This window comes from Bidens hawaiensis, unplaced genomic scaffold, assembly GCF_021521415.1.
Source record: "Bidens hawaiensis isolate Kalapana, Puna unplaced genomic scaffold, B.hawaiensis_p1.1 tig00027069_1, whole genome shotgun sequence".
NCBI lineage: Eukaryota > Viridiplantae > Streptophyta > Magnoliopsida > Asterales > Asteraceae > Bidens > Bidens hawaiensis.
In genome coordinates, this window is record NW_027494364.1 from 34168 (window position 1) to 106256 (window position 72089).

Consider the following 72089-nt stretch of genomic DNA (forward strand, 5'->3'; position numbering starts at 1 on the left):
GCACGTATCGCCAAGGATAGTAAATTCCAAGTGGTTGATAGTGTGTATGAATGTTATGATGTGACTTGATTATTACGTAAATAATGAACTGATATGAAGTGTGATGTAGACAAGTAGAGGTAGAGCGTGTTAGAAGTGGCAAGAGTCTAGTAAAGGTGTTAGTGGCATAACGTGAGCACGTGATAGGAAAAGCCTGTACGTGCCGTCGTTATTATGTGTGACTTGCTATTATGTAAATAATGTGCTGATAGGAAGTGGGTTATAGACAAGTAGAAGTATAGTGTGATAGAACTGGATAGGGGTCTAGTAATAGAGTTAGGGGCATAACGTGAGCACGTGGTAGAGTGAGTCTATGCGTGTCTTCGTTATTAAAGTGGCACAAGTGGCATAAAGTGGCATAAGTGGCATAAAGTGGCACAAGTGGCATAAGTGGCACAAGTGGCATAAGTGGCATAAAGTGGCATAAGTGGCATCAATGGTTAAGCTATAGGGGTAATTAAGTGGTTAAACAGTGGCATGTTAGACAGTGGACTATGTGTCTTCGGATACGTATATATATATTGTATGAAGTGGTTGTATGATAAGTTGCTTAATTAACTAGAACTCACTCAGCGTAGCTGACTTTTAGTATGCACGCAGGTGAGCTGATTATAGAGTTAGCATGAGGATGACACACGGCATGGCTTGAACGGCTGGCATCTGAAGAAAGAAGTAAAGATGTTTTAAATATAAAGTTTTGTGTTATGGTATCAAAGAAAAGATTTAATGTTTTGTAACAAATGATTGACGTTTTATATTCCGCGAAAAGTTTTTAATAAACTCTGATTTGAAGGACTGTGTTTATGAGTAAATCCGACGTTAAAGTAGGGCTACCGGGTTCGGGGCCTTACAAAACCACAATGTAACACAAATTTTAAATAAACATATGTAATATCATAAACATGAAATACAATACCATTACATATGAAACTAAATTTACACACAAATCATTAATTAAAAAGATTTAACATTTAAGTCCTCACTACATTCACTCAAAATACTCTCAAATACCTTCACCTCCATCATCAGAAGAGTCCAGTTCGTCTGTGTCCACATCGACATTGCTTGGACCTTCCAGACGAAGAACATCTCCTTTCAGCTCGGTGATCTTTGCTTCAAGGCTTAGATTTGACTCTTTCAGCTCGTTGATCGAAGATCCTTGTTCAGCGACAGTAGCATTTAGCTGACTGTTTTCAAGCCTGAGCATTTCGTTCTCAGCTTGAAGTTTAGCAATCTGCTCATCTCTGAGTCGATTCTGTTCTTCTTGCTCTGTCTTGAACAATAACATCTTCATCATAGCCTTGTGAAGATCAGCAATTTCAGATGCAACCTTTTGAGGTATAGACATTTCAGGTTGAGGTTGAGGAGTAGGTTGCGGTGCTGACTGCGGTGTTGGTGGCTGTGCTGGTTGAGTAGGAGGGGCAGCAGAAGTCCCGACAGATGGTAACATTGAGGGACGCGGTTGATCGGAAAATAAGCTCCGATACTTCCGAGTAACCTTCTTCTTCTGCCTCTTTGCAGGCCTTTCTTCTCCTGCATCTATATCGGCCGGATTTTCCACGGCTCTGACTTCCTTACCAGCTTCCAAATCTTCAACATTTAGGAAGTATGAGTCAACTTCCTTCTCAGCTTCGGTCCTCGTGTCTTCAGGGACCGCCACCTCCTCAGTGTCAGAGTCGTCACTGGATTCCTGATATGGTAGATTCTCGACGTCTGAGTCACTGTCAGCATTTCTCCATTTCCTTTTCGGAGGGGCTCTGTAAGACGGATTCACCAAATGCCCGAAGCATCTTTTGAGTGGTGGCCTGGTTGGACGTTCTTTGTAAGATTTTAGACGGTTGAGAGTCTCATTCTTCATGTGGTCCAGTTTCACCACATCACCTTCGTTTTCTTTCAGTAATCCCGGTGCTTGAGTATCGACAATCATTTGCACGAACCGTGGGTACTGTAGAAACTTCTCACTTTTCCCTTGCTTCAACGTGATGTTCTCGACCATATGACCAAAAGTCATCTGAGAGAAGTTGTATGGTCGGTTCATCACCAGAGCAGCTACGGTGAACTGCATGCTTTCCCTCAGCTTGTCAAAGCTAGTTCGTTGAGGGCCCAAGCAGTGCATCACCACGTGTGCCAAATATTTGAATTGGGGGCACAGGTTGGCTTTATGAAGCAGACCGGCATTGAGATCGCCGTCATACTTCATACGTGCGAAACATCCTCTAGTTGCAGCAGGATGTAGGGAGATCGGGTCTGATTCATCATCTTCAAATCCGCAGACTTCTCTAATGACCTGGGCAGATATAACGATGGCTTGCCCTCTAACGGTGGAGCGAATAACCGACGGCACGACTGTTTTGTCGTGCGTGGCATTCCTCCAAAACTCTTGTTGGATAGACATGATAGGCTCAATAATCCTAGAGATGGGTCCAGAGATCCTCGACCTCTTCAGAAACTTTATCACCGTTGCAAAGTCTTTCCCGTGGCTCGACTTTTCGTCTAGAAAAGCCACGATGTTGTGCTTGATGGACGTTTTGTACGGGACAACCACTTCTGCAACTTCAGCCATTTAAATCTGTAACCATAAACGTGTTAGAACAAACAGATATCGAAACGACTGAATGCGTTTAAACTTTTCAAATTTTCTGGACTGGTTCGATCGAACGAGCAACACATTCGATCGGATGAGCTATTCATTCGATCGAATGAGATCTGGTTCGATTACAGACAATCGAATGAGATAGAATTTCCCATTGACTTCTGATTCGATCGAACTAGTGATCGAATAAGTCACATTCGATCGAACAAGAGACTCGTTCGATCGAATCAACTGATTCGACTCATTCAAGCAAAATCCAGAAATGAAGAACACCCGAACCCGGAAAACTTAAACGATCAAGAACTCGATCAAAACACGGTTAAAAACATGTAAAACTTACATTTTCGTGATCTACGTGAAAAATCGAATAATATGATCGGATCAAAAAGAGGGTTTGAGGAAAATCAATTTGAGAGCAAAAATCCGTAAAATATTTCGAATAAAACTGATCGATCGAATGAGTTTGAATATTTATACTATTTTTGGACTTATTCGATCGAACGGACTTGTTCGTTTGGACCATTCGATCGAATGAGATTCTATTCGATCGAATGAGTCTCTTCGCAACTGTTTACATTCCTCAACCACTGATTCGATCGAATCTGTTCATTCGATCGAGTTATTCGTTCGAATAGCAACCTATTCGATCGAATGAGGGAAAACATTTGAAAAAATAAATTTTTAAATTTCTTATTTCCCGTCCATCGATCGTGATGCCTTTGAACCTGCACGAAAACATAAACTTTTGACACTTGGTTAGTTTTCGTAGACATTTTCCAATCCTGAGAGCTTCGTTCCTACAGAACATATAGATCATAATACATTAGTAACAAATGGAAAAATATCAGGCTCAAACATCTTTGGGTTTTCTTGTCACTTCATTCTTTCTTTCATGCACAGCCTGTTGCACAGATGAACATTTAGCAACCTGCATGAAGTTTTCTTTCATTCCTACACACTGGATAAACATTTAGTAGGAACAGACAGGGATCAGACTACCTGTCACGATGATTTCTCATCGATTCTCAAACAAACAGAAATAGATAAAATGAGAAAGAAAAAAAAAATAAATAGAAATAAAATCTTTTTTTTTTGGTTTTTATCAAAATATTTACAGGGAGGGACAGGGATCAGACTACCTGTCACGATGATTTCTCATCAACATTAAAGCAGAATAAAATAAATAAAAATAAAAAGATTAATTCAGAATTAAAATTTATTTTTTTTTTTTTTTTTTTTTTTTTTTTTTTTTTATAATATTCAAACTGAAATAAACAACTGTACAAAATTTTAAAACACATTATTTTTGGTTGAGAAGGATCTATAATAAGAAATCATACAGACGTATATGACTGTCTACTGAGATTTTTTTTTTTTTTTTTTTTTTACGAATAAACGAAGTTAAACAAGACATAATGAATATTCTTTTTGTGAGAAAGATCCGAACAGGAATCATACTAATTACGTGACTGTCACACAGATCCGTGTTTAGCTGTATTATGACATAAAGAAACAGGTTGTGAGCATGTAAATAACTTAAAATGGTTTTCATCGTTTCTGTGATACGAGTTAGGTTCAATTATGTCTCAAAATTTAAGTGGGTATCAACTCAGAGATTATGATGCCTCCTATCTATTCTCAAGGCTTATTTGGCTTTCCCCAAGTCACCCCGAATTGACCTTGACCCATAGTGTCTGATTAAAGTTGTAAGTGTCTTCATCTGCTTCCCGTTTTCTTTCTTTCTTACTCCATGATTGAGAAGTCTTGACATTGTTAACTCTAGAATGTTTCAATCACTCATAATGTAATAATTTTTTTTTTTTTTTTTTTTTTTTTTTTTTTTTTTTTTTTTTTTTAACATAGACTTCAGAGTAGTAAACAATTGCAAGTCCCGAATCTGGATCACTGCAGTTTCTTCACACACTATCTTTACGGGAATCAGAACACTTATGGGCTCGTGTATGACTGGGTAATCGCTTTTCTGCCTATCATTCGGAAAGATATATATGAAGACATACAAAACTCTTAAGGAGTTTCCACGTAAAATCGAGTAGATTTAGTTTGTATCACATCTACTTTTACGCACCATAAAAAGCTACCATGACACACAATGACCGTTCTAAAGCCTTTTAAGCCTAATAACTTCACTAGTTAAGCACACAGAATCAGTGTATCTATCATTTTCCAAGGTTGGATCAATTTCTCATTTTCTGAATATATATGAATGTCTTTTAAAACATATAACGTTTAAATTATTTCGCCCCGATCAAGTCAAAGTCTTTAGGTAAACGGCTATCCTGAAGATCCAATGGATCAACTGGACCGACCACATACGAGTATGTGTCCTTCTAACTAAGTATAACCGACTATTTTTCAGCGAAAGAATAAAGACCCATCAAAACCCGCCCCGATCACTTTCAGTCATCTGGTTAATGGCTATCCTCATAATCTACTAGTAGAAGTAAGGACCAACACACATCCGAAAATGTGTCCATCAAACTGAGGTAACCGACATAATTTTAAGCGATAGTGATGTATAAAAATTTAATATTTGAAAAATGAAAATAAGCTGTACAGACATAACAAATCTTTTTGATGTGTACAGACATAACAAATCTTTTTGATGTCTCAGTATGATAGCGTCTGTGTACTATCACCTTTCTTGTAACAAGATCAACTTCTCAAAATTTTGAAATTTTTTAATGTTTTTGGGTTTTTGTATTTTATATTGTTTTTGGTTTTTCTTGAAACCTTTCTCCCCCTAGAATTTATAAAAAACAAAATCTTTTTGGACTTTTTCAAATTTTTAAGAAAAGAAAAAATGAAAACAATTTAAATGATATCTTCAGGAACATCATCTGATATACGGTTAACGCCGTTGATCTCTAGTAAATATAAAAACCGTGGTTTATCAAATGCTTTAGTGAAGAGATCAGCGCGTTGTTCCTGAGTGGGGATTTTTATCACATCGATTAACTTCTTTTCGTAGCAATCACGAAGGAAGTGATATCGAATTTCGATGTGCTTCGTTTTGCTAAAATGGACCGGATTTTTGGTAATTGAAATTGCAGCAGAATTATCAATATATATGGGAGTAGTAGAACATTCAATACCGTAGTCACGCATTTGTTGCTGAATCCAAATAACTTGAGAACAGCAACTGGCAGCCGCAATATATTCCGCCTCAGCTGTTGAAGTGGAGACTGACGTCTGCTTTTTGCATTGCCACGTTACTAAACGACTTCCAAAGAACTGACATCCTGCTGTTGTTGATTTGTAATCGAGTTTACAACCACCATAGTCCGAATCACTATACGCATGTAGATCAAAGTTATCATCATGAGGATACCAAAGACCCCAATCTGGAGTACCCTTCAGATAACGCAAAATTCTTTTGACTGCAATCAGATGGGAGACCTTCGGCTTTGACTGGTAACGTGCACAGAGACACGTAGCAAACATTATGTCTGGCCGAGAAGCAGTCAGGTACATTAGAGATCCGATGATCCCTCTATAGTGAGTTGGATTGATCAATTCACCCTTCTCGTCAGGATTAATCCCGTGATTAACCTCTAAAGGAGTTCCCTGTGAAGAAGAACTCAACATCTCAAACCGTTTCAAGATGTCATTGACGTATTTTGTCTGGTGAATGAAGATACCGGAATCTTTTTGATCAACTTGAAGTCCTAAGAAGAACTTCATCTCACCCATGGAGCTCATTTCAAATTTTTCTTTCATCACTTGTTCGAACTCCTTACAAAGTGTTTTATTCGTGGACCCGAAGATGATGTCGTCCACGTACACTTGTACCATAATTAGATCTCCTTCTTTTTCTTTTGAGAATAGTGTGCAGTCAATGGTTCCCCTTCTAAACCCGTTGTTCAGAAGGTGTTTGGATAGTTCTTTATACCAAGCTCTCGGGGCTTGGTGAAGACCGTACAAAGCCTTGTTGAGCAGATAGGCTTTGTCCTTGTGATATGGGTCTTCAAAACCTGGAGGTTGTGCCACATATACGGTCTCTTCGATGTGACCGTACAAAAAGGCACTCTTGACGTCCATTTGATATACTTTGAATTTCTTGAAAGATGCATACGCCAAGAACATCCGGATTGCCTCCAAACGAGCAACCGGAGCATATACCTCATTGTAGTCTAGGCCTTCGATTTGCCTAAACCCTTGGACCACCAGGCGGGCTTTGTTGCGAACAATCACTCCACGATCGTCACGTTTACATTTTAGTACCCACGTAGTGCCAATTTTCTTCTGTCCTTTGGGGAGATCCACCAGCTTCCACACACCAAGTCTTTTAAACTGCAATAATTCCTCTTGCATGGCTGAGACCCAGTTGGAATCTTTCAGCGCATCGGTGGTGCTGTGTGGTTCTTCTTGTGCTAAGAAGCATTCATGGGCATTAAGAGCAACTGATCCTGACTCCATCATTTCTGTGTAGAGACCAAAATTCAGCTGTCGCCGAGTTTTGACACCCTGTTGAAAGTCCCCTATAATGTTGTCTTGTGGATGATCACGTTCAGTCCTAACAACCGGATTGTCAGAAACGACAACATTTTGTTCCAAGTTAGTTAAGTTCGGCTCAGGAACTGGAGCGGATTGTGGTGCCTCTGAAGTAGACGTTAGAGGCTGATCTGCATTCGGCACTTCTTGATTTGACGATGAAGGTTGTGACGTAACCTGAGTTGGTGCCGATTGTACATCATCTGCTGGAGATTCATCTTCAGATTCAGATTCGGAAGATTCTTGAACTTGATCGCTAGACTCTGTGGAGGAAGATGATGACGGACCAGGATGAGTTGAAGATTGCAAAGATTCATCAGGAGGTGCATTTTGCGCCTCATACATCATTTGAATAGCAATCTCATACAGATTGAATGACTTGAACAGTTTGTCATAATCAAACAACCAGTCTTCTCCTGTCCCCTTGGCTGGTTCTGTGTAGCGTTGAACATCGACATGGTACCATTCTTCAACTAATTTTGTTGTTCTGTTGAAGACCCTTTTGAGAGGTATGCTGTAACCCAGAAAATAGCCGTTGATGATCTTCTCCTCGAACTTATTATCGACTTGCCTTTTAAGTAACGTGCAAAGAGCCCCGAATGGTTCCAGGTGCTCTAAGTTAGGCCTTCGTCGTTGAAGAAGCTCGAAACTTGTCTTGCCGTGGCGCTTGACGATGCCTACCCGATTTAATGTGAAACAGGCGTTGGCAATTGCCTCACTCCAAAACGTAACAGGTAACACTGAGTCGGCTAACATTGTTCTTGCTGTCTCGATTAACGTACGATTTTTCCTTTCAGCAACCCCGTTCATTTGTGGAACATATGGGGCACTGAACTCCTGAACGATCCCTTTTTCTTTGCAGAAATTTTCAACATTCGCATTTTTAAATTCTGTACCGTTATCTGACCGCATTCTTCGAACCTTCAGATTGTATTGAGACTCAATAGTTGTAACCAGCAGTTGTATACACCCAAACGTTTCTGATTTTACTTTCAAGAAAAACACCCAAGAGAATCTAGAATATTCATCAGTAACCACTAGACAGTATGAGTGCCCAGAGATACTTTTGACGCTTATTGGGCCAAAAAGATCCATATGAAGGAGTTCCAACGGAATATCAATTGAGTGGAAACTCTTAGACTTGTGGGACCTTTTTATCTGCTTTCCGGCTTTGCACTTCACACATGAATCAGGGAGACGAAAACTTCTCAGATTAACTCCCTCAACTAGTCTGCGGTGCACAAGCTTGTTCATGTTTCTGACATTTATGTGTCCCATCCGTCTATGCCATAAGACAGTATCACGTTCGGATGCCTTGGACACGAAACATGTCGCCGTTGGAGACGTTGACCCTGCCTTAGCCATATCCAGAATGTAAAGATCACTCTGGCGTGCAGCTGACATTAAAACCTTGTCTTCAGGAAAGTTGAAATCCTTAGGCAAGATGTGGCAATCTCGGTCGTCAAACATAACTTTGAAACCTTTGTCGCAGATTTGACTTATCGACAACAGGTTGTTCTCCAACTCTTTGATGAAATTTACTTTCTCAAACGAAATTCGCCCATTAGACACCATTCCTTGGGCCGTGATATAACCTCCTTGATTTCCTGCAAAGGAAACTGCACCTCCTTTTATTTGTCTGACACTTGAAAGGAGATTCATGTTTCCAGTCATGTGCCTGGAAGCTCCTGAGTCTATGATCCACATGTTGAATCTTGGATCATATAGAGCAACCTGCACACAAAAACAAAAGGTTTAAATATCATTGGAAACCCAAGCCCTTAAGGTCTTGGGTTTTCCATCTTCATCACGAATGAACAATTCAATCCATTTACCCTCATTAACACTGTTTTCAGATTTGACGTTGTTATCAACAGTGTTAGTTTTCTTAGGTTTCCAAAAGTCAGTCTTCTTCTCAGCATGTTTGAGATAGCTGGTTGAAGACTGAGTTTCACTTGTCGAAGTGGAAACACTTGGATCTGAGGGGTTTGGGGATTGGTGTGGTGAGGTTGGCTGAGGTTTCCGAGGAGAAACCGACCTCGGTGTGTGAAACCGTTCTTGACCTTGAATGTCAATGGTCGGTCGCCTCCTAGGAGGTGACTTGACATACCTCGGATCCGGAGTCGATATGTACTGCTTAGGATCCGTGTACTTATAGCAAAATCTTGCTATATGCCCTACCTCTCCACACGAAAAACAGTAGTTTCTCCCCCTTTGACTTGGTGGAGAGAAATAACTCTGGTTTTGTCTGTTATCATAGTACCCCCTGGATTTGACATTTTGGGGTGGAGTTTGTCTAGGAGGGTGTTTTGGGAAATTATGTTTTTCATTAACGTTACCCTCCTTTACAAACTGGGTACTATGTTCCACATAGACTTTCTCAGATTTAGGATTAAACTTTTTCTTCTGAGAACTTCTTGTTGTTGTTGCCTTTGACTTAGATGGTGGTGGGCCCGATTTAGTTGTGGAACCTAAGTCTGTGGCATCAACATTTTGTTTGGACTCAGGAGCCGGGTCAATGACTTCTTTACCCTTAGACTTAGAAATTTGGTTTGTGTCCTCGGGTATATAATCATTTGATTCATCATCCGGCACAGCTCCTGGTGTGCTTGAAAATTGATTCAGGATCGGGGGTGGGACATTGTTATATCCCACGCCTCTTTCCTTTTTGCCTCGGAACTCGGGAATGATGTGTTCTAATAAATAAGATGAATTTGAGTAACTTTTTAATTTGAAATTCAATGATTCAAAATCAGCTTTCAAGTTTTCCAATTCTTTTTTCAAAACATTATTCTTATTTATGTGAAAATTGATAGAGTCTTGTTGATTCAGAACACATATTTCAAGTTCCTTGTTCTGACGCTTAAGGCTATCAATCTTTTCTTTAAAAACAGACTCTTTCTGCTTCCAAGCCTTATTCTGTGCAAGCGCGTCAGTCAGTTCCATTAAAGATCTTGAGGCTGCTTGTTTGTAAGCCTCGAGATCTTCAATTCTCTCTTTTAGAGATTGAATTTCTTGTTCATACAATTCACATTTTAAACATTTAACATTTTCTGGTTTGGGAGTTGATGGGTTAGAACTTACCTTGGCATTTGATGTCTCTGCCATGAATGCAAAGCAAAGATTCCCAGCTTTTTCCAGAAACGATGCAGAAGTTGCTTTAGACTCTACTTCGTTGACTTCTTCAACTTTAGCAGCCTCTGCGGGAATTGTCGAACATGGAGATGTTTGAGGAACATTTGACTCTTTTTCGTGATCCTCCTTAATCTCCAAAGATACCACTTCAACCTCAGGTTCTCCTTCATGGACTTCAGCAGCTGGTTCATCGACAGTATATTCTTCATTGGTCGAGGAAACAACAGACTCTGTTTCAGAGTTTTCATCTACTACTGTGACATCAGCCATGTTGATGCTCAAGTTCCATGTCTCGCCTTCATCCCCTTGAACTGCAAGAGCAGTTTCGTTGTTGATGTCGACGTTGTTTGCTGCGGTTTGATTTTGAGGGACCAGTTGTCTCTCAAGGTTGACAGTTGCAGCTGCTGCAGCAGGAGTGGATGATGATGAAGTGGTTCGGAAGGGATATTGGTGACCTTCCCTTCTTGGCTTCGAGCACTCCTTGGCAAAGTGACCAAGTTCGCCACAGTTGTAGCATTTTACTTTGTTTTTATCAAAGCCGAACTTGGATTTGTTGTTTATTGAGAGGGCCTGACCTGTTTTCTTCGTCCACTTTCTGGCCCTTCGGAACGCACTGCCAAGAGCCCACATAATGTCTATGCGTTCCATATCATCTTCGTCAAGCTGTTCATAGTCATCGCTGTCCAGATGACTATTTCCTAGCTTACCCGCCACCATTAAACTGTAGGACTCAATTATCGTGCCTAGAGTTGCCATGTGTTCTTTGGCAACCTCCACTGTTACTGTTCCCAAGCCTTCAGTATTCAACGTTGCTTTCTCCGTTGACTTGGGTCCGGAGTTAGTACTTGAGTTTCCAGAAGTTGATAGTGGGACGGAAGATCTCGTTTCAGTCCCCTTTGATTGATTTGACGTTGAGGAGACAAAAGCAGTCTTCATCGGAGCATGATCAGTTGAATCTGACAAAGGAGGTTTTGACATGTAAAGTGATTTGTCAGAAGTTGATCTCGGTTTTCTGGAAGAGGCTCTTAGTTCAGCCTCTTCGTGTCTGATTTCTTTAATAAAATCAGACAGGAGAATCGTCTCCAGCTGATGACTTCTTCTCATTACTGTCAGGAAGGTGCTCCAGCTAGGTGGAAGTCCTTGTGCAAGACATCTAACTTTCTCAGTCCCTGTAGTTTTGACGTTATAGGACTTGAGTTCTGACATTAGATGGTAAAATCTCGACAGTAACGACTCAATATCTTCTCCCGACTCTGGACTAAACAGATCAAATTCACGCTTGAGCTCCCGTGCGTGAATTTCTCTAAGGGAATCAGATCCTTCACATCGGTCAACCAGTGCGTTCCAAAGAGTTGACGCTGTAGTAAACTGGTTAAACTGATGAAAAAGATCAGTGGAGAGTGCTTGTGATAGTAAGGAGAAGGCTTTCTTCTCAGCATCGAAGGCTATCTTTTGTTCTTCAGATAGCCTAAAGTAGCTCAACGACTCACCATCATCATTCGTTGGATGCACCCAACTTGTCTGGACAGCTTCCCAAAGTCCAGGATTTACACCTGTTATATGAATTTGAAATCTTGTCTTCCAGGTTGTAAATTCGTTTAAAGTCATTAGCTTTGGTGGCTTGTTATAGCTTCCCGATTCAGAATCACTTTCGAGAATCGATTGAATCCTCTTGTTGGTACTCGAACTTGTAGCCATCTTTGTTTCTTTGCTTTGACGTTTAACTGTTGATCGAATGAGTTTGATTCGATCGGATGAGTGACCTATTCGATCGAATGTGTTCTGGTTCGATCGAATGTCTCTCTGAAATACAGATCTGATCTTCCGAAAGTTATTCGATCGAATGTGAATCTGGTTCGATCGAATGGGTTGAGAAGTTCGATCGAAAGAGTTTCTGGTTCAATCGAACGGGTTCTGACAGTCGAATAAGACAAAGATCGAATCGACGGATCGAATAAAAGACTTATTCAATCGAATGGTGACTAATTCGATCGAATGAACAAATCTGGTTCGATCGAATGAACTAGGAGTAATTCTCGGCGGGAAAAACTGATTCGGTCAAAGTTCAAACTTGTTCGATCGAATAGGAAGGCTATTCGATCGAATGAGTTCCAAAAATAGACTGGTTCGATCGGAAAATCTGGAAATTCCAAAATTAGAAGATTTTGACGGATTTTCGAATTTTGAATCAAAAACACGAATTTTGAAAGATCAAGGGGCAACTTAAGATCGAAATATGACTTTTAACACAAAAACAACTTAAGACCAACCAAAAAACGGATCAAAACCACCAAAAATACGAAGAACACGAAGAACGCGAAGAACGTTCTTGACGAAACTCGAACTTTTAACACACAATTCTAAGATCAAAACACCAAAATATGACAATTTTAACAGTTTTTGACAAGAACACGACGAACACCAAGATCAAAAACACCAAAAATTCGGAATTTTCCGGCAAAAATTACGATTTTCACGAGAAAAACACGAATTTCACCACAAATCTAACGTGAATCAAGAACCAAAGGCTCTGATACCACTTTGTCGGACCGGTGCGGGACACGGTTTCCCAACGATTCACGGGGCAACGTGTTAGAGTGCGGAATCCTCTAACACGGCGATTCGGTGGTGATCAACAACGCGCGGTTACGATTCCTAAGACGGTTTGACACCTAGGGACGGAGGAAAAGACCGACACGACGAAGATTGGCAGAGAGGTTTTTCGGCAGCTGCTGGTTCGTGACTGTGTGTAATGTGTGCTCTCCCGTGAAATTTCCTAAGTTTCGTTTATATATCGAATACTGATTCGATCGAATGAGTATCTCATTCGATCGAATGAGTCCTGGTTCGATCGAATCAGTCACTGATTCGATCGAATCAGTTTCTTTTGACATTTTCAGTCCGTTAACTTGGTTTCACGATCGTTATTTTCATATCGAACCATCCTGATAGAACTGGGGACATATACATGACATTTCATGTCCTAACAATATATTCTCAAACCCCTTTTGCATTTGTAACCCTAGCTTTATTAACCCTCAAGTTCTAGAACTATTAAGTACTCCTCTTGAAGAACATATTAATTCTCATTTAGACCCTAAAAAGCCTTTTATGATTAATACAACCATTTAAGATTCTGTTTCTTTAAATAAACCTTCTAAAGAAGCCGTTAAATTTAATAATAAACCCAAAGAATATGTTTTTTGTGATACGGGTCAAAAGTATAAAGATTTTGCCTTTGAATGCCCTGAAGATCATGTTTTTCACAAAAGTAACCTAAATAAAACTACAGGTGAGGTTAATATGGCCGATACATGTCAAAATTTAGATAAATCTTGGATTTTTGATTGTGGTGCTACCGACACCATGACGTTTGAATTATCAGTCATTGTTTCGAATTCTAAACCAAAAATAAATCATATAAAAACCGCCAACGGGGGAATAGTTCCCGTAAGGGGAGGGGGAACTATTGAAATATCGCCCACTTTAAAACTTTCAAACTGTCTTTACGTTCCTTCGTTGTCACATAAACTGCTATCCATTAGTCATGTGACAAAAGAATTAAACTGCACCGTATTTGTAAGGCCCCGAACCCGGTAGCCCTACTTTAGCATCGGATTTACTCATAAACACAGTTCGTACAAATCAGAGTTCATTAAAACTTTCGCGGAATATAAAAACTTTCATGAAACGTTACAGCAATCCAAAACTTGCCTCAATTAAACATTCTTGTCTTTCAAAGTAAACGTCAATTACATTAAAACAACTTGAGTCTTCAGATGCCAGTCTCCTATTCGCCCACCATGTGCCCGCTCAAGCTAGCTGTCTCATTCTACTCACCTGCGTGCATACTAAAAGTCAGCTACGCTGAGTGAGTTCTAGTTAATCATACACTATACAATACACATAAACTTATATTCTTTCATTCATACTTTCATACTTTGTTTTGTATTAACTTACTTTCATATCTTACGTTATAAAGAGCATTACGCCCTACATTCCTCGAGTATTATTAGGGCTCGGTACCCTCCTTCCTCGAGTATTATTAGGGCTCGGTACCCTCTTTCCTCGAGTATTATTAGGGCTCGGTACCCTCTTTCCTCGAATATTAGTAGGGTTCGGTTCCCTAGTTCTCGAATATTAGTAGGGTTCGATTCCCTCTTCGTTACCATACAACCATACATCATACCTCGAGTATTATTAGGGCTCGGTATCCTCCTTCCTCGAGTATTATTAGGGCTCGGTACCCTCTTTCCTCGAGTATTATTAGGGCTCGGTACCCTCTTTCCTCGAATATTAGTAGGGTTCGGTTCCCTAGTTCTCGAATATTAGTAGGGTTCGTTTCCCTCTTCGTTACCATACAACCATACATCATACCTCGAGTATTATTAGGGCTCGGTACCCTTTTCGTAACCATACAACCATACAACCATCATTTCCTTCTTTTATTAACTTTATCACGTTTATACACATAAGCATACATATCATACTTACCTTATACATAGCGTTACAACCTGACAGTACATGCAATATCCGAAGATCGTTCACGTACCATCAAGCAATCATTCATACATATCACATCATTCACATAAGGCATACACTTATCTCTTAGGATAAGCGTATTAACAAACATATCGAGTATGCACACAGCCCCGAAAACATAACACATAAATGGGGCTAGAACTCACCTGAACTCTGCTTCTTCCTTCGATAGTTGTAAATCCCTTCTTTAACTGAGCTCGGCTGACGTAAATGAGTCGAACTACGAACACGAGCTGGTCTTGTTGCTTTGGTTCGTCACGACGATCTAGCACCAACGAGCTCGGGTCCTCGCCTTTGGATCTTGGTTCGGGTTGTGTGTGTTTTGGAGTGTGTAGAGATTAGGATGGATAAATGGATGGAATGGAAAGGATTGGGGTTTAAGGGGGTATTTATACTCCCTTAAGCCCATGGACCGAAGACCCATATTTCCTTTTGGTCCATATCTAATCCCATCTAATTATCCTACTAAGTCTTCATATTTTGCTATTATTATTATCGTTCCACTAACTCGTTTATTTCACCCGACAAAATAATATAATAAATATTACTTTAGAAATTTCGGGATGTTACAGTATTAATGCACCCAACCTTCTGTATCTTACAAGATATTAGGACGGGTGTGATTATTGGGCGTGGCACTGAGCGCCAAGGATTGTACTACGTTGAAGAAGTGACTCATCATGGTATTGTGATGTTAGCCCATGGAACTATAAATAGAGAAGCCTGGTTATGGCACAGGAGATTGGTACACCCAACTATCGCTTATTTGCATATTTTATTTCCAAAATTATTTCCTTTAAATGAAACATTAAGTTGTGAAACATGTGCCTTGGCCAAAAGCCATAAACATAATTTTAAACCGACCAACACAAAAGTTAATTCACCTTTTTCTCTTATTCATTCAGACGTATGGGGACCGACAAAAATTAATGGAGGACAAAACTTTCGATTTTTTGTCCTATTTGTTGATGATTGCACTCGTATGACTTAGATTTATTTTCTAAAACATAAATATGAAGTTTATGATAAGTTTACTAGTTTTATACTATGATACAAACACAATTTAAAATTAATATCCAAGTTCTTCGATCCGATAATGGTGGGGAGTTGGTAAACGATTCAATGAAACAATTTTGTCAAACAAAAGGAATAATTCATCAAACATCGTGTTCCCACACTCCCGAACAAAACGGCACTGTCGAACGAAAAAACCGTATTCTCTTAGAAATCACTCGAGCCCTCTTGATCGAATCCAAAATTCCAAAATCTTTTTGGCCAGAAGCTCTTGCTACCGCCACATATCTTATCAATCGACTACCAACAAAAGCTCTTGACCTAAAAACCCCTCTTCAAACCCTTTCAGAATTCACCAAACTGCCACCAACTCTTACATTAAAACCACGAATATTTGGGTGCTCTGTTTTCTCCACATACCAAAAATCTATCGAAGCAAACTCGACCCATGTGCTGAAAAATGTGTATTTATAGGCTATGGTGTCAACCAAAAAGGGTACCGGTGTTATAGCCCAACAAAACGTCACATATATACTACCATGAACTGTGACTTTCTCGAGACCGAATTCTTTTATATCACCCAACACAGTGGTGAGGGGGAGAGAGAGCATGACACACTGAGTTGGTTAAAATGGGTTCCGAAATGGGCTTCATCATCCGAAGAAGTTAATCATAGTACCCAAAATGAGTTTCCGGCCTCACAACAATCCGGTGGGCCATCGATCAGTGTTCCAGACCTAAACACTCCCAACCTAGCCTCCGAAGTAAGTAACTCTCAAAAATATGAAAATATAACAGAAAAAGAAATTCACGAAAATCATGAAAATATTGATATATCTAACAATCATGAGGTAGAAGTAGAACAAAGAGTGCAGGTTGAACAAGAGGAATCAATACAAGACGAAATAAGACAAGAAGAGACGGTCGAGAGATATGTCCTTCCTCCAAGAGTTAACAGAGGAATTCCAGCAAAACGATACTCTCCAAAAAAACAACCTAAGTCCTCTAGATACCCCATAGCTAACATAGCCGAAGGAAACTTATCCAATGAAGCCAAAGCCTTTACATCTTCCCTTTACACCGAACAAATTCCAACTTCTATGAAAAAGCTCTGGAATCAAATAATTGGAAGGATGCAATGGATACCGAAATGAAGGCATTAATGAAAAACAACACATGGGAAAAATGTAATCTTCCTCCAGGAAAGAAACCAGTTGGATGCCGTTGGGTATTTACAATTAAACACAAACCAGATGGGACTATTGAAAGCTATAAAGCACGGTTGGTGGCTAAAGGCTATACTCAGACGTATGGGATTGACTACTCCGAAACATTCTCACCTGTAGCAAAGTTTGACACAACTAGAGTTCTTTTCTCGATAGCTGCAAATGAAGGATGGCCTCTTCATCAGTTTGGTGTTAAGAATGCATTCCTACACGGAGAATTAGAAGAAGAAGTTTATATGGAAGCTCCGCCTGGGTTCACAAGAAATTTCAAGGCAAAAGAGGTATGCCGACTAAAAAAATCACTCTACGGGCTCAAGCAATCTCCTCGTGCTTGGTTTGGCAGATTCACTTTAGCAATGAAGAAATATGGATACCAACAAAGCAACTCCGATCATACGTTGTTCCTTAAACGAAGAGGTAAGCTTGTAACTTGTTTAATTATATATGTTGATGACATGATCATTACAGGAAACGACGAGGAAGAAATGAAAAGGTTGAAGACAAATCTATTTACAGAATTTGAAATGAAGGACTTATGAAGACTTAAGTACTTTCTTGGAATTGAGGTACTAAGGTCCAAACGTGGGATTTTTATATGCCAGAAAAAGTATATTCTTGACCTCCTTGCTGAGACGGGAATGGTTGACTGCAAGCCTGACGACACACCAATAAGGGTGAACCATAAACTTCGTATGGAAGAAGAAGCCGAGTTAACAAACAAAGAAAGTTACCAAGGACTGGTAGGTAAACTAATATACCTTTCACATACTCGTCCTGATATCTCATATGCAGTTAGCGTGGTTAGAAAGTTCATGCATAAACCTCAAGTCACTCACATGGAGGCAGTAAAGAGAATTATCAGATACCTCAAGGAACAGCAGGTCATGGGGTCCTCTTCCAGCAAAACAAACATCTAAAAGTCCAGCTATATACTGATGCAGACTGGGCGGGAGATCAAGACGACCGAAGATCTACATCGGGATACTTCACTTTGGTTGGCGGAAACTTGGTGACCTGGAGAAGCAAAAAACAAAAAGTAGTAGCTTTGTCCAGCGCCGAGGCTGAATTCAGAGGGATTGCACGAGGCTTAGCAGAAGTCATATGGATCCACAAACTCCTAACTGAGATCGGGTTCCCTCCATGCGAAGCAAGCAAGATCATGTGTGACAACAAAGCTGCTATACAAATCTCAGAGAATCCTGTTCAACACGATCGTACAAAACACATAGAGGTTGACCGAAACATCATTAAAGAGAAACTCGAAGCTGGAATTATAGAGTTACCGTTCGTTCGATCAGAAGACCAATTGGCAGATATATTAACAAAAGCTGTGAACGGAAGAATATTCAGCAGTTGTCTTAACAAGTTGAGTATTGAAGACCCTGCTACTCAACTTGAGGGGGAGTGTTGGAAAAGTAAAAAGCTAAATTAAAATGCATAAGGATCAAATTATATATTATTTCCTTAGTCACAAAAGCTAGCAAATCAAGTAGCCATTGCAGCCAGGAATCAAGGGATACACAATCTTTTTTATTATATTTCCATATCTCAACCATTGTTCTTCATATATATTACTTTTCTCATTTGTAACATAATATAGACAAGATCAATAAAAAAACTTCTCTTGAATTCCTTTTTACATTTACAATATGCACTTGTCTTCTTCCATTTTTGTTGTTAGCACTTAGCATAGCTAAACATTTAAAGAATCTTTATCTTCATGACTAAAATCATTACTAAATTAGTTATTTTAAGCAAATATTTAAAACATTCATTTGTTATTTAAGCTCTAATTTTTATATCTTATTTTACTCTACTAATAAACAAAAATAATAATGATGATGTGTCATTGTGTCATAACCACATTAAATCTTAATTTCTAATTTCTATTCTCTTTTATTCATGTTATCAATAGTTATGGATTGAAATTATTTTGGTAATTGAGTTATAAAATAGTCAATTTTTCATTCGAATCTTCAAATATTTCATCTCATTCATACTAGTTATTAATGGGTCATGAGCCAAAACCATTTTGGCAATTGAGTTATAAAATAGTCACAAAATTAAAAAATAAAATATTGATTGAATATCAAACAAGTAGAAATATGAAAAACAAGTAGAAGCTAGTAGATAAAAATCGTTTTCTAAGGTTGTTTTGTTCCTTCGATATCCAGTTTTTTCTCATGGACATGGTCTAAATTTGTTTATATTGGATGACGATTTGAATACTTATGATAAAACAATAAATAAATGTTTTATATAAAGAGATTTAGTAAATTAATAATTTTGAGAATCCTTCTTGTTGTTTGTACAAAATATTTCATTTCTTTTTTACTTGTAATTTTGTTCTTTTATTTCAATAATAATTTTTTTTTTATTATTTATCAAATTTCATGTAATACACGGGTTTAAAAGCTAGTTAAACTATATAGGTTAATTTTGATGCTCAGATTATCCATCTTTTATCATTTTCATATGCATACGTGTCACATAGTTAATGTTTTCTACTCTTTTCTAGAATATAAATTACGTGTATACACGCACATGCCATTTTTGATATTGTCCATATCCTTGCGTGGTCTTTTTCCTTAAAAAAATAAAATAAAATATATTCTATCAAGATGATATCATCACTAACAAGTAACAAGCAAGTGGACCGCTAGGGGCTTCGTCTGTCCGGACTCGTGGCTGGCTCGGGCTACCTTTAGCCAATGAGGCTCGCGTATGGAGTACCCGTCGTTATTTAGTTGGTCGGTTTCCAAAAAAACAAGCAAACATACCTAATAATATAGAAAAATACTAAATCAAATTTGGGTATGGGGTTAACGTTGACCAATTAGAGTAGAGGAAATGCAATGGTGGTCGATGCTTGATCTAATCGGTTATCATACATGGTCTTCAAGTACGGTTATGTGGAAATGAGATTATAAAAATCAGACTGAGTTTGAGGTAAATCAAATATATGAATTGATAGAAAGTCTCTGTCGGGAATTTCATGACACACTAGATGAAATAAAAATATCTCTTAAAAAATTAAACATTTTTGCTTGATGGCTTACCTTTCACCCATACTCATGAAAAAATGGGGGGAGCTTACTTATCCATTTCGAGATAGTTGCTTTTTCTTGATAAACTACTTACTAGAACTAATTTATCAAATAAAGGGCTAGATATGTCGTGTATTTTATGTTTGTTTTGTTTTAGAGATACTGAAACGACTCTTCATCTCTTTACATGTGGTGGGTTAGCTTCTAAAGCTTGGTCGTTAGTGTTTTTTGGCTTCGTTTAGTCGGTCCGACCACTATGGAACGTAAGAATGCTTATTCTTGGTTGAATCAAATTCATTTATCAAGTAGGTAGAAATCGTTGGTAGAAGGAATTCTTTTTACTATCCGGCGGGGGTTATTTGGAAGACTAAAAATAAGGCGATTTTTGAAGCGGACGGGTTGAATACGGAACTTATTTTCGTGTCTATGTTACCTTTCCCATTTCTCTATAATAAAAAGGCAAAAATAAGGCCAAGTGGATACAAAACCCTCTAGAAGATACCTGACATCGTCGTCACTAAAAGGTCACTTATTGCGTTTAAAACGAAAACGATTGAAAATATATGATTTGATATTGTATGTTTTTTTATAATAACGAAATATATTAACATAACATGTAATACTAAAACTTTGTATTAATTTGACCATAACAATGTCAACGTCCGTCCATCACATTCACAATCAAGTCCATGAGATGTAGGATAGTATAGTAGGTCGATTATGTTCATATGTCGACAAGTGTTTTACTACAATATAATATATCGTATAAGTTTAATGTTTAATTACTTCGTGTCACCATTCACCAATGTGATGATTTATTATGGCTGGGAAAGAAACCTTTGTAGATGTGGACAAGATATATTATTTATATATTACCCAAAAACATTAAATATCATTTATTAAAAGGTTTGTTCTGAATCAAATGAAACTGATGCCCCGTTTAAATCAAAACAAGTCGGTCAGTTTAAGATCTAAACAGTTTCATTCATGGTTTAATTTTCACAGTTTGTCGTTTTAACAACTTGGTTCGGTTTGAAACATGAATTGACCGTGCACCTCAAAACGACCATCTAATCTATATTGTTTATATGTATTTTTTTGAAATTTTTATAAATATGTAGTTATGTGTATGTGTTATTATCATGAATCATCTTTATCCATTAATACAAACTATGAAATTATTGATTTTGGCAAGGGAACAAAATGAGTTCAAACCGCCCACCCAAATCATTAAAGTCTCAAACCGGACAGTTCCGAGCACGAGATGGTTTTATAAGTTGTTTTCTAAAACTATAGCAGTAGCTCAACTTAGATTTTTTGATAAAACCGGTTGAACCGAACAATAAACACCCCATATTTCAGAAATGTTAAATTTCATGTAGAAGGGAATCATATTTTGGGAACATGAGATGAAATATCATTCCAAATAAAACAAAACCGATAAAACTAATTAAATGAAGCAGTCTTCATTTTTTTTATATTTAATAAATAGGTAATACAAAAATATGATTATAAAAACTATAACATTATTTTTAAACTGAAAATGATTTTTCTATTGTTTTTTTTCGTATTTACATTATAACATATTATTTATGAAAGTAAATTTGTCTCATATAAATACAGATTATTAAATTTTGGGTACAACATCATAAAGTGTCATTGAAGATTTGGGGTCTTGTGCAATAATACTACATCTTTTATGTAACTAATACATCTTTTGTATACAACTCATACGTCATAACTAACCGATGATAGCTGCCACATCGCATGTGTCTTTTGTAACTAGGCAACACAATTTTGTATATGGCATATCAATTAATTTCATTCATCTCTTAGTAAAGTTTTCTAATTAACCAAAATAGTGAAAACGGATACCCAACGTCCCAACATGTGTCAAAAAAACAAATAAACCCGTTCGCCACAATGTGCAGATAAAATATTATCCAAATTCACAACTTTTTACATGAATCAGTTAAAACTATTCACATTAAATTATTCTAACTTTAGAGTGAGCACAAGCTACACAACTCAAAACAATTGATGTTATTCACATTCCTACAAACTACATGTAATCAAACAATTGATGTTAAATGTTTATAGTACAAATGAATTGACATTTTACACACAAGACACTTTAGACCAACCGCCACCGGTCCGCCGCCGACAGCAATAGCACAGGCAGCAGGAGGGAAAACACAATCACAACCTGAGAGTTGATCTATGCAGCCACACAGTAACAGAGATGCAACAAATACTGCAGACAATAGTAATTAGTAAGGCTGTATATGCAACATCAAGAACCACCATGCTCCTGAGTGGCTATCAGTACTTGCTCTTCTGTTGTCATGCCAATGATCTCGTTTGCACGCTTTAAACCGACACAGTAATACCTTCCAATTGAATCCTACATTCAATTATTCATAAAACCATTATTTATTTATTTAAAACAATTAATAACTAGTGCATAATATATGATTACAAAAATTATATAATATCAATAATAAACAAAATGATTTAGCATAGTCAGGGCCTAAATCGATGATAATTATACGATTATAAATCGGGCCTTAAGTAAAATATAAATTAAATAACTCATATATAAAAAGTAAATTATACGATGATAATTGGGCTATAAATTTTACAATTTGGGCCTAATACGGTTTGGGCCTAAATTTTACATTCGTTAGTGTAAAGGACAACAACCATGGCAAACATCCAAATAAAGGACAAAGAGTGAAACTATTTTTGATAAAGGACCCATTCCATAATCTATGTAATTCAAAAGGACAAAATTTGTAATTTTTTCTTTTTTAAATGTAAAAATATAATGCGAGTTAATAGGTTTACTAGCAATTTTATTAATATATATATATATATATATAAATTATTTTTTTTATTTTCGGGCCTCCGGGATGATCGGGCCTAAGGCAGTCGACTTCCCTGCCTCCCCATCCCAGACGGCCCTAAGCAGAATTTATATATTAGTAATACACTTTAGGCGAATTTGAACTTGTTTGACCTTTTCAACCTATTTGACTTGTTTATTTTTAAATCTATATATATATATATATATGTATATATTATTTTACCAATTTGACCCATTAGCTTTAGGAAATAAAAAAAAATATCCAAAATTAGAGGAAATGATGAAATCTCACCCTTGCAACAATGCCCATCTTTTCTAACTTTTGGACTGCATCATGCACATCAAAGTTGCAGCTTGCACCAAACTCCTCTTTAATTAGTTCCTCACATTGTAAATCAAGATCCTATAATAATATCACAACTCAATAATCAATATATATGTTATAGAGGGAGAGAGAGTTCGGGTCGAATAAAAAGAGAATTTTGTTAGAAGCGTATGAAGTAATTTTATTATCTTTAATGCGAGTATAGTATTGATGTAACAATGTCTAAACTAATTACAACAATGCATCTAACGTGTAACAGTGCGTCCAAGTTGTTAAGATTTGACGCATGAACAGATTATGCGAATATAACGGCGCATATAAAGCCACTTGTAATTTAACTATGCATATACCCTAGCAAACATGATTTATGATAAACAACAACAAACATATTAATTAATATTCATGTATACCTTTAAAGTCACTTTGCCTTGTTCCATCAATATAAAGAAAGACAATATCACCTCTTTTACCTGCAAATGATTAAGAGAAGATTTACACTTCTTAAAAAACTAATTGCACCCCTTTTCTGATGCTAAAGAAAAAATAAAAATAATAAATAATAAATAAAAAAAGTAAACAAAAAATAAAAAAAGTATAGAACACTTGCTTCTTGTTGAATGACATCATCACACAAATGAAGAAGAGTGCCTTTTCCACTATCCAGTTGTTTGTCATACATGGATTGAGTAATTAAGTTTTGATATGCAACCATATTTGCCTGAAACCTACAAACAATCATATCAGTATTATTAACTTCAGCGACATAATTAGCATTCATAGGATGAATATTAACTGCATAATACGAACATCAAAACTCACGTGAAGTATATTTTAGCACAGTAACCGATAACAGTAGATAGAACAGCAAACATGACCCAAAATTCAGCTTGAGGTGTCTCAACTGAACCTATAACAGCCACCTAAAAAAGGCATGGTATGTTAACCAATTGTTGCATTTTAACAAGGGTATGTGTTATGGTGACTTGTATCACATAAATTATAAGAACTAACCAGCCCAACTACAGCCGAGATAAGGAATTTCACCCAATCCATAGGGGTCAAACTTGGATTTTTCTTCTCTGGCTATCAATAAGAAATACAAATTTTAAGTTATATCAAACAACAAACTTGTAAAATAATATTGCCACAAATAATAATAATAATAATAATAATAATAATAATAATAAACACTCACCAGGACTAATTCCATATCTGCCATTGGGATGTTTTTGAAATGCTTGACGTGAATTCCCCGTTCTTTTTCTTCCTTATTGGTGCTCGCTCGCCTGCATATTAAATTATCAAAGCGCTACGATTTTCATATCATATTTGTAAATATACAAACTCTTGTCGCCATTAATTTTGTATCCAATAATAAATAAGTCGTACCTGTACACGACAATTATCCTATCAAATGTAGGTTCTTGGATTGTAATCTTACTCGCCAAATTCCTTAAACTGGTGGTAAAAAACAAACACAAGGAAATTGTAAAAATAAGCAAAATACATAAAATGATAAAATTCAAAAATAAATTAGACTTAGCTCACAAGTCATAACCTGATCTCCAAATTCTCAATTCGGACCCTTTCAACACATAAATCATCGGGACATTCTTCATTAGTAATTCCATCATCTTTCTTTTGGTCATTCTTGATTCGCACACTCGATTTTTTAGAAAATAGCTTTCCTAGCCTGCAAGCATTATGAGAATTTAAATATAATAAAATTTGAATGTAAAAAGATCTTTAACTTAATAAGAAAAAATATATGTAACAACTTGCCTTGTTATTCTCATAATCGAGGCCCATAGACGTGAAATAATCATGTCCAACTTTTCCATTATAAAGTAATCGGTAGTTTTATCGATTCCAATGCCTCGTCGAAAGATGACATACTACAAATCGTTTTATTGAACCATTCAGCCAGAAGTTCGTTTATTTAATATACAAGCAAACATGAACACATTTCTCATTCGTTCATTTATGTTCGTTAGTTTACGTTTGTTTAAATTCATTTGTTTACGTTCGTTAATATATATTCAATTTTTTAAGACTTGTTACAATTTAGTCTGGTTCTAAACTTCTAATGACTTTTTAGGCCCAACATTGCTGTTCGCATTTACTTTTAATTGGTTTTCACATCATTATCTTTGTTAACTTATTCAGTTACATTAGTCAACCGTTCGTTTATATTGTTAATGAACATAAACAAACAAACAAACACGTTCGTTTTCTTAACGAACAAACACGAACAAGAAAACCCTGCTCGTTTAACTGTCCATATATTATATCATTTGGTTACAGTTAAACAAACGACCATGATTTATAGCAATACCTTATCAGCAAAGTTGGGAAGATTATCATGGTGATGCTCTTCAAAGTAACGTTTCAAAAGATTCTTATCAATCTACAATAAACATTAGCAGACATAAAGACAATAAGTATAATTTATAACACCTAATATAGTAAGCTATGACTGCATCAAACCTTGGATTCATCAACTTTGATAGGAAGATTTAAAAGATACTGGCCGGACTGTGCAATATCTATTTCCTCATCGGAGCATATCTTAAAATTACTTTTCTCCATCACCTGCAGCCATAAAAATTCTGGTTAAAAAATATAACATTTTGAAAATTAACTAATTCTATTATTATATTTGGCCATGTTACCCTAAACATATATGTGAGGAAATTCTGTTCAAGAACGTCAATTTCTTGTTCTGATAGGTTTTGCTGGTCAAGTTTCTGGGCCCCGTGAACAGGATCAAAGAGCGAATACAGTTGCTGCAAGTATGAAAACCACAGAATTTAAAAGTTTAAAACCAACTTTTTAAAAAAATCTTGAAAATTTTTGGTTTATAGCATGAATTAATACCATGAGATCTTCAAACTGAAGAAGATACCATGCTCGAATTGTGTACTCGACCCTCTTGCAGAGCTTCAAGAATTCTGTTCGGTCAGTTTGGCGTTCTGCAATGATAATAAACTTATTTAAAAGCTAGAAAATTAATATTCTAGCTCGAACTCTTGTAAGTCAAAACCAGCTGAGCTCGAGGTTGAAAAACGACTCACGAGCCGAGCTCGAGCTTTAGAAAAAGAACTCGAAAGGAGCCGAATTCGAGTTCTCGTAAGTCAAAACCAGGCCAGCTCGAGCTTGAAAAAACGACTCGCAAGCCAATCTCGAGCTTTAGAAAACGAACTCGAAACGAACGAAGCTCGAGAAAAAACGACTCGCCAACCGAAAAGGTTAATAAAGAGCTCGAAACGAGCTCTGTCAACTTGAGCTCGGCTCGTTTACACCCCAAACGGAATCACAAAAGATAAACAGAGAGAAACTCTCTTAACATATTTTATATTAACCTAAATGGATATAATAAAGTTACATAAGTGATAAGTGGCCTTTTACATAGCATTCTAAATATAGAAGGTTTGCCAACTTCTCTAAATAATAATCACAGCCTAGCTTAATAATTATTAAATTAAATAAGACCATAAATAAACAGAAAGTTTGAAATAGTACAATTAAAAAAAAGTGAAAATAAAAGCATATTAATCTTCTTCTTCTAGTATGATCAGCAATATATAATTAAACAGTACTCAATAACCTAACTTCATGATCAGCTATCTATAATTAAACGTGGTTACCGATGAGACCGGTGAGGTGCATGATGAGCCTAGGCTTCAAAATTGGGGATAACGGCTTCACGCTCCAATCGAATCACTTCCTTATTATTCTTACTGCTGCTGCTCATGTTCGTTTGCTGTAATTAAAACCCTAGATAGATCAATTGAAGCAAATTATTGTTGTTGTTTCAGTCGTGAAGCTTCGACAATCAGAAATTGATTTCAGAGAGAATTGATTCCAAAGAAAGCGGACAAGGAAAGAAAGATAACAATAATAACAATAACAGTTATACGGAACCAAAACTAACGGCCAGGTGTCAACTGTTAACCCACTTTTTTACTTCTAACGGCTTATTTAATAATAGTATTGAATTAAAAAAACAAAGTTAAAGCTTGTCAAGATCAATTTATAATTTGGGAGATTAAGTCTTTACATAGATCGAACAAGGACCATATTAATTGGTTGAATTGGTGTAATTTTGTCTTTATGTAGTGACGTTTGTTAGTATTTTTGGTTGTCCTTCGGCTTGTGGAGGGTGCTTGCTCGGCTCTTTTGCCTGTTGTTTATAAAAGTATACTTTTCAAAAATAAAAAAGCTTTGGGTTCGTGTGGTTTGATATGTTAAGTATTTTAGTATTTAAAAATGTATTTTTCTTAAATGGTTAAAAGATGTCATGGTTAAGATTTATATTATATAACACGTCCAATCCTTGGTGTTAAATTCATCCAAATTTTCTATTGAATACGTTCATTTGCTTCCCAGATGAGTATCATTTTAGTCTTTTTCACACCTTTGAATATATATGAAATATGAGTCTTAATAAAGTAAAATAAACAAAAAAAGAAAAGTAAATCTTATTATCAATGTACAATAAATTATTATAACTATTAGTATAATATATAAAAAAAATTATAGCTTCAATTGAACAGAAAGAACTATAACCGGTATTAGAAAGACTGAGTGAGCTTTCTTTGCTCGTGTCCGGCCGGTTGCTCATTTTCTTCATGTTAACAAAAGAGTCTACATGAATGTCATGACGAAGAAAACATCTAAATAGTCTCACATATGTAAGAGTGTACTAACATGAATCAATTATCATTGATGTCATGAATACGTGTGTTTTAAACACTAATATGGTTGACATTTGGAAACAATAGTAGACAATGATGGGACCTTGCTTTAGCTTATAAGAGCATTCACATCCCATTCCATATATTTTCCCTATAATTTAGCTAAAAACACCATTTCATAAATTTATCTATCATTTTTCAAAATTATTTCACATTCTTTTCTCTATTCATATCCATAAATTAATTATTTATTATTTTTTTCTCTTTTGTCTTATTATATAGTAAATGATGATTGGGAGATATGTGATATATTATATGGTATGGATAAGAAATGAGTCCCTATATTTAGAGATTTACTTTAGTTGCTATATAACTCATCCATATAATAGAGAATGGATTGGAGATGTGATTTTGATGGTTTTCTTAAAACTTACCATAAATTATATGGGTTTGATAACTTTAGAGAATGGGTTGAGAATGCTCTAAGGTTCTCTTACACGCATATATAACAGGCTTCAATAAAACTCTTATGGGAATTCGTAGAGGCAATTCTCAACAAGACACGATTTTATTCCAACTAATATAGCCATATAGGTGTAGAGAGAGAACCTATTTGGTCACGCTTGTGGGGTGGCTAAAGTAGTAGAGCATGTATCTCAAAACTAGAATGCTTATAGAATAATATAATTACCATTCAAATCATCAAGTGTAATATTGAATTGTATGTTACATGCTGCGCACTTAACCACGAAATGGATTGTATATTAACTATAGATAATATATTTAGATAATAATATTATACAAAGATACTTGATGATAAGAATATAGAATAGTCCATGACTAGAAACCATTAAATAATTAAGAAAAAATATATACAAACAAGAAGAACACCATCCATATAAATAAACCCCACTTGAGTGCTTGACTGATTAAGACATTGCAAACATAAACAAGTTAAGTAAAATAAACAGTTCAAATAACCAATTCTCAAACACCCCCCATAACCTTCCATAGAGTCACGAGTGTGACAATCGTTATTATAACACAAGCGTGTAACTTAATCATCCAACGTATGCTTAATAAGCATATGTAGGATTATCCAAACCCAAACAATCTTAATCATTTTCGGGCTAAAGGTTTAGTTACCAAATGGTAGCGAGCCATTCTCGTGGACTAGGTCCTCACCCATCTCACTCTCAAAGAAAGCCTGATGAAGAGCCCTCACGCATTTTTCTGACTCATTGTCGTTCACTATCAACGATATGTTCACCTACACAAATAAATAAAGGAGAGACGAGTTGTCAAAATGGGCTCGTATATAACTATATGCGGTCAGGTTGTGTGGTTTGACCCTTTGACCCGACAACAATTTTCTATTTATTTTTTCGTTAAAGCCACCATATACTAAAACTACTTACAAGCCAGTAAGTCACTAAAGTATGTATCTGGATTTATTTATATACCAAAATCACGCCGAAGATAGTAAATGACAAAAACACCCTTGTCTTTTACTAGATTGACTTGTTTCTATATAAAAGGAATGCAATAATAACATGTGAAATACCTTGGATGCTCCTTGAGATATCATCTGAACATTGACCCCGTTTTTACGCAAAACTTGAAACACCTAAAGTACACATCAAAGGTCAAAACTATCAAATTAAGAAAAACTACACACAAAAGGTCAATGCAAAGGAAATTATGTTTGACTTTAGTATGTAGCAATACCTTCTCTAATATTAGTGAGGACCTTTGAACATTCCCGATCAATGAAATAATTGATCGGTTTTGTAGAAGATTCACTTTAGCAATTTTTTCAAGTTCTTCCACAACATTATCAAGTTCCTGCTTATCATACAGATCTCCAGTTATGTACCAAACTATTTATATATAAAAAAAATAATAACTTTATTTTAATCTTATATTTCAAATTATATAAGATTCAAAACCAGATTCAATATGTTGCTCATTTTAAAGGTCTCATTAAGATGTTTTGAAAATGCATATGATATACATTAATTTTACTAATTATGTTTAATATTTAATAAAGTTTGAAATTTTGTCAATTTGCAAGTGACATCATGAATTAAAATACTTGCCTGCTGAATCAACTCCCTGCTCCAAAATTTTGAAGGATCCAACGTTAATGAAAGACTAACTTCACTAGTAGCTACAACATCCACTGAAATACCCAATTCTTCAAAAGTTAAGAAGACCTACATCATGTGAAAAATAGAAAGATAAACTAAATCGGGTTTCCGAAAGAACAACGGATAGTAGTGGTTGCAAAATGTGTGTTGAGTAACGAGTCACAGGGTATTTTTTTAGTTGGGGCAATTTCATAGAATAGTAACAAAGTTTTAAAAGTGTTCCAATTAGGTCACTCAACTTTCATATTTATTAAATTAAAGGTTTTTACATGTTTTTTTAGCCTTTTTCTTTTTTGTTTCTCATAGGAAATATTTTTATCTTTATTTTGATGTTGACGTTGAGTGGCGACGTGGATTTTATTTTTTAATTTTGAATTTTAATTCCGGCACCCACATCTTATCCTCCATTTCTTTCTTGACGCACAAAAAAATCGGTGAGACTCGATTTTGAAGATTTAATGACCCGATTTGAAGAAAATATGCATGAGTGACCTAATTGGAACACTTTTGAAACTTGGTTACTATTTTATGATATATTCCCTATCGTGTCAAAACTGGTTAACTCATTGGCATTTTAATTCCTTCTTTAAGTGACTAATGCGTTATATATGAATACACAGCTACATTTCAGACTACATTTGACTTGTTTCCTTTTTAGTTAAAGCTTTAAGCTTATCCCATTTGGCCCACTTCCTTTTCAAATAAAACCTTGAATGTATCCCATTTGACCAAAAAGTCAATGCACTTGGCCCGTTAGAGATAAACAAAACCCAAATCGACCCGTTTGGATATACACGGGTCCAAATTGCCATCTTTGGACAACAACATTATCCGTTTACCTTGGCTAGGAATCCAAATTGCCCAAGCATGCGAGTGCTAACAATATCCAACATCGTTACATTGCGTTTCAAAACAATGCTAGTCAGTAGTGCCTGAAATTAAGGTTGTCAGACGTTAAACGTTTCAGAATTATGACATTAGGTTTTAGATTATTATGAGTAGTGTGCTGCTGACCTTTGACATGTCCCTTGATTTAGTGATCAGGGTACCTGGAGCACTACGGTTGTAAGAATTTTTAACCCTAACAGGAATGTCACCCTCTCTTGCAGGCCTCATAGACTGTGGATGTAACACCTACAAAAAGAGAAAAAACGGTCTCAGAAAAGAAAAAAGGGAGAATAAGAATTAAATGTAAAAAAGTAATGTTTCCAGATTTTCTCAATAAAATTTATCATTTCATATTGAAAGCAATTTACAAACAGCTCGAGCAAGCTACTTAGTCTAAAAGAAGGTTGTTAAAATCAGAGGTGGCAAAATGGGCGGGCTGGGTAACATGTCAGAACGTGCTTGAGTTAAAATGGACTGGGTCGGCTTAGGTTGACCATACAACACCTTTTTGTCCTTCATTTCTTAATATATAATTAAGGGTTTTACTAACCATACCCCATGAGGTGACTGGTTAGAAGAAACGATTATTAGTTATCAACCAATCATAATCAACTGGCAATCAAGAAACGAAAACTGATTATTTTGTTTTCTAATATATTTTTTTAAAACTTGTTGGTAGTTATACTCTTAACTAAAGGGTATATGGTAAGAAAAATCCAATAACTCTCTGGTAATTGCAAATACAAAAACAATATTATTACAATAACAACCTAAATAGTTGAATAAAAAAGATTGAGAAGGTTGTATACATTAAAGATAGACTTTAGATGACTTTCTGATTTGGGCTAAAAATAAACATATTATTATATATATTCCCTACTATTTTGAGTGCTTTTGAGCTAGTTTTTTATTGAATATTATTATTAGTTGGCTCATATGTGAGTTTAATGGTTTCAAGGCACAACGAGCTAAAATAAAGTATTTTTACTAAACCTGAGAGAATTTGTAAAACGTTAAACAACTTTCATATCTATTGGCAGTTTTAGATAAAAGAATATGTTTGTGTCATAAAAAAATGTTTTAATAAAGCTAAAAGCTCATGAAGCACCCTACTTGAGAATTGAGAAAAAAAATATTAATACATTTTGTTTGTTTTGTTTTGTTTTGACAGGAGACATGTATTCGAGTTAAAGAAAAAATGGGTATTCCATACACATGGCATTGGGCCCACATATGAAGTTGAAAGAAATCTTGCAAGTTGGAAGAAAGAAAAAAACGTGAGAGATCAATTAAGGGTTGAATTGTGTGGGCCATTTGATTGAAAATAAAAACCCTACAAACATCAATATAATTATTATTCTTTTCATCCAAGAAAACTTTTAGCAGCCGTCATATATTACATATATTATTAGTATTTGGGACGTGAGTTAAGAGGAGACAAAAAGCTGCAACATATTTTACTATTATTATATATATTTGTTTGAGGGATTGTTGACGAGCGGAAGATAGCAGCAGCATCACAAGTCTCAACACTATTATTATTATCTTCTTTTGGTGTGGTGGGTGTCGCAAGCCAACAGAAAACAATAAGCAGACAAGTTCCTCCATTACTTTAAGCTAGCAGGCTCGTAGCTTAACTATTATTAACTCTTTTTCGATGAACTCTTTTATATTTATTTTCTTGTTTTGAACATGGTTATTGGCTAAACACTTTTAGTTATCTAGGCTTGTGATGATGTTTTGTTGATTGTTTTGGACTAGTCGGTTTTCGGGTTTTGTTTATGGGATTTTGATTAATTAAAAGTTTTGATTAGTTTTATTGGATGTGTCTCATGCGTATTTACTTTTGATTTGTGTCTGAATAAATGTTTCACATGTTACTTGATTGAATGTCTTTCGATTATAGGTTGCATGTTAGGGTTGTTTACTGTGTGTTTGCAACTTGTTTATGGTTTATTGAGCTCATTCACCATAGAAACTGGTTTTTGGCATATTATTAGAAGTTTATATTCGTACCTACTTAAATATCCGACGGGTGATAAGTTGTCGGGTTTGTTTGCGTTGTTAGGGTTTTAGGTTAAATTATCTGACAGGAGGTTTGGCTATTTTTGCCTTAATTTCACTGTTTGCCCGTGTCCTTTAAACTATTCAAAACCACCCCGTGTACTTTGGTGCATTGAGATAGTGAAACCGACGGGTTAGCTGTTTTATAGGGTAATTAATCATAATTGGTGAACTGACAGGTGAACTAATAAGCCGGTGTTTTTACATGATCTCTAAGATTTCTTTTTCAGTGACACCTTGAGAGTGATTAAGGATCCATTAAGTTTCCTAGATTTTCATATCTTTAGATTCCCGGTTCCCATAACATTTTCCCGTAACTGATAAAAGCCCGAGTCGTCACAATTCGGATTCCTTGCCTAGATAACTCTTACTCTCATTTGATTTACTAAAGTTTTTATTCAGTAATTTAATTTTCTAGTTTACTTTAATTTATTTAAGTATTTAGTATAATTAATTATTAGCTTTTAAAATAAAATAAATAAAAATCCAAAAATATATATTTTCTTAATTATTACTTTAAATTAGCTATTAGAACTAGTCTCGTTATTTAAATTAGTGTCTCTAGGGCTCGATAATCCCGGTCTTCCCACAGCTATTCTACACCCGATAGGTTCACTTGCCTGTTGCTAGTGGTTTGGTTTAGGGTATTCTAGGTTTTTATTACTCGTTGTGCTTGGTCATTATTTGCTAGATATTTATATACCACTTTGCGCACATCACTTTCAAGTTTCAACACAGTTGGCCCGTTCCCCTTAAACACAACCCAAAGTAACCACTCATAAGTAAATAAGTTGATATTGCCACCACTAAAAATTAAGGAAAATAAAAAGGGAAAGAGGACAATGAAAGGTTTCCTTTAAGAAAGAAATGGGTATCATAGCCAAACATTAAATTATTTTTATCATTTTATGCCATGAAAAGAGCATATATAAAAAAAAGTAAATTAATACCTGAGCACCAAAATATGCTAATTCAGCAGCCTCATCAAATGTTAAATATGGCACAGGTTTGGCACCTGGATATAAGTTAGGATCACACGTCAAAACACCATCCACATCTTTCCAAACCTGCATAACAAACAGTAAATATTATTCCTTTCTCAAGGTAACAAACAAGACGTTATACTTGCACTTTTTAAACCTGAATTTCTCGCAAGTTCAATCCTTTACCAATGGTGGTGGCGGTCAAATCACTACCACCCCTGCCCAATGTAGTCACTGCACAAGTTCTCCAACCCTATAATTAAATCAATGTTTGGATTTAATTAGTCATTTTCATGTGAGTGAGCGTTCAAAGACATTTAAAAAGATAAATGAAAGACCTTTCCAAGGAAGCCAGTAACAACAGGGATTGCAGGATCACTAATCCAATCACCATTAAGTCTACTTGCAACAGCTGGATAAGTTGCTTCTAGAATATCCGCGTTGGTAAAGTCATCTGTTGTTATAAAACCAATATCAAATGCATCGTACTGCAAAAAAGAAAAAGAAAGAAACAAAGAGTTAGCAAGGCATGAAATTAGAAACATTCAGTCATTGATTTTATCAACCAAGAAACCACATACTTGACGGGCTTTGACACCGATTTTATTCAAGTAAGCTGCAAATATTCTTGTGGACATACATTCCCCAAACGAAACCAGGTAATCTCTTGCACGTGGAGTCAACTCTTTCAGTACAGAAATCCCATTAATCAGTCGCTCTACCTTTTCTAAGTGATCTGCAAAGCACATCTCACAAAGTCACAAGATATGAAGCCACAATACCATATGAAGTAACAAAAAAGAAAAGATCAGCCCAAATGATTAAATGTTGAAATCAGAATAGACATTAATGACCTCATTATTAAATAACTGTAAAACAATAAATTTGAGCATAAAACTCTTTAATAATTAAATTATTGTAAAAACCGGAAGCCTACCTGTAATGATTGATCTGTCTAATCCAAGTTCATCCACTGTCCTGGTATATACACCAATGCACAGTCAGCATAAACTAATGTATGTAACTTTATATAAAAAATCTTGATTTTTACCTATAGTGCAGTTCTTTCACAAAACTCAACTCCTCAATCTTAGACACATCAGAAACACAGCTTGCAGCCTTTTCTCCAGCCTATATGATACAAACACATATTTAACTTTAAACCTTCTTGAATAAACAGATAAAATATTAAATATTGCACAAACCACTATAAGCTTGTTGGTAGTTTTGCCCATAGCAGACAAAACTATCACAGGATTCTCTTCTGGAAAGCTGAGAATAAGCTCAGCTACTTCTTTCATTCTAACAGCCGACGCAACTGAAGATCCACCGAACTTCATCACACATGATAGTTGGTTGGCTGATCCCTTTAAACCTTCAACTGCAGGTTCAGCTTGTACCAAAACATCAGTCTTTTTCGCATCACAAACAACCTTCAGACCTCTTCCCCTGCTTGAAACCGGAGCCCTAAGTGCTCCACATAACTCAGTGAATGCATCAAAATTAAGCCGTGGCTGTGAGCACAAAAATTGGGACCGAAGATTGCTCTTTGAAAAACAATAAGGTGTTTTGATTCCACATAAGTGTGCAGTTGTTGCCATTGCAAGTTGAAAGAGCTAGACTGTTTATTAATAGGCTGAGAGAGCTAGCTAACTGGCTAAGCTGATTAGCTCTCCCTGCTACAAACTAAAATCTTCAAGGATTTGATCTGATTACGAGCTTTGTATATCAAATTATTATGTATAAAAAACCTGCAAGTATCAGAATACATGTGTTGAATTAAAAACTGAAGATTTTGCCAATATGAATAACGAACAAGTACTAGGGGTGTAAATGAGCCAAGCCACTAGCGAGCTACTCGAGATTGATCACAAAAGGCGCGTATTGAGCTGAGCTTAACTAACTCGAGCCTAAACATAAGCTTGTTTGATAAACGACCTAGAGCTTCAGTTATCGAGCTCTATCCGGCTCGCTAGCCTATTGTTTATGTAATTTTTATTTAGAAACTTTAATGTATATAGTATTTAATAATTATTGTTATATAAATACTTATGATAAAAACACTAAACAATATGTATTATTTTATATATAAAGTTATAACTAAAAGTTATATTTACATAAATTATATCGTAAGTATTAAACATTTAAACGAGTCTGTTGTTCATGTAATTTTTATTTAGGATTTTTAATGTATATTTATTTAATAATAATAACAATAATAATAATAATTATTATTATTATTATTATATAAAAACTTATGATAAAACACTAAATAATATACATTATTTTATATATAAAGTTATAATTAAAATAATTTATATGTATATGTGTTAGTTAAACAAGCCGAGCCGGAGCTTTAGATATAGAAATTGTACTAGCCGAGCTCGAGCCTCTATTCGGCTCGTTTACATTCCTGTGAACAACTGAATAAAACTCGTGCATAAAATCATGAATCAAATCAAATGAGCTATCGAATTGACTACAGATCTGCATTCATAACGAATCCGATTCAAAATATAATAATAATAATAATATCGCCTTCTGTTGATTCTGTTTAGCATCACTGCACACGTAATCAATGCGAGAAATTGAATGAAACAGTGAATTACAGGTCATAATTCGCAAATTGAATGCCGTACCTGAGTAGAAAGTAGAAACAGATTGGGAGAGAATAACAATAATATTAATTAGTTAGGGTTTAATATTAAGTATGAATCGCCGCGGCGCAGAAACAAAAAATCGGTAATGGCGGGACCTTGAGAACGACTAGTGGACTGGTGGTGGCTGGTGATGTTAAAATGATATTATTATTATTATTATTATTATTATTATTTTCTTTTTTTTTTTAACTTACATATAAACATACTATGAATTCGACTTCTGAGTTCTGACCACTATTAGACCTGATGCACGAGAATGAATCCATAAATCCTCACCCCTTGTCGGGTTTAAACCCGGGATTAAAGCTATGATTCGTCATTTCACTCAGATATCCTTTGAACCGGCCCGAGTGAAAATCGAACTTAGGGAGGACAGTCCTCTTAGACTAAGGGGTATACACCAGTAGGCAACCTCCACTGGTCCTAGGTGGCAGCCACACCTCACCAGTCTCACTTGGACCCCCCCCCCCCCTTTACCTGAGGCTACTAATGGTGCTCAGTCACGTCAGTAACCCTTTTCCTTGCTTTCATGTGGGGTCTGCCGCTGGAGATTGGTGTATTTTGAATATTTCATAAAAATTAAAAAAAATAAATGAAGAATGATGAAAAGTGGTGTATTTCTTTGGTTGAAAGGTGATAAAGAATAATGAGAGAAAACTAAAGTAACGAATTTAAGGAACGAGGAATAGTTGTGTATATACCCCTTAGCCTTACCAGTAAACCAAATTCTCAAGACTATTATTATTATTATTATTATTATTATTATTATTATGCAACTCTTTGGTTTTGCTTTGGCCTCCTTTCACTATCAATGTCTTGTCATTTTGCATCCGTTTAATTTTTTTTACATAATTGATAATTGTAACACTATGATTTATAATAGTGTGTGTGGGACAAGGGGTCGGCAAAGATGGACCACACCTTATGGTGGTTTTAAACCAATAAAACTAATTCATACGTATATATCGATAGTGAACGGTGGATAATGCATGTTCAAACTAAGAACGTGATCATTTATTATGGTTGGTGTGAAGAAGGACTGAAGGAGTGTCTTTGGTAAGAATTGTGAGAGGGGAAGGGGGTTTGTCAATGTGTGGAGAGAGGGAGAAAACTGAGAATGTATAGACGATGCGTGTATAGACGATGCGTCTGTAAGCCCTTCATTGAAAACACATGAACACGCTCTTTAAGAAGGAATATGGCTTCTTTTAAAGACACGGAAAGATGAACAGTTGTTTTCCTTTGTTCATATGTATGCCATGAAACTGAAAGAGTGTTTTCATGGGTCAATGGGTGTGTCAATCAAGGGAAGTGAATAAATATAAAAACAAGACTAAACCATAAAATATTTTAATAACTGTAAGTCTGATTTTGTAGTCTAAAAACAAATAAAACCACTTTTAAATAGTTGTTTTGATAAACAACATTCTAAATATACGAACTCTATACATAGTTATGTACTGTTTTGTACATATATACGTGCATTTTTGTATAACCACATGTCATCTTATGAAACACAATTATTTACAACAACAACAACAACAATAATAATAATAATAATAATAATAATAATAATAATAATAAAATTACATAGACGTGTGGTTCATTGAAAACTAAACTCTCATATTCACAGTACAGTAAACAATAGTTGGTCACTATATACTCATTGTTACCCCCATATAAGTGTATTTCCAGGGGAGGCTCGTAGGGTGTGCGAGCCGCACCATCGGCCGGGGCATATAAGGTATGGGGGCACAAACATTATTATACATATTACACACACATATATATATTATCTCATAAACCATAGCAAATAACCTTATTTTTAATAGAACACACACACACACACACACACATATATATATATACTAGGTTAGTTGCCCGTGTAGAACACGGGTTTAAGAAATTTTATTTTATAATTCTAAAAACATTTGAAATATTTGAAGAAACAATGTGGTATTAAATATTAAAGGTAGAAGCATATGTTTAATTTACTAACACATTAATCTTAAATATTATATGGTTGGACACAATATAAATGGTAACATAAATGGTAGATTTATTCATGTAAAGTGAAAAAAGACACAAAAACTGATAAATTGTTGAAACTAAGGAAGAAAGTAAGTTACAATCAAATTTGACAAAGTGAAACATAAATTACAAATCTCGAAATATCTCTTTGTAAACAACATTAGATGTCTTATTTGTAAGTTTGCCATCTGCGTCGAATATTAATAATTTGACTCCGTCTCTACTCTTCACTCTTGATAGTGCCACATACAACTGTCCATGGCTGAAAACCGGATGCTTTAAATACAAACCAACTTTTGATAGTGACTGTCCTTGGCTTTTGTTAATCGTCATTGCAAAACATACTGAAATTGTAAATTGTCTTCTCTGAAACTTGAAAGGAATCTTGTTATCTGTAGGTATCATATTTACTCTGTGAATATATGTGCGAGTACCAATATTACCTCCAGATATTATTTCAGCTACTACGACATGTTTTTTAAGAGATATGACTCGCAGCCTAGTACCATTACACAAACCAATTTGATGGTCAATGTTTCGGAGTAACATAACAGGAACACCCACCTTTAAGACCAATCTATGATTTGGCAATCCGGAAATTTTAAGACCGTTTAACACGTCGGGCGAGTATAAATTTGCTTACAACGGATCAACGAAGTCTTCTGTTGGACAGATACTATCTGAGCTAAGGTACTCCTTTTCATCTCTGGGAAAAAGTGAGATCAATCGATCATTAATGTCTTGGACATCTTCATTGGTAGGTGCAAGTATTGCTCTTTCACGAAAGAATTCAATATTTTTGATATTTTGTAGAATTGAAGGATAAACAAAATCAATTAAACTTTGAATCGGATCATACGAGTCATTGATCAAAAGATCATGAGGTATGTCTATTGTTGCTTCACCATCATTTGAACCACCGACATTTCCCTCGCCTATATCCAACAGCCATTTAGCAAACTGGTTTGTCTGCTCAATATCAGATGCTTGAGCTCCGATGGTTAACCGCATGTTTTTTGTTAACCTAAGAAGTTTGCATTTACCCCAAATATAGGAAGAACATAAAGATGCATTCACAATCTGTTGTCTGCTTCCGTTTGTAATAACAGGAAGAACTTGCCTAAAATCACCACCAAAAACAATAACTTTACCTTCAAATGGGATTCCCGAATTGATAGAAGTATTAGGAGTTAATACGTCCGTCATTGTTCTATCAAGAGCTTCAAATGCATGTTTATGTATCATTGGGGCTTCATCCCATATAATCAATTTTGTTTCCTTTAGTAAATGCGCATCATCACTTCCTGGTTTTATGTTGCAAGTTGAGTCCTCGTTAAGATTTATAGGAATATGAAATCTGGAGTGTGTTGTTCTACCTCCTGACAACAGCAATGATGCAATACCACTTGAAGCAACATTCAATACAATTTGACCTTTAGATCGTATTGCCACAGATAATGTCTTCCACAAAAATGTCTTTCCTGTTCCACCATAGCCGTAAAGAAAAAATACACCTCCTTTGTTAGCTTCAACTGCGTTCATGATTTCGTCAAACACTTTTCGTTGTTCATCTGTTAATGAACTTATAAGGCTGTGAGACTCATTTTGTAAAGTGATTGTGTCATAAGAGAGTTCGTCAACAATTAAACGATTGTTTGAAGAAGCTATAGAATCGTGATCAGGATACGGCATAGTTTGAAATCTACGTAGGCTTGAGTTATTTCGAAGTAGGTACTTCTCAATCTCACACAAAGTTAAGTTCTTAATTTGAGTTTCTGGAAGTGATAAATCTGCAAAATTGTATTAATAAAATATAAACAATATTATATGAAGTACGTATATGAACAAAACATAAAAACGAAAAACCAAATTCATTAAGGATGGTAAAAATTGAAAATTTATAATTAATCTTCATTTGAAAGTATAATATGGTTCATATATTTTAGTACTGAATAACGAATTGGAGTACCTGGAATATTCAATATTCTTTGTTGTGTGTAAATAATGCCATCTGATAGATATTCCCATGTTTTTTCCCACACAAAATCAGGTCTAGAAAGAGAGCTGGACAATAACATTGATCCAAATAAAGCACGAAGATAATAACCAGAACCGGATGCACTCGCCTCCTTAATTGCTTCAATATATTCCATGTCATCATCGAGTAGTCCACGTGCATAGCAAGCATCTCTAAATGTAGGATATGTCTGGCCATCTACCGTTCGAATATCATCAAAAGATTTTGGTCCTTTGACTTTGTTTAGAAGAATTCTTAAGAAATACGCCTCACCGAGAGACGGAGAAACTTGATGAATTCTTCCAATTGAAAAACCCTGCTTTAGGGATTCCGCACTTTCGTTGTTCAAGTTTCCAAACAAACTTAGTAGGAAATTCAACAAAAGTAAGGTTTCGTGCTTCGTCATTAATTTGGTTACACAACATCCAAGCTGAAAACATTGATGAAGAAACTGATGGTTTGTTAAGGACATCATCAATATCATCATCGGGCCCGTACGTAACCTGTTGTTGACCAGGGAGATGGAAAGGAAGCCTAATTAATGAAGGCGAGTTGTAATGTACTTCAAATGCAAATATCCTCCATGCTGCTTCACACGCAGAAAGGTATCGACAATCATAATATTCTCTAATTTCATCTCTTGCTTTATCTTGATCATCTTGATTGTCAGCGTCTACAACAGCAACTGTAGCCCTGTCAGGACCTTTGTTAATGTATTTGAATAAATACTTTATGGATGCAGCCTGATTACACCACTCAACGTTAATATGTGCTTGATATCTTTTCAGAAGCGTTTAATTATATGGCACGACACTTCTGTTGTCTAAGTCCACAACAGACTTTTTAACTGTGCATCCAGAATCTCTTCTTCTGTATATAGGATAACCATTTGAATCAATAGAATTGTGAGGTGTAAACTTTTTAGGGAACTTTTTAGAACACCTTCTATTAATCATGCATGAACAGTTCATGTTATCATAACCACAAGGACCATGCATCATGAATTCACTCACAAGGGAATATAATTCATGATCTTCCTTCTTGTCTGGAATCTCGGCCGAAATAAACGGGTCAATATGATCAACGGTAGGAAGCTTGTGATCAGCATGCATGAATAAACATATATGGGCATGAGGCAACCCACGCTTTTGAAACTCTACGGTATAAACAACTACATAAAAAATGAATATTATTAATGTTCGATATAAATTGAAAGTTGCTAAAAAGAAGACTATGTTTAACAAATACTATTATATTAAGTAAATAATAAAGTAAATCACCTGCTTGAACCTTTCCCAGAACTTCGTCTTTTTTTAAGTCTTTGATTATTGCATCAAGCTTAACTTTAAATAATCTACACATGATGTCAGGCCTGTCTTCAGGATTAATGGTGGTACTATTCAGGAATCTTTTAACTTCAGGCCATTTAGGATTGCATGTTATAGTTATGAAAAAATCTGGATATCTATACCACCTACAAATAGCCATGGCATCTAGGTAGTTTTGCATCATGTACCAAGAACCTCCGGTAAAAGATGAAGGTAATATCACACGTTGACCAACGCGGGACATGTCTTGGTTTTTGGTGTTTTTTAAGTTATGAATATTCTCATATGACTCACATCTAAGAACCTTTTGTTTTTTACGTATGTAGTTGAGTCTTTCGATTTCAATCATTTTGTATATATCAACTAATTGTTGTTGAAAAAGTCTTCTTCCATTCGGAGGCAATGAGAAAATATTTGGCCTATCTTGAATTCTGTACGCAAAAAATTCTCTCATTGTGCAGTTTGGCCGTTTACTTTTTTGTAAGCTTCTAAAATCTCTATGAGGGATGTCAACCCTGTAACAATCATCACCGTAAATATAGAAAAGTGGATATTGAAGAGGAACGTATGAAGGATGCAATTCACTTATATGCTTTAGACTTCCCGTTTTAGTTTCAACAATAATGTCTCGAGGCTCAATATTACCAATATCACCAACAATCAGCGCAGCAACTTCAGAAGAACTCGGCAAGTTGTATGTTCTTCCATCTTGTTGTCTTCTTCCAATAAGACGCAACTTAAGGTTAGCATGAGGATTTTCTTGAAAACGATCTCTTGCCATCCTATAAGATTTCACCAGCTCATTATGAGAATCTAACATACGCTGTAGATCCTTTATTATCTCAAGATCTAGCAAGTTGGAACCTCTTGTAGATTGTTTTTTTAATTGACTGGTAGGAATAAGAATATTCGTTTGTCATTATTTAAAAAAATGACATAAGGTCAAATGTGTAAAAATAGTGAATTAATTGAGTTAATACATACCTAAATAAGCATTGTCTATTTGAGACTTCATTTTCCGTGTCATATATGTATAGTTGCGAAAACTTTGGTTTTGATCCATTCTCTGGCAAAAGACTTCCAATAGAATGATAATTCTGACCGCTAATCCTAAACACGAATGGAGCGTTACCTCTATTAATGGAGGAATCAACCTTTCCGCCCATTGATTAAACACGAACATAGAATTGTAGCGTCTAATGTTCTTTAAGAAAAACTTGCTTTTAGGACCAACATTGCTAAATAGATCTTTGTAAGCTGGCGGAGCATCTTTAAATTCAGGTAGCTCGACCTTACCGTAACCACAACATAGGAAATAAGTTGTTTTTCCTTCGTTTTTTTTTCCTATTCCACCCTCATTTTTCCACAATTTTGCATGGCATAATTCACATATAAGATTCTGATCACCATGATCCAAGTAATCTGTTAAATTAACTGGTGGTCAAAAAATGTATGTGCATTATTAATTGGAATTGTTGTATTATAAGTACCTGTTGAGATTCCTTTGAATGGGTCTTTAACCAAAACTTCGACATCAACTTCTTCATCTGACGTCAAGTCAAGCATAGGTATAGGATTTGTAATCCGCGAGTTACTTATTAGTTTACGCTTTCCTTATGATAACTTTGTTAAAGAAGTAGATGCACAATTGCTGGATGCCATGATAGGTGAAGAAATATAAACTCGACGAGTATCACATAATGAGGTAGACCTGTTGTTTTTGGAAGTAGATGCCCCTGGGGGAAAAATTAAGATTTAAAATATGGTAACATGAGCAAGTTGATAATAACTGATATTATCGTTTATGTTTAAATTATGAAAAATAACCAGTAAACGGGTATCTTACCTATATTGATATCACCTAATGAAGTTGGATTCTTTGTATTTTCATGAAAAGTTTGCAAACTGCTTTGATTTGTAATCATTGTATTTGGTGTCACATTTTCTTTGCCCTGTGTAATTGATGTAGAATTTATTGATGACGAAAAAGGTTTATTAGACTTTTGGGTGTTAGGAGCAATATTAGATCTCCTGCTATCTAGAAGTAGCTTTCTTGATTTCCTGGCCTCTGAAGCATTTAACTTACGAACGTCGGCTGAAGATATAGCGGTTCTTTGCATGTCCCCTACATAAAGAAAATAATTGTAGAAATGTTGTTCTACACGGACAAATTTAAATTTTGTGAATTACAAAAATGAACGTAATATAATACAAATTGAAAACTTACAATTTGAAGCATGACCGTTGACAGGCGCTTTAGAGGATGATGCACTTTCAGGGGTGTTGCTTTTAGACATTTCCTTGTATAATAGAGTGCAAATAGAAGTATAAGAAATAGATTTACAAAGTAAAAACAACTATTTAATGTTATCTATTGATTTTATAATATCGATAAATTAAAATGTTTTTGTAATATGACTTAGTGTTTTAAAATTACATATACAATTTCATTGAGCATTTACAGTTGAAAACTTGAAATTCATGCTAATGACGTAAAGACAAGGAAAATAGCTTGTAGATATTACAAAGTACAAAAGTTTTATATCTAATACGAAACTATAATAATTATGTTATATATATATATATATATATGTATATATATATATATTAAAAATTAAACTTGTATTTGTGTTTTAAATCTATTGTAGTTAAGGATAGATTGTATATTCTTTTAAAGGTAAAACGTATATAAATGACTTGAAAAAAATCGATGCTAAAAACTAAACACATTCCCAGTTTAGACGGATTGAAACTTATAGCAGTGGGAGCAAGGAATTATTTACTTGAACAATATTGGATTTATTGATATGTTGATCTACTTTCCTGAATTTTACCGCCTCTGAAGCATTTGCATAACGAACGTTGTTTACATAAGCTGTAAAAAATAAAAAAAATAAAATAAACATATTATTAGATAATGAGTTAAATTTAACATAAGTAACAAATAAATTTATTTACCATTAGAAATGTCAGATAAAGTAGTTCTTTGCATGTCCCCTACAAAAGAAAAGAAAAGAAAAAGATAAAAAGTTGTTGTAAGGGTTATATAATACAAAATGGAAATCTTACCATTTGAAGAATCGCCGGTGTGTGACGCTTTAGAGGAAGATGAAATTTGAGGGTGTAACGATTCCGGCAAAATCAGGTATACCCTAATCGGTATATACTATTTATGTGTTATTTAATAATGAATATGTGAATTATGATGCGTTTATACAAGTATGTATGATTCATAGTACGAATTATACTCGATTATACAGTTAATCGTATTGGAAATACGATTAACCGATTAACGGTTATTGAAGCCCGAACGATCGGGGATTGTATTATAGACGAAATATATATTATTTAGTGATGTTTGCGAAGTATTGAAGCTTCGGGATAAGTAAATTAAAGCACAGAAAAAGGATTTCGATTTAATGGTACGTCGGTACGTTAAAGGAAACCTTTAATACCAAACCGAGCAAGAGACGATCGATCAAGCCGAAAAAGATGCACAATTATTAATAATATGATGTTTTAAGTTAATGAAAGTCATGGTTTAAGTTTTTGGAAGTTTTTAAATCAGTTTTATATAAATTTCATTTTTAAGCCGAAAAACGACCGTTTTAGCCTCGTTTTAAGCCGAATTAGACGTTTAACCGAAAAACGAACTGAACCAGATTATCCAAAACATTATCCAGATTACGAGAATCTGAATATGTGGCTTAAAATGAAGATGTGGGTCCCACCCCACCCTCCAACTAGGTCCGATCGGACCATCTAACCCCAAAAACATTTCATTTTCTTTTTTCACAACACAATTCAACAATATTCATATTCTCTCAAGATCAAGAACCAAAAACCAAGCTTTTTTACAAGAAAAACCGAGGTAAAATCTTGTTATGTACGTGTTTAAGTTCGTTTCTTGAGTGTTCTTGCAAGGAAATGAGGTTTCCAAGTGAAAAAGGGTGAAAACCCGAGATGGAACCGATTCTTGCATGATCAAGTGATGTATACGGGCTATACAAGGGATCTTGGTCCAAGAAAGGAGTTAAACGAACCAAAAACGAATTTTTACGGTTAAATCGTTGTTTTTATATCTTAACCGAAACCATGAAAGAAATGGCTTGATTGTGGGTGTAACTTGCTTGGTGTGGTGTTATTGTGCTTGTAGGTGTTGTATCTAGTTGCTAGCAAAGGCTAGAAAGCGAGATTCTTGCGGTTTGAAGCTAGAAACTCAAGGTAGTTCGGTTTTGTGTGATGTTTGTATTTTTGGACAGATTGTGATACGTGTAGAGTTAGGTCATGAAATTTTACAGAGGTATTAGATATATGAAAATGTGAGTTCTGTGAATTTTTGGTAATTTTTGGATAAAGGATGAATATTTGGTGAATTTAATGCTCGGTTTTGGCCAAAAATGGTGAAAAATGGCTAAATATCATGAAAAATTCTGGAAAATTTCAGATAAGCTTTTTATAACATGTATAAGCCACACACAAAGTTTGAGGTCAGTTGGAGAAGTCTAAGTAGGCTTTTCGGTTAAACGAGTTCTAGGGTTTTCTAGCTCGGTTTTAGTGAAAATGGCATTTAAAAAGGGATTTTGGTTCTGGAAAAATTACAGGGGACTATGGAGATGGCAGGAGTCATCCAGGAAAAATTTGGGATTTTTCTAAGATCGTTTGGTATTTACGACATATTTAGTGTTTAAATGGTGTCTAAAAATAGATAAATAAATGTTAAATATAAAAATTAATTCTGGAAATATTTTTATAAAATTCCCCACTGTCAAAAAGTGAGTTGTGCAGAATTTCAAGATCCGAGACTAAACGGATAATTATTTGTGCTAAAACAAACTTTTAAAGCTTAAACCGCGTAAACCGGTAAAGTTCGCATAAGCGAGCTGACTGATGTATAAAAACCCTAAAAATGAACTATTTTCATATAATTGAGTTAAACAAGTAAAAATGAATCATCCGAAAATAATTCGGATGATTTGAGTGTTTTTAACCTATTTAACAGTTTCCGGTACGATAATGACGGAAACGGGTCCCGCGGCCAATCGGGACATCTAAACCGAGCCCTAATTTCACAACTTAGTTAAATTATCAATTAACAACTATTTTCGGGTCGTGTGTGACCAAACTCATTTTTGAAACATAAAAATGGATAACCGTGCTAGGCACGCAAAACGGGAAAAATGACTAATAGTAAATCTGACTAGTGAACTCTAAACGATATCACAATCTGAGTCCGGTGAAGTGTTTCTGGGTTAACATTGCCCCCAGAACGGGTACAGTACTGGGTTAACTGTGTCCCCAGATGTACCGGTTAACACGGTTAAAGTTATGTTAATAGTGATTGTATAGTAACAAACTTAGGGATCGTATTACAGATTTGGACTAGTAGCTGGAGTATTGTATTACTAATTTGCCTACGATAAGGTGAGTTTCACGAGCCCCTTTTTCTGAATTGTTTTCAAATATTTTCCCGGGGCGGAAGCATGTTACTAATAAAATGTTTAAGTACATACTGAACGCATGGATTTGCGTGTATTTATAAATATTTGATTGTACGGGAATCGTATGGAATGGGTACATTACTGGGTTAACAGTGTCCCCAGATGTCCCTGGAAGTGTTTCTGGGTTAACATTGCCCCCGGAATGGGTACAGTACTGGGTTAACAGTGTCCCCAGATGTCTCTAGAAGTGTTTCTGGGTTAACATTGCCCCCGGAATGGGTACAGTACTGGGTTAACAGTGTCCCCAGATGTCTCTAATATATGATTATCATAATGATTTATCACTGTTTATTTAAATTAGTGAAACTCACCAACTATTCGTAGTTGACCCGTTTTCTTTACATGCTTTCTAGGTACTCCCAAACTGGAGTAAGTGCTACATGCTTGATGATGCATGCTATTTGTGGAAGTTTAGTGATCATTTTGTATTAAATATGATAATGTAATGTTGGTAAAACTTATGTGCTATCGCCTAGACGGGAACTAAACTCGGAACAATGTAATATGATGTAAATTAATGTAGTGGTGTTTTCTTTATAAGCAATGCTGTTGATATCAGATGTGTCTGTTGCATCCCGTTTACGTTTCCGCTGCGGTTACGGGGTGTTACAGAGGGGTTTTCCTTTTAGCCATGTCCTTGTATATCTATAAGTTGCAAATATAATTAAAGTCAACAGTATGCAGTCAAAGACTTTATATTTAGAGGTGATGGGATTCCACCGTTTGTATTACACGATTGAGCTTAATTAGAATACAAAACCTTAAAAGTTATAAAATCGAAAAAGGATTTATTAGTACTATATTTTTAACAGTTTAGATGGTATTGGTTAATAAATGCCACTAAAAAGGTATTTATTTAATTCTTATTATTGTTAATTAATCTTTGTTTTGTTATAGCATATGCATGCAATCATACGGAAGCATAAAATCAATAAAAAAGCCTTTTTTTATATAGGTAACATATGGGTATTTTAGTGACATGAGGACTTAAATATTTCCTCTTCTAATTTAGGTCTAGAGTGTTATTTGTGCAAAAACACTATGCACACGAGATATGTAGGAATGCGTGTTTGTTTTATAACTTTTATTTTTAGATATCAGATATATGATCAAAGAAAAGAAATAGAATATTATTATTAACATGTATCAATTAGAAAAAATATAATAAAATTTTAATTTGTCTTGTAACATATTAAATTTGTTATGTGAAATTGCATATATTTATAGGATTATTCGTCCGAATAGACTCACATCATTAACCACTTACAATGATGAAAAGTTATCACAACTCTAAATGCCTAACAAATAATTATATGCATATATACGACAACTGAATATAGTTGTTTTTGAAGCATAACGTAGTGTTATAATGGTCTATGGTGTGCCCTTGATTGGTGTAAAAGCCAAGAAAATAAGAGCAACCAAGATTACAACCGGAATCAAGAGGAGCAGTTGCGGTGGCAATACCAACGGTAGAACAACCAACATGAATGCCTAACTTATTTAATGTATAAAGTATTTATTATGAAATATAACATTTTACTAAATAAAAATAAAAGAGTAATGAATTAGTTACTTGAATGACGAACTTTGGTGTAGTACTATGATAAAATATCACACCCGGTAGAGAAGAGCTTTGTGGAACACTCTGTGTAGAGAAAAGCTTTGTGGAACACTTTGTTTATTAAAGAATATAAAGCAAGGGCAAACAGTTTACATATATATGCTATTTAAAGTTGAAATTAGTTAGGTAAACTTTTCCATATAGGCTTGCGTTAGGTAACAAAATTATTTGATATGACAAACATATTCTTTTATGTTAACAAAAATAGATTAAATTTAAAAGTTAAAAATCAATCTATACCCATGATTTACGTTAGTAAATTTTGTCCTTAATTAAAACAATTATAAATTGGGGTAAATATATATTTATATAAGTCAAAAGTTAACATAGATAATGGATTGAGCATAAACCAGTCAACCTAAAAAAGTATATATTTAAAATAAATTTACCTAATTAAAGAATTTGTTGGTACATGATGTCAGTAGTTCAGTATATAGTGTCTGTAATCGAGTCGTTTGGATTTGTGTTTTGTATGTAGCGAAGTTAGCTCACAAGTTCGCTAATACAGGCGAACTTGATGAGTAAGCGAAGTTAGGAACAACTTCGCCTGATCATGCCAGGCGAAGTTGTCGTGTTTATAAGTATAGGTTTCGGCTGAGATGTTAATTAGTTTAGTTTACGTGTAACGAGTTGTGTAATCAGTGATTGATATCACGTGTTTCCAGTTGCAATATACAACGTGTCTTTGCTTATTGTAACGTGTGTTCAATCGTGTTAGCTCGTATCGTCTTCTACGCTCGTAACGTCTTACATAGGGATTCCGCACCTACGTAGAACGAGATATTCCGTGTAGATCCGGCTGGGAACCTACAATTGGTATAAGAGCTTTTGCTCGTGATTGTGTGGTTCGGGATTATCACGCGGGTGTAGAAATCGTTCCGTTCGACTATTCGCGGGACGAGTTTACCGAGTTTTTGTGTCATACTCACCTCCCACCATCATAAACAACCCATTACACCTTCACAAACCTCGTAAAATCCAGAAATCAAACCTGCAAAACCATCGTGTTCATCAGGCGAACTTGCCGTCACTGTTTGTAGGGTTTAGGCGAAGATATAAGGTTAAGTGAAGTTATCCACAACTTCGCCTACCTTCTCAAGTTCGCTTATCTCAAGCGAAGTTACCCACAACTTCGCCTACCTCACAAATTCGCTTACCTTAAGCGAAGTTATACACAACTTCGCCGAATCAGGCGAATTTAAAAAAAAAAAGGGAGCGAAGTTCAGAATCAGCGAAGTTCAGACTTAAGCGAAGTTATCCTTAACTTCGCCTACAGTACTGTTAAGAATAAAATTTTTATTTTTCGGGTTTCTTTGTGTTTCGTGAAAGATGACTTCAATAAATATTACGGAACTGGTGAAGATGGAAGTGGAAGCGGGTTCAGCTACAAAGGCACCAAAGATGCTTAAGGGATCCGATTTTGTAGCGTGGAAGGATCGGTTTGAACAGTATGTTAAGTACCAAGATGCTAAGATGTGGGTGTGCATACAAGATGGATACATTCCACCAACTGCTGAGTATGTGGGTCGTGATCAGATTAAGAAATACAACAAGATGGAAGAAGAAGAAAAGAAAATGTATGAGGCTGAAAGCAAAGCTCATGCAGCGATAACAATGGCTCTTCCACAAGAGATTCTTCACACCTTCAGGAAGTATAAAACTGCTAGAGAGCTATGGGAAGCACTTGAAAACCGTTTTGAGGGTAATGTGGGGATTCTCGGTGTTCAAGTACTTGAAGAATGAATCACTTGATGATATCATCACTAGATATTATCATCTGATGACCGAACTCAGCAATTATTCCATTGCTTACAAAGAAGATGAGATCGTGGAAAAGCTTCTTGATGCTCTCCCACCGAAATGGGAGATGTACACTGTCTTGATGAGAGAAGACAAAGAGTTTGCCGACTATGACTTGGAAACAGCAGTCAACAAACTAAGAACTTTTGAACTTAACATGGTTCGAAAAGAGACACCAACTGATCAGGTTCAGGATCCAGGAATGTATGGTGCAAAAGTTAACTCAAGTTCAAGTTCGAAGTCTGAATCGTCTGCTTACTACTCAAAAGGAGACTCGGGCGCTAACTCAACACATGAAGGTCATGTATCTCTCAACATGAATGGTGATGTGTGTTTTGTAGCTGGTGGATCAAATGCTTCTAAACCTCAAGCAACCAAGAGTAGTTTTTCCCCAAGTGTTTCGAACAACAACTACTCAAAGATGCCCATGAGTGTTAAATCTGCTGAACAGCAGTTTGCTCTCTATGCATCTTTCATTGCTTCGTATGAAAATTACATTCAAGGTAAGATTGTTGATCCTGCAACGTTAGACGAAGACTATAATCAGATCGATGCTGATGATCTGGAAGAGATGGATCTGCAGTGGCAGATGGCGATGATTGTGAGAAGGGTTAAACGGTTTATGAAGAAGATTGGTAGGAAGTTTGTTGGTGAAAGACCAGGTTTTGACAAGTCAAAGGTGCGATGTTATAACTGTCAACAAAATGGACACTTTGCGAAAGAGTGCACAAATGAACGTGTAGAACGCAGTCAAAACAGGTCAACACAACAGAGTGGGGGTGGTAATGAGAATAGAGCCATGATATCCAGACAGAACGGGGAGTACAACTGGAATCTGCACGTTGAAGAAGTGTTCGAACAGGCCAATTTATCGAACATCGAAACTGCAGATAGTGAGAAAGTGACTGGCGAAAATGAAGCTTACATGGCAGAAGTGACAGACCAACTCTCCGAGGTAAGTACTAAACTCCCTTGTACTAAATGTGAAAATCTGTCTGAACAATTGACAACTATAACTGATCAGTTTGTTAGTTTGGATGCTCAATTTAAAACATTAAAAGAAGATCATCATTTCACTAAAGCTAGAGAAAACTGCTATAAGGTAAAAATAAAAGCTAGTGAGAAAGATATTAGAAGTCTTAAAGCAAGTCTAGCTGAAAAAATACAAGTAATTGATCTTAGCTATGAAGTATTAGAAGAGAAAACCAAACTAATAGCTGAAAGGGATAAACAGATAGCTGATCACCAGGTGAAAGTGGTGGAACTTAACAGAAAACTTGAGCAATTTAGAAATTCCTCCGCTATACTTAATCACCTCGTTAGTGATCAAGGTTCCCCAGTTAAAAGGGGAGGAATTGGATATCATGAAGTTCCACCACCTTACAATCATAACTATACTTATGATCCTAGTAATCAGAAATCTGTTGATGTTGATTTTGGTCAGACAGTTCCGGTTAAGGTTACTATTAAAGAACCAGAAGTTAGTAAAGGCGAAACAAGTAAGCCTGTTTCGAGTGTTAAGATTTCTGTTCCTAGTCATGTCTCATCAAACTCGGACAAGTCATCCGAGTCGAGTGAAACAAAAGAGAAGGCGGTGTTACCAAAAAGTGGAGAGAAACATAAATCAAATGAAAAGAATTCTCCACTAAACCCGTATGTCCCACCATATGTGAGACAAACGGGCAGTAATGCAGCCTCAACATCTAAAACAACTATTGAAAAGAAAGTTGAACACAGGAGTTGTTTCAGATGCAATCAATTAGGACACCTAATTGCTGATTGCCCTCTGAAGCAAAGATTCAGAGGTATGAGGCCTTCAAAAACTGAGAACATAACTAACAGTAACTACAATAATGGTAAGAATGAAAACTCATCAAAGTTCAGAAATTGGACTAATCCAGGTTTTCCAAGAAATCGATCTCAGTTTTTCCCTGTTAACAACCAAATCATGAGTAATAATTCATTTAATTCACGAAGGTTTGGATGGCCTCATAGTCAATCTACAAGAAGATATCCTTTTAGGACTTACAGAAATTATTCTGATACTAACTTTGGACAGCCAAAGTACGGGATGTATCGACCCAAGACCAATAGGTCTTGGGTCCCCAGATTTTAATCCTTTGCTTTAATCGTGCAGGAACAGTTGAACAGGGCTGCAAACAATCTATGGGTTGTGGATAGCGGCTGTTCCCGGCACATGACGGGTAACAAGAGTTTGTTACACGAATGGAAACCTGTTCAGGGAGGAAGAGTGAGTTTTGCTGGAGAGAGTGGTGGAAGGATTACAGGAATTGGGACGGTGACTAATGGAAAAATGACGTTAGAGAAAGTGAATTTCGTTGAAGAACTGAAGCATAATCTGCTGAGTGTATCGCAGATCTGTGACAAAGATTACACCGTGCACTTTACCAAGAATGAAGCGATCGTGCTGTATCCTGGTTTCAAGATACCAGAGGATTGGATAGTTATGAAAGCTCCAAGAGAAAAGAATACGTATATTATGGACATGAGGTCGACTGAGATGGCAACAGAAGAATCGTGTCTTCTGTCAAAAGCAACTGAATCGGAATCCAAATTATGGCATAGAAGAATGGGGCATATTCATCTTCGGAAAATGAACTACATTGTCAAGAATGGGCTGGTGCTGGGTGTTCCCTTGAAGAATTTCAACTTTGAAGACCAATGCTTATCGTGCAAAAAAGGAAAGCAACACAAGAAATCCCATCACACCAAGAAGGTTAATTCAATAGTCAGTACCCTAGACCTACTTCACATGGATCTCTTTGGTCCCGTGAATGTAAAAAGCCTAGGAGGAACATCTTACTGCTTGGTGATTACTGATGATTTCTCTCGATACTCTTGGGTATATTTCCTGAAGTCAAAGGATGAAACGGTCCAAATGGTAATAAATTTGATTACCAAAGTTGAGAATATTATGGGGAAAAGAGTTAAATACATCAGGAGTGACAATGGGACTGAGTTCAAGAACTATCAGATTGAGATCTTCTGCTTACAGAAAGGGATAGAGCACCAGTACAGCGCTCCGTATACTCCGCAACAAAATGGAGTGGCTGAGAGGAAGAACAGAACGTTAATTGAAGGAGCCAGAACCATGCTGGCTGATTCGAAACTTCCTGTGGTGTTCTGGGCTGAAGCTGTTGCAACAGCCTGTTATATCCTTAATAGAGTTTTAACTGTTAAAAGACTGAATAAAACATGTTATGAACTTATGCATGGGAGAAAGCCCAACTTGAGTGGTCTCGAACCATTCGGGTCCCCGTGTTCGATATTAAAGAGAAATTCTAAATTTGGTGAAATAGCCGACGAAGGTATTTTAGTCGGATACGTTGTTGGGACTCCCAACAGACGAGTCTTTAATACATCGACCAGCAAGGTTGAGGTGGTGTGTAACACTGATATCACAAGTTACAAATCACCAAAACCAAGCACGGGACCCGCTGGGGTTTTCGACTATGATAGACTTTTTAAATCTTTTAACATACCTTACTTGGATTGTGCAGAAGTTGATGAAAGAATTGCTACGAAGATGCTTTACGATGAGGAAGACAATGTTGTGCAAAGACCGCTGTACGATGAATGTCAGCCTTCCTCGTCAAATGCTGTCGATACCCCTGCTGCCTCTACAGAAGAGGAATTCTTCAATCCGTTTCACTCTCAACAACAATCACCCATTGATGAGCTACCTTCGAACCTGGAAGACAATCTGCAAGTCAGTTCGGTTCCGACTACGAGAGTTCACAAAAATCACCCTTTGGAGAACGTGATAGGTGATCTGTCCGACGGTGTACAAACAAGACAAAGCTTGAATGAGCACACCTGTGTTTACACAAGCATTAAAGATACGGGCATAATTAACGAATGCTTGTACACCTGCTTCATCAGCCAGATTGAACTAAAGAACTATCAAATGGCTCTCAAGGACAGCTCGTGGGTCGAAGCCATGATAGAAGAATTAGCCCAGTTCAAAAAGATGGAGGTATGGAACTTGGTTGCAAAACCGAAGAATGTGCATGCGATTGGCACCAAATTGGTTTTCAAATGCAAGAGAGATGAGAAAGGGATTATTATCAGGAACAAGGCGAGGCTGGTTGTAAAAGGTTTTAATCAGCAAGAGGGGATCGATTACAATGAGGTGTTTGCTCCTGTGGCGAGATTGGAAGCCATTCGATTGTTTTTGGCATTTGCTGCACACAAGGAGATGAAGGTATTTCAGTTAGACGTGAAGACTGCGTTCCTTAACGGTAAAGTCGATGAGGTTGTGTACGTTGAGCAACCTCCGGGTTTTCCTGACCCAGACTTTCCTGATCACGTGTACAAGCTAAGTAAAGCGCTATACGGGCTACATCAGGCACCTCGTGCCTGGTACTCAACACTATCCGACTACTTGCTTGAGAATGAGTTTGAAAGGGGAAAGATTGATAGCACATTGTTCTTTAAGAGAAAAGGAAGCGACTTTCTTCTGGTGCAAGTCTACGTGGACGACATCATCTTTGCTGCATCAAAAGTCGCCATGTGTCAGGAGTTTGAGGCCATCATGAAAAAGAGGTTTGAAATGAGTGCTATGGGTGAACTAACTTTCTTTTTAGGACTGCAGGTTGATCAGAAGAAAGATGGGATGTTCATTCATCAGACTAAGTATGTCCATGATGTTCTTAAACGCTTCAAGATGGAGGACAGCACTCCATTTGATACTCCAGTCTGCGTCAACCATAAATTGGGTGCTGATTCAGACAATGATGCAGACGTGGACCCAACCCAATATTGGGCAATAATAGGTTCTTTAATGTACTTAACTGCTTCTAGACCTGATATTATGTTTGCAGTTTGTCTTTGTGCACGCTTTCAGGCAAACCCAAAGGAATCTCACTTGAAGGGTGCGAAGAGGATATTGCGCTATCTCAAAGGCAAACCTAAACTGGGGTTGTGGTACACGAAAGGAGGAGACTTGGAGTTGGTCGCCTACACGGATTCTGATTATGGAGGGTGCAATCAGAATCAGAAGTCAACAACAGGTGGTTGTCAGTTTCTTGGAGGCAGATTAGTGTCATGGCAATGCAAGAAGCAGAACTCAATCGCCATTTCAACCTGTGAAGCAGAATACATGGCAGCATCGAACTGCTGCTCCCAGGTTCTTTGGATTCAACAGCAATTGCGCGATTATGGTCTGAATTTCACTCATACTCCTATTTGCATTGATAACACTGCTGCTATCTCAGTAACTAACAATCCCGTAAAACACAGTAAAACTAAACATATTGACATCCGTCATCATTTTATACGGGATTGTGCTGAGAAGAAACTGATTGTGCTCGAAAAGGTTGATATGTTAGATAATTTCGCTGATTTGTTCACTAAAGCGTTTGACAAAAATCGTTTTCAAAACCTTGTTGAGCTGAATGGGATGATCAATCCCGAGTAACCGTGTTTTTGTCTTTACTTAAAAAAAAAAAACGTCACTATCGCTTAGAATTATGTCGGTTGCCTCAGTTTGAAGGACATATCTTCGGATATGTTTGGTCCTCATTTCTACTTGTAGAATATAAGGATAGCCATTAACCAGATGACTGAAAGTGACCGGGGCGGTTTATGATGTGTTTTTATTCTTTCGCTGAAAATTAGTCGATCATACTTAGATAGAAGGACACATACTTGTATGTGGTCGGTCCAGCTGATCCATTGGATCTTCAGGATAGCCGTTTACCTGAAAACTTCAATTTGATCTGGGCGATTAAAGTTAAAATTTTTTTACGGGAGATGAAATTATTTTTCAAGTCTACTACTTCGTAGGAAGTTCCTTTACTATGTTTAACAGAAAATTGATCCAACCTAGGAAAGTGATAGATATACTGATTCTGTGTGCTTAACTAGTGAAGTTATAAGGCCTAAAAGACTTTAGAACAGTCATTGTATGTCATTGTAGCTTTTTATGGTGCGTAAAAGTATAAGTGATACTAACTAAATCTACTCGATTTTACGTGGAAACTCCTTAAGAGTTGTGCATGTCTCCATATATATCTTTCCGAATGATAGGCAGAAAAGCGATTACCCAGTCATACACGAGCCCGTAAGTGTTCTGATTCCCGTGAAGATAGCGTGTCAAGAAACTGCAGTGATCCAGATTCGGGACTTGCAGTTATTTACTACTCTGAAGTTGTGTAAATACTTAAAAAAATGTGTGAGTTATTGAGACATTCTAGAGTTCATAATGTTAAGACTTCTCAATCAAGATGCAAGATAAAGAACGGGAAGAAGAGTCTAAAGATCGAAGAGTAATTACTATTTAATCAGACACTACGGGTCGAGGTCAACTCGGGGTGACTTGGGGAAAGCCAAATACGCTTTGAGAATAGATAGGAGGCATCATAATCTCTGAGTTGTTGCCCATTTAAATTTTTGAGCTTAATTGAACCTAACCCGTAACACAGAAACGATGAAAACCATTCTAAGTTATTTACCTGCTTACAACCTGTTTCTTTATGTCATAATACAGCTGAACACGGATCTGTGTGACAGTCACGTAGTTAGTATGATTCCTGTTCGGATCTTTTCTAAAACATGGTAGTCCCTGTCGAGACTGAAATTTGATCCCGTGTACCTAATTGTTAAAATTTTTCTACTTATGTAGTTGTATGATTTTATACCTGGTTACTTGGTCTTGATCGTATCATTTAACGCTTTAAAGGTTGTTTTAAAACTTAATTGCAAATTGTTCAAATTATAGGGGTTTGTTTTGAAAATTTTAATATATCGGTGAACTTATCCTTAACTTCGCCTGCAATAGGCGAAGTTATCCATAACTTCGCCTGTATAACTCTGACCCTATATAAAGAAGTTTTAAGGTCAAACTGTTCATTATTTTTTAAACCAGCGAACTTATCTTCCACTCACCCGACGAACTTATTATCAGAACCCTAAGCGAACTTATCGTTCGAATCCGATCTGTGTTCTTATTCTCTGTTTCTAATCCAATTACAAGGTGTGTAGTGTCGATATACAGTATAATCACGTTCATTAAGGTTAATCAAAGGTCGTTACGACCAGTTTCATAACCTCGGTCGTTCGAAATTTCAATACCCGATTTTCAAACGTGTTTTCACGTGGTAGTAATCAACTTAAACGTCTAGATCATCATAAAATCAAGTTTTACGGAGTCGCATTCTCCAAATTGACCCTATTCACCTCGTTCGAAAAAAACCTAACTGTTGTCGTTTCATATTCGGCGAAGTTACAGTTTAGGCGAAGTTATCCGTAACTTCGCCTGAGGTTTAACTTCGCCTGATAATTAATTATGTAACAGTATATGAGGCGATGTTGTGGTTAACTTCGCCTGGCCCTTTTTACTTAACTGTTATCTGGCGAAGTTCAAGTTGAGGCGAAGTTGTTCCCAACTTCGCCCCACCTCTAACTTCGCCTATACAGAATAAATCACAACTTCGCTCATGGTAACAGGCGAACTTGTGATTTGCATTGACATTTATCTAACTTAGCCTGTTTGTTGCAGAAATGGCTGCTGTAGCTGGAGCAGGCGGCGCAGGTGGTGATGATGGAGGAGACAACCAACGACAGTTTTTCCCGGGTCATAACATGTACATAACATTAGACCCGGATGCGAGCGGTGTTGATGATTTCCGCGAGATCATCACGTTCTTACTTCGCTCGCGTATATTCCACGCGATTACAACAACACTGCCGATATCCTTGCCAAACATTGAGGATTTTTGGCAGACCGTGGAGTATGACTGTCGCGTCGAGCCCCCGGTGATGCGAGCAACAGTCAACAATCAGATTGTTCAGTTCTCATCTGAACAGATCCGGGCGGCTTTGCAGTTTGGCGATGAAACAAGAGAAGATCTGACAGACTTTGTAGCTCCTTTCCGAGATGGAGCGTTTCTGAGAATGGGATACTCTGGTCCCTTGGGAGATACTCAGAGACGCAAGGGGTTCTTACTAGACCAGTGGCGCTTTCTCATGCATGTCATGATCGTGTGTATGTTAGGGAGAAAGGCTGGTACTGATGGGATGGGCGCGACCATGCAATCGGCGATGACTGCTCTGACTTACAATAAGCGTTACAGCTTTAGTCAGATGGTCTTCTATGAGATAGATCGACAGAGAAGAGTGGTGGCGCGTGAGAGATTTATCATGTATCCAAGATTCATTCAGATGATCTTGAATCATGTTGCTCCAATGCTACCTCAGCGCCGCCCAATCAGATATGTAGAAAGTGTGAGTAAAAGAATCTTCGCCCAGTGCAGATCTTCCAGTGCGAGGAGTAAACCTGAGCTCCGTCCTCGACATACTCCTTTATTCGGGTACTTGATCAACCCAGAGTATGTGCCAGCTCGTGGGGACGAGTTTCGGGATCCTCAACCACAACAGGCTGGAGCGCCTCAAGCTATACCTGCTGCTCCTGTTGTGTCACCGGAGGAGAATGTAGACCTTGATGCTGCATTTGGTGGTCAAGGCTTCTTTGATATGGATCGGGTTGATCCTGAAGAAAATGTGCAAGTATCATTTGAAAGGGTTTCGTGTGTGAATGTGACTAGGGCAGCTACAACGGTGGCTGACTCTGATTCTGAAGATGAGTTGGCTGAAGCGAGACGAATTTTGGTAACTCAAGAATGAACTCATGGGAAAAGGAAGAGAACTGATGATGACAGCGAGTCAGATTATGAGGAAGAAGTGCATCAGTTGATTCGGAGATCAAGAAGGGAACGGCCAGGTGCAGGTTCGGGAGCTGGTGAGAGCTCAAGGGTGGTACGTTTCACTCCACCAGCACTGTCCGGTATGACAATGGTCCCTTCATCATTACAAGTTACAAGGCCAAACGCCACGGATGTTCCCGTGGTGGCTACCTCATCTGCATTCGGCCTCCCACCCACTACATTCCAACTTTCGGCTCCTGAGATTGTATCGTTGCCGCCTCCAACTCTTACTCCAACGGAGTTCGTGGCAAGATTTATTGAGTCGACAGTTGTGGCCACGGCAGGGTTATCAGTTACGATACCACCTGCGGTTACGTTTACGCCTACTTCTGAGGTCCCGATTACATTAGAAATCCCTCCTCAGTACACTCAAGATATATCACATCTGAGGTTTGATTTCGATGCAACCTTATCAGACTCTGAACGAATAGCAGCACTTGAACGGGTTGTGGCAGAACAATCAAGGGTGAATCTTATCCAGACCCATGCTATTCAGCGCTTAGTTGCAGAGAATTAGATACAGTCGTCCCTGCTGATAGAACATGGCAAAATCATTGATGCTTTGAAGGAGTTCTTGGCATCTCACGGGGAGACGAGCTGTAAAGGCGATGAGTTGAGGACTAAGAAGAGAAATGATAGAGACGATGATCCCAATGCATCGAAAGGTGCAGGTGGAGAGTTGCCAAGAACTGAACAAGCTCTTAGGACTTCCACAACTCAGGGGGAGTCAAGTGCAGCGGGCGGTACAGGTGATGAGGTGGTGGTCGTGGATGTTGAGGAGATGGATGATGAGTTTATAGGTGATGATGATGTTTTACCAGTTGAAGAGATAGAGAAGATTGGTGCAGAGATAGTTATTGATAATGAGATAGAAGAGGGAGAGATAGTAGAGGAGAATGTGGAGCATGAGATTCCGAATGTTGATAAGCCAGATATGGGTAAAGATATGGGAAATGATGAGACAGAATGGGAAGAGCAGCCAAGATGGAAAGAAGGCTACGCTCAATGGTTCGTAAAAACGAAGAAACCAGCGGTCCCTACTATGTTTAAGAAGAGTTACAACATTAGAGGTTATGCTGAATCGAGAAAGGGGATTATATGCTGGATATATGATGAGCAGTTGAGGCTCTTTGTGATTAAAAGATATGATGGTGTTCAGTACTTCAAAAGGCTGTTGAGATCATTGAATACATTGCCAGAATGTGAAGTGAAAGACTTAGCCAGATTGGGGTTAATAAACAGAAGTGATGATAACATGGCTAGAGTCATTGGGAAGATTGTTTGGAAGGAAAGTATAAAAGAGAAGAAGTTCGAGCTGTTGAAACCACAAAAGGGAAAACTCATTGAAGACAAAGATAGAGGGATGAGAGAAGATGGCAAGCCTTGGATGATTATGAAGTATAAGCCGATCCGGTGTCTAAAAGAAGTGCCGATGAAACAAATGCCCAAGGATGTGATGAAAGAGCTGAAGTGGTGGTATGTAGATTGTGAAACAGCTGAAGCAGTAATGGAGGACGAAGATGAACAAGAGCTGCTGAGAGTCTATGATCCGATGCATCTAGTGAACTTATCTGAAGCTGATCTGCAGGCGCTGAATGAGAAGAAGATATTTTATATTCCTGCTTGGAAAGACGAAGCGAGGAAGTATCAAAGAGTTGTTTCGGTATGTGTACGAGAAGGAGTGCATGCTTGAAGATGATGATACAAGATTGTTGAGATTAAAAGACACGTGCTTGAAGATAAAGATATGAAGCTACTGCCAAGGGGGAGTCTGTTGATACATGATGTCAGTAGTTCAGTATATAGTGTCTGTAATCGAGTCATTTGGATTTGTGTTTTGTATGTAGCGAAGTTAGCTCACAAGTTCGCTAATACAGGCGAACTTGATGAGTAAGCGAAGTTAGGAACAACTTCGCCTGAACATGCCAGGCGAAGTTGTCGTGTTTATAAGTATAGGTTACGGCTGAGATGTTAATTAGTTTAGTTTACGTGTAACGAGTTGTGTAATCAGTGATTGATATCACGTGTTTCCAGTTGCAATATACAACGTGTCTTTGCTTATTGTAACGTGTGTTCAATCGTGTTAGCTCGTACCGTCTTCTACGCTCGTAACGTATTACGTAGGGATTCCGCACCTACGTAGAACGAGATATTCCGTGTAGATCCGGCTGGGAACCTACAGAATTATTGAATGAGCGTATATTAGTCCGAATCTTTAGCTGCAGGAGTATTGAATTTTCGTCATCATAAATTTAAATTTAATGTCTATACGAAACAAATTCTGTATTATATTGTTTTTGAATGTCTATTTTTTTTTAAGTTTTTCGTGTCTCATGTTATAAAAAAATTTATCTTTTTAAAAGTCCAGACTTAACAGAGTAATTTAATTGAGCATAAAAATAGAATTTTTGTCATCATAAATATAAATTTGATGACTTCAATGAAAAAGTAATATCCATGTAGGTAGTTTTTTGTAGAAATATAAATTTTGTTAAAGTTTTTCGTATTTTATCTTAATTTTGCATGTAGGTACTTTAAAGTCATACATATACCTACTAATGTAGAATTGTATTTTAATGAAAAAATTAATTAATAGTAATTGGAATATTTTTTGTAGTAGTTATACTTTAAGGAAGTGAAATATTATTTGTCTATAATATTAATTTGAAGTTTTGCAAAACATATGTACCACATAAAACCATAGCAATAACCAATCATAAAATTTTATCAAAAAAAGGAATCTCCATGTAGTCAAACAAAAAGAAAAATCCCCAACACAATCAAAACAGAAAATATAAAGAAACATAGTCTCAGCAAACCATGCAAAAAAAGACAATAAAAAGGAAAGTTTTTTAAATTAAATAGGAACCAACTAGTACTTCTCGGTTTTAGGAATCAACAGCGTCTCATTCCAATTTGCATCACGCAAATCCTTTGTGTGAATCTTCTGTTGTTTAGTTGATGACAGAGCGGATGACTCGTCAACGTCGTATACATCTTCAAGATTACGCTTCAAATCAACACTGGCAGCCGTGCCCATACTTTCATTGCTATTGGAAATCGGGGTCCCATTGTCAGCGGTACATGAAATAGAATCCTATATAATAAAAAAAGTAAGGAATTATAAGTTCAATATAGTTAGTTTGATTTAAGTAGATAGCGAAAACATAAGTAAAAATAGTAGATAACCTTCAAAGAAACATCCGTCTGTAATGGCAACTCTGAGTTACTTGGGTTCACCGAATCAGAATCTTCAACCTTCATTTTGTATGTAAACTCACATGCTTTACATGTACAGTTTTGACCGGTTTATTATATATAAATGAAGAAATTAACAAATTACCTGATTATTATAGAAATTATTTTCGAGCTTTGAAATAATGTTCAGATCTTCAGTCAGTTTTGTAATGGAAAAATACTCAGCATTGTTATCAAGATTATAGTTCTTGATCTCGATCCTAAAGGCGAACTTTCTTTCTAATAAAACGTTGAAGGCAGCAGGAAGAGTTAAAAATTCAGCCGACTGTGAAAAGCATCAAATGTTTTAATTTCAAATATAAAAAGTTATAGAATTTCACTATTATAGTAATGTTATTATAAAACGATTCAAAAAAGACAAAAAGTTTACTTGTTCGTGTTCGTCCAGCAAGTCTTTAGCAATTCGTCCTATAAGCTTGTTAGCCTCCCGCTCAAACATTGTAAGAGTCACAGTCCCTGTGCAATCCTGGACTCGTATGGGGATCTTGTATCTTAAAAATATGATTAAAATAAATTAAAAAGATAAAGCATGGTTAATATTGTAAAAAAAAGTTAAAAGATTTGAGAACCTAATCATAGGAGATGATACAATAGTCTGAGTGCAATTGTCATTGAGACATTTGTACTGCTTCGCCACTTCAAAATCGGCTGGATTCTCTCCCTTATCAATTCTGACGGTTGTGGTTTCAACTCCATTTTTACATAAATCACAACTACGATAATTCCATGATTTCTCAATGCATAGAGCTTTGATCTTACCAACAACAATAAGGGATTTAACCTATCCAGAAATAAGAGAATTTTAATAATGATGTTTCAATGAATCTAAAAACAAAAAATTTAAAAAACAATGACATGCCTCTTTGATTTCGTTAATTTCACGAATGTTGATGAAATCAATATCATTAAGAAATTCGTCTTCCAGTGACGAGACCATAGAGGTACCAACGGACCGATGAGAGGATGTTTCTTCACCAATGTTAGACAGGAAACTGGTGTGATGAAACATTATTTGTTATAATGAGTAGGTAACTTTTAATAAAAAAAATCAAGACTTGTGGATGGTCTATTTTCATGTGTTACCGTGTTTTGATAATAGCTTTTATCAAAACAGAATCAATTTTTAAATAATATTATTACAATTGTACGATCACAAATTTGGTATGGAAGAATGGGCTGTACAGATTATATTTTTAAATTATAGCATTACAATAATAGTATTACCTTTAGAAAGTAAAGGTAAATATAAATGGTAATTATTTTAAACATATATAATAACAATGTACCTTTTCTTAAATTCTATGATTTCATCAATTGGTGAATTTATAAACAACCGCGTCGTATCATAAACATTATAAACAGTCCTGTTATCTGTAATAACATAAATTCGTTAGTTATTTAAAGTACAATGAAATAATGACATGATTTTTTACTTACGTCCGTATATATGCAGATTTCCGAATTGAAGAATTAGGAAAACATGAGCCTGTTGCTTATTTTGCATGTAGTTCAACATTTGCTGACAATATTCCTCCCACAAGGTTAATATGATGTGTCTACCTCTGTAAGATTGTTGATATGGATAACATAAATATAGTTCAGTGCAAATGAATAAAAAAAAGTAAAATTTGAGTTGCTTACCCCAGATCTTCTAATTTGATCTCCATCTTGATTGCTTCTTTGCCACCTCTTACCGGTTTCTTCTCCACCTCATAGCATTTGTAAACATATCCAATAATATCTAGTGTGAAATAAAGTTAGAGCGTTAAGAGTTTTAATGTGTGTTAAACAATTAAGAGTAAATAATAAATAAAATAATACGGTATCTAACCGAGTCTAGTGTACTGAGGTAGAGGGTCTTTTAAAATGGAACCAAAATTGGTGAATTCAAAACCATACTTGGAGCCTTTGAAGGTGGTGCATTTTTTTAGGTCCGTTTGCCAACGGAAAGAAATTTTCTAGCCATTGTCCACATGCTTGATTTTTGCGTCATTGTCGGCCAGTGTGGGCCTAAAAATGAAGTAGCACTCATTCTCTCGGAGATGTTCTTCAAACTTAGGAAAGTAAGTTTTGAACACGCTTACCTGCATCTTTGTTCCCTGAAAATTTATGTAGTTGAGAGTGCTGAATATTATAAAAAGAAAAAAAAATTGGTAAATATTTACCTCCTCATCCATTATAATCATTTCAATCGACCAAATTTTGTTAGGGTTCTTGTTGTTTGGTTTTCTCCATAGTCTAACAACTCGAACTTTGATTGTATAGTTTGTCTTGGTAGCATCAAGTTCCCTAAGTTTGATCAAATTTTTTGGCTCCATGTTTCTGTGTATTAGAGACATTGTTAAAAAAAGGTGTTGTATTTCGTAAGTAATAAGATATAACAAACTATATAAATTAAAGGGAGAGAACAATTGAATTACCATGGCAGTTAGATCGACTTCGATGGTGATGAGGGTGGATTGTTATTAAAGAATATATAGCAAATGCAAACAGAATAATTTGATATATATGGCAAACATATTATTTTTATGTTAACAAAAATAGAAGAAATATAAAAGTTAATAACCGATCTGGGGCCTTGATTTTCGTTAGTTATTATTTTCCGTAATTAAAAGTATTAGAAATGTGTTAAATACAAAGCATAGTCAAACAGAATATTTTCATATATATGCCAAACAGTTTACATATATATGTTATTTAAAGTTGAAATTAGTTAGTTAAACGTTTTCATATAGGCTTACGTAAGGTATCAAAATTATTCTGTCACATGATTTTATTTAGTTATTCTTTTTATGTTAACAAAAATACATTAAATTTAAAAGTTATAAATTAATCAGTGCCCATGATTTACGTTAGTAAATTTTGACCTTAATTAAAGCAATTATAAATTGGGGTAAATATATATTTATATAAGTCAAAAGTTAACATAGATAATGGATTGAGCATAAATCAGTCAACCTAAAAAATTATATATTTAATTTAAATTTACCTAATTAAAGAATTATTGAATGAGCGTATATTAGTCCGAATTTTAAGCTGCATAAGTATTCAATTTTTGTCATGATTAATATAAATTTAATGTCTTTACGAAAAAAAATGTGTATTATAATTTATTTGAATGTCTATTTTTTTTATAAATTTTTCGTATCTCATGTTACAAAAAAAGATTCTCTTTTTAAAAGTCCAGACTTAACATAGTAATTTGATTGAGCATAAATCAATCATGTTAACAAATTGTATATATAAAATAAATTTAACGAACAACGAATGTATTCAAGTTGATGACAGAGTAATATAACTTGATCTAACTTAATTATATAAATAACTAACGAACACCGAAGATGACGCTTATTAATCAATTAATGCCTAAATAGATAATGAAGTCGATTTAGTGTTTATATAAATAATTAACGAACACCAAATCAAATGAGAAAGCAACTATAACATACCGGCGGTCCGAACATGCTGCTGCAACACCGGAGAAGTGGAATCGATTAATGCCTAAATACATAATGAAATCAATTTAGTGTTTATATAAATAATTAACGAAGACCGAATCAAATGAGAAAGCAACAACTATAACATACCGGCGGTCCGAACATGCTGCTGCAACACCGGAGAAGTGGAATCGATTAATGCCTAAATACATAATCAAATCGATTTAGGGTTTATATTAATAGTTAAAGAACAACGAATCAAATCAGAAAGCAAAAACTATAGCATACTGGCGGTGGCGGTGGCTGGTGCGGTGGCGGTGGCGGGTGCTGCAACAGAGTAATATATAAAATAACTTGATCTAACTTAATTATATAAATAACTAACGAACACCGAAGATGACGCTTATTAATCAATTAATGCCTAAGTACATAATGAAATCGATTTAGTGTTTGTATAAATAATTAACGAACACCAAATCAAATGAGAAAGAAACTATAACATACCGGCGGTCCGAACATGCTGCTGCAACACCGGAGAAGTGGAATCGATTAATGCCTAAATACATAATGAAATCAGTTTAGTGTTTATATAAAATAAATTTAACGAACAGCGAATGTAATCGAGTTGATGACAGAGTAATATAACTTGATCTAACTTAATTATATAAATAACTAACGAACACCGAAGATGACGCTTATTAATCAATTAATGCCTAAGTACATAATGAAGTCGATTTAGTGTTTATATAAATAATTAACGAACACCAAATCAAATGAGAAAGCAACTATAACATACCGGCGGTCCGAACATGCTGCTGCAACACCGGAGAAGTGGAATCGATTAATGCCTAAATACATAATCAAATCGATTTAGGGTTTATATTAATAGTTAAAGAACAACAAATCAAATCAGAAAGCAAAAACTATAGCATACCGGCGGTGGCGGTGGCTGGTGCGGTGGCGGTGGCGGGTGCTGCAACAGAGTATATATAAAATAACTTGATCTAACTTAATTATATAAGTAACTAACGAACACCGAAAATGATGCTTATTAATCAATTAATGCCTAAGTACATAATGAAATCGATTTAGTGTTTGTATAAATAATTAACGAACACCAAATCAAATGAGAAAGCAACTATAACATACCGGCGGTTCGAACATGCTGCTGCAACACCGGAGAAGTGGAATCGATTAATGCCTAAATACATAATGAAATCAGTTTAGTGTTTATATAAAATAAATTTAACGAATAGCGAATGTAATCGAGTTGATGACAGAGTAATATAACTTGATCTAACTTAATTATATAAATAACTAACGAACACCGAAGATGACGCTTATTAATCAATTAATGCCTAAGTACATAATGAAGTCGATTTAGTGTTTCTATAAATAATTAACGTACACCAAATCAAATGAGAAAGCAACTATAACATACCGGCGCTCCGAACATGCTGCTGCAACACCGGAGAAGTGGAATTGATTAATGCCTAAATACATAATGAAATCAATTTAGTGTTTATATAAATAATTAACGAAGACCGAATCAAATGAGAAAGCAACAACTATAACATACCGGCGGTCTGAACATGCTGCTGCAACACCGGAGAAGTGGAATCGATTAATGCCTAAATACATAATCAAATCGATTTAGGGTTTATATTAGTAGTTAAAGAACAACGAATCAAATCAGAAAGCATAAACTATAGTATACTGGTTGTCCGAACATGCTGCTGCAACACCGGAGAAGTGGAATCGATTAATGCCTAAATACATAATCAAATCGATTTAAGGTTTATATTAATAGTTAAAGAACAACGAATCAAATCAGAAAGCAAAAACTATAGCATACCGGCGGTGGCGGTGGCTGGTGCGGTGGCGGTGGCGGGTGCGGCAACACCGGAGAAGTGGAATCCGGTGAGAAAACGGGGTTGGCGATGGCGGTGGTGGGTGTGGGTGCGGCTGCAACACAGGAGAGGAGACGAACGGAGATGAAGGCATTCTACAGCCTGATTACACCAGTGAGGAGGACATGAAGGATGAATTAGGGTTTGTTTGAAAGATCTGGTGGTAACAATTAGAATCGGGCCGGGTTAATGGTTTCTAAATGGATTGTGGACATAGGCGGGAATGGATGAGTGAGGGTGGACTAAATGAATGACACGTGGCTAGAGGAAAGCTTTATTTATTTAATTGTATAGATGTGTGTGTGTGTGTTCTATTAAAAATAAGGTTATTTGCTATGGTTTATGAGATAAGTACATGGTCAGCATGGTTTATGCTTAAAATAAACCGGTCGATAAACGTTTTATCCACGTACACCAGCGAATAAAAAATTCTTGTTAAGACATACGGACCTTTTTTTTATTTTTGCCCGGCCGAGGTATTTAAATTCTCGGAGACGGCCCTATGTATTTCCTTCATGAAGTAGGCACAACTTGGATCTAAACTTTATTTTAATCTTTAACTTGTAGCGGGTAAGACAAGGTTATGTAAAACGTGTTGAAATACTCTAGTGACAAGGAATGTCATTATGTGCCCTTATGGTCCATAGTCGTGCACTCGTGTTTCCTATATTGGACCGTTTAAGCACATCACTATATTAAACGTCGATTTCAATTTGTGTGTACTTGAAATCATCAAAGTACTCTTAATCAAGTAATATAATTCAATTTAAAACATGTGTATCAAGTATCCTACCAATACAAATAGATCGTGATAATCATAATTATGTTTACAAAAGAATGAAAACTTTCTTTCATAAACATCAATTTACAGATTTTAAAGGCATTTATGTGAATGTCTAAATATCTAAATTCTTACACTGGAGTTTTACTCAATGTTATTTTTCTTCTTTCATTTTCTATGTAACTATTTCTATATACTGAAAATAACGACTCATTTTTAGTTTATATTAATAAATTATATTTTCGCCATGCTTGCGGTGCGAGCATGTAATGTATATATGTGTGAATCCTCGGGTGGACAAAAGTGAAATTGCACTAATTTTGACGTTATTTTACTAATCTCGTGAATATAACGTTAAAAGTGGCGGAAGGTTAATCTAACATCATGTGGTGGCGTTGATAGCCGAAAGACAAGAGTACATGCACCAATCGACGGTGTCTCGATGGTTGAGTGCTATGTGCCTTATGTCCAAGGCTTGATGCAAAACTACTATCGAGTCAAAGGTCTCACCAGAAACAGCCTCCTCAGACCCTTACCATAACTTTGCTATTGAATATTGATAAGATATACTGAGTACGATGATGATGGTTAATAAATTATATTTGTGGAAAGTAGGAATGGTTATTATCTTATGAAAACTCTTACTTGAAATATAAATAAAACATAATTAGCTTACTGTTTTATACAATTTGAGTTTTAGACTATTCTTTCTATTAGATCTTTTTCATCGTCTGTCCATCTAGACCCAATACAACGTGGGATGAGAATGACACCATTATTGTCGGCTTAAATGTTTTCTCAACAAACAAGTTGTATCAAATGAATGTGTGATGGTGACAAGGTGATATTCCAATGGAATTTATACTAGCTAAACACTATCTATCAACGGCCATTTGTTCTAGCCGTCTAGTTGTATCAAGGAGAGTGAATTCGAGTCCTGTAATTGTCAAAAATACAATTTAGAAGTAGAGTTATCGAGTGTGTGAGTTTGTTGTTGAAAAAAACTAAAGAAAATTTGTAACTTTAAACTCAACTTTTTAAAAAAATACATGAGTCTTATTCTCTAATCTCCATTTTATCTTTGTTTAATTTAGGTCATAGTGGGTTAGGGTTAGAAATGGTTTTTAAGAAAAGTTTGTTTTAGTTAAAACATGCTATAAATTAAATGAATTTGGGTCAATCCATGCCGTTTTGAAAAATGTTACAATGGGATTATGTTTATGAGTCGTTCTAGAAAAAAAAACCACCTACTCAATAGGACTGACAATTGGATACATGTTTAAGACATGATAAAACTTGTTGATAAATAAAATATGGTATGTGATTCATTTTATTTATTAAATAATTGGAATTAGTAAGCTAGACTCAATTAATTTCACTTATTGGTACACATTGCTCAAAACTATCATATAGTCATGACATATAAAATAGTTAAACGGGTCTTTTTTATGTTTGACACTTGTGTTGAGCATGTCGTTTCTAACATGCTAAGACACGAATTGCCAACCCCCGCTACCCACCCCAACCCTACCCTGGTCAAAATGATTTGGTTTAGGAAAAAGCATACTCACCAACCGTCACATATGGGTATAAGTCGTTTTAGGAAGAAAAAGAAAATAGTACCCCCCCCCCCCCAAACCCTCTAGTTGAATGAGTTGTTTTATACTTTTATATATAAAAAAAACAACCCACCTCGTGTTAAAATGGGTCATTTAAGAAAAATACCCACCCCGACCCATGGGTTGAGATGGGGCGTTTTAGAAAATCACACCTTGGGTTAAAATTAGTTGTTTTACAAGAAAATATATCCACCACCACCCACACCCACCCTAACCCAAGGTTAAAACAAACCTCTGTTGAGGAAAGAAAACCGACCCACCCGCACCAAAGGTGGTGTTGTGATGATGCACTGTCGAGGTGAAGACAAACAATGGTCATTAATAGTGCTAACCCATTTAAACATTTTTTAAGTTAAAAGTTGTATAATAGATTGACAGTTACCCATTTAAACCCTTTTTAAAATTTGACAAATTTAACATACCCTAATTTTAACATTAACTAATTTAAGGTGAATCATTTTGACTCATTGATTAATTTAATGTAACCCATTTGGCCATTTTGGTTTAACTAACCAGTGATGACTCAATCCATGTAAAGGGCCGGATGTAGGGATGTTTAATATCTTGTTTCAAACCGATTAAACCGTCAAAACCGTTTAAAATCAAATTGAATTAGATATTCTATTATTGTTTAGTTTTAAACCTGTGACATTCGTCAATTTCGGGTCACTTTTGTTATGTAAACCCGACCCGTTTGTAACCCGAACATTTCAAATATATAAAATATTGGATCTTGTCATTTAAAATATATAAAATATATAAAATATATTTTTTTTTATATTATGCATTGTTTGACCATTTAAACATACCCATTTTTATGCAAACCATAAAAGAATCTTTATACCCAACCCTTCACTCCTTCCCTATATATACACACCCATCTTCTTCATTTTACTCTTGCTACATCTCCAAAAACTCTCTCAAACTCCATAGATTCAAGGTTGTTATTTCTTATGTATTCTTGAAGTTTTGACTTCTCAAGTCAAACTAACTATAGTCTTTCATTCTAACTTGTTCATCTAACATTACTAACTCTTGAATATGGTGGTACAACATATATATAATACACACCCCTTGTTTCCTTTATTTGTTACTTCACCGACTTTGGTTGGTTAAGTTTCGAATGTCATACTTGGTTAGGTGTTAGTATGTTTTAATGAGTTATCTCATAACAATTAATATTTTGGAAAGTTGACTTTGGGTTTGACCATTTGTCAAGACCCGAACCGACAACCCGAACACTCGTTAAAAACCCGTTTTAGTATCTTTAGCCTAATGGAACTTGCATTTTAGCATTTTCCCCACCTTATTACTTA

At 35.9% G+C, this 72089-nt stretch overlaps 3 protein-coding genes and 1 pseudogene across 4 annotated transcripts; all 4 read right to left on the reverse strand.

Moving 5' to 3' along the window:
• Positions 1–22113: 22113 nt before the first annotated feature.
• Positions 22114–27081, reverse strand: LOC143574649 (uncharacterized; annotated as a pseudogene). Its single transcript, XR_013142634.1, has 15 exons — positions 26947–27081; positions 26177–26271; positions 25972–26085; positions 25787–25891; positions 25635–25706; positions 25082–25194; positions 24858–24992; positions 24689–24757; positions 24495–24585; positions 24311–24382; positions 24119–24219; positions 23907–24024; positions 23710–23769; positions 23267–23377; positions 22114–22512 (listed from the first exon to the last, which is right to left on the reverse strand). The product of XR_013142634.1 is annotated as an uncharacterized LOC143574649 (transcript).
• A 1882-nt stretch (positions 27082–28963) lies between these two features.
• On the reverse strand, positions 28964–35805 carry LOC143574644 (aspartokinase 2, chloroplastic-like). Its single transcript, XM_077059218.1, has 13 exons — positions 35287–35805; positions 35133–35212; positions 35019–35059; positions 34663–34817; positions 34420–34569; positions 34239–34334; positions 34049–34165; positions 31161–31280; positions 30986–31078; positions 30096–30212; positions 29725–29841; positions 29561–29623; positions 28964–29266 (listed from the first exon to the last, which is right to left on the reverse strand). Exons 1-13 carry the CDS (start codon positions 35680–35682, stop codon positions 29135–29137), a joined length of 1677 nt encoding a protein of 558 aa, XP_076915333.1. The 5' UTR covers positions 35683–35805; the 3' UTR covers positions 28964–29134.
• Positions 35806–39411: 3606 nt separating this feature from the next.
• LOC143574642 (uncharacterized) lies at positions 39412–45109 on the reverse strand. Its single transcript, XM_077059215.1, has 11 exons — positions 45076–45109; positions 44901–44992; positions 44345–44417; positions 43964–44242; positions 43608–43664; positions 43272–43539; positions 42070–42899; positions 41638–41960; positions 41242–41532; positions 40742–41186; positions 39412–40562 (listed from the first exon to the last, which is right to left on the reverse strand). Exons 1-11 carry the CDS (start codon positions 45107–45109, stop codon positions 39412–39414), a joined length of 3843 nt encoding a protein of 1280 aa, XP_076915330.1.
• A 17531-nt stretch (positions 45110–62640) lies between these two features.
• Positions 62641–65344, reverse strand: LOC143574643 (replication protein A 70 kDa DNA-binding subunit C-like). The gene is made up of 11 exons (XM_077059217.1): positions 65192–65344; positions 65111–65150; positions 64668–64767; positions 64464–64588; positions 64313–64397; positions 63886–64018; positions 63596–63807; positions 63397–63517; positions 63112–63291; positions 62958–63026; positions 62641–62865 (listed from the first exon to the last, which is right to left on the reverse strand). Exons 1-11 carry the CDS (start codon positions 65342–65344, stop codon positions 62641–62643), a joined length of 1443 nt encoding a protein of 480 aa, XP_076915332.1.
• Between the last annotated feature and the right edge of the window lie 6745 nt (positions 65345–72089).

Excerpts from the sequence above, each read along its gene's own strand:
- LOC143574644 (XM_077059218.1), bottom strand. The coding sequence starts at position 35,682 with ATGGCAACAACTGCACACTTATGTGGAATCAAAACACCTTATTGTTTT. Across the intron at positions 31,079-31,160 it reads AATCAAGGGACATGTCAAAG|GCACTACTGACTAGCATTGT; the intron begins GTCAGCAGCACA and ends CCTTAATTTCAG. Across the intron at positions 29,267-29,560 it reads TATCTCAAGGAGCATCCAAG|GTGAACATATCGTTGATAGT; the intron begins GTATTTCACATG and ends TTATTTGTGTAG.
- LOC143574642 (XM_077059215.1), bottom strand. The coding sequence starts at position 45,109 with ATGCAAAGAACTACTTTATCTGACATTTCTAATG. Across the intron at positions 44,993-45,075 it reads TTTATCTGACATTTCTAATG|CTTATGTAAACAACGTTCGT; the intron begins GTAAATAAATTT and ends TATTTTTTACAG. Across the intron at positions 40,563-40,741 it reads AAGAATATTGAATATTCCAG|ATTTATCACTTCCAGAAACT; the intron begins GTACTCCAATTC and ends ACAATTTTGCAG.
- LOC143574643 (XM_077059217.1), bottom strand. The coding sequence starts at position 65,344 with ATGGAGCCAAAAAATTTGATCAAACTTAGGGAACTTGATGCTACCAAG. Across the intron at positions 63,808-63,885 it reads AAATTAACGAAATCAAAGAG|GTTAAATCCCTTATTGTTGT; the intron begins GCATGTCATTGT and ends ATTTCTGGATAG. Across the intron at positions 62,866-62,957 it reads AGACGGATGTTTCTTTGAAG|GATTCTATTTCATGTACCGC; the intron begins GTTATCTACTAT and ends TTTATTATATAG.